Source organism: Coenobita brevimanus, chromosome 43 (genome assembly GCF_032717465.1).
Source record: "Coenobita brevimanus isolate Jiangsu-jjx chromosome 43, ASM3271746v2, whole genome shotgun sequence".
Lineage (NCBI taxonomy): Eukaryota > Metazoa > Arthropoda > Malacostraca > Decapoda > Coenobitidae > Coenobita > Coenobita brevimanus.
Genome location: NC_136996.1, coordinates 1,665,120 through 1,737,208, shown reverse-complemented (window position 1 = coordinate 1,737,208; position 72,089 = coordinate 1,665,120). Strand labels below are relative to the sequence as shown.

The 72,089-nt window shown below is 41.1% G+C and overlaps 1 protein-coding gene, 1 non-coding gene and 1 pseudogene across 2 annotated transcripts; 1 reads left to right on the top strand and 2 right to left on the bottom strand.

Annotated features, from left to right (window-relative positions):
* Positions 1 to 29,325: 29,325 nt before the first annotated feature.
* On the bottom strand, positions 29,326 to 29,444 carry LOC145397890 (5S ribosomal RNA). Its single transcript, XR_013897035.1, has one exon. It is a non-coding gene; the product is annotated as a 5S ribosomal RNA (ribosomal RNA).
* Positions 29,445 to 34,320: 4,876 nt separating this feature from the next.
* Positions 34,321 to 55,146, bottom strand: LOC145397739 (ethanolamine-phosphate phospho-lyase-like). The gene is made up of 11 exons (XM_080270757.1): positions 55,053 to 55,146; positions 50,318 to 50,427; positions 49,207 to 49,366; positions 47,611 to 47,685; positions 45,068 to 45,210; positions 43,111 to 43,255; positions 42,372 to 42,459; positions 39,823 to 39,942; positions 37,990 to 38,234; positions 34,744 to 34,902; positions 34,321 to 34,453 (listed from the first exon to the last, which is right to left on the bottom strand). Exons 1-11 carry the CDS (start codon positions 55,070 to 55,072, stop codon positions 34,321 to 34,323), a joined length of 1,398 nt encoding a protein of 465 aa, XP_080126883.1. The 5' UTR covers positions 55,073 to 55,146.
* LOC145397941 (5S ribosomal RNA) lies at positions 54,146 to 54,264 on the top strand (annotated as a pseudogene).
* Positions 55,147 to 72,089: the final 16,943 nt, after the last annotated feature.

Here is a 72,089-nt window from a genome sequence, read left to right as displayed (position 1 = left end):
CCATCACCACCCTGCAACCCACCCTACCACTACCACCACCCTACCACTACCACCACCACCACCCCGCAACCCACCCTACCACTACCACCACCACCCTGCAACCCACCCTACCACTACCACCACCACCCTGCAACCCACCCTACCACTACCACCACCACCCTGCAACCCACCCTACCACTACCACCACCACCCTGCAACCCACCCTACCACTACCACCACCACCCTGCAACCCACCCTACCACTACCACCACCACCCTGCAACCCACCCTACCACTACCACCACCACCCTGCAACCCACCCTACCACTACCACCACCACCCTGCAACCCACCCTACCACTACCACCACCACCCTGCAACCCACCCTACCACTACCACCACCACCCTGCAACCCACCCTACCACTACCACCACCACCCTGCAACCCACCCTACCACTACCACCACCACCCTGCAACCCACCCTACCACTACCACCACCACCACCACCCTGCAACCCACCCTACCACTACCACCACCACCACCACCCTGCAACCCACCCTACCACTACCACCACCACCCTGCAACCCACCCTACCACTACCACCACCACCACCACCCTGCAACCCACCCTACCACTACCACCACCACCACCACCCTGCAACCCACCCTACAACCCACCCTACCACTACCACCACCACCACCACCCTGCAACCCACCCTACCACTACCACCACCACCACCACCCTGCAACCCACCCTACCACTACCACCACCACCACCCTGCAGCCCACACTACCACTACCACCACCACCACCACCCTGCAACCCACCCTACCACTACCACCACCACCACCACCACCCTGCAACCCACCCTACCACTACCACCACCACCACCACCCTGCAACCCACCCTACCACAACCACCACCACCACCACCACCCTGCAACCCACCCTACCACTACCACCACCACCACCACCCTGCAACCCACCCTACCACTACCACCACCACCACCACCCTGCAACCCACCCTACCACTACCACCACCACCACCACCCTGCAACCCACCCTACCACTACCACTACCACCACCACCACCCTGCAACCCACCCTACCACTACCACTACCACCACCACCACCCTACCACTACCACTACCACCACCACCACCACCACCACCACCCTGCAACCCACCCTACCACTACCACCACCACCATGCAACCCACCCTACCACTACCACCACCACCACCACCCTGCAACCCACCCTACCACTACCACCACCACCACCACCACCCTGCAACCCACCCTACCACCCACCCTACCACCCACCCTACCACTACCACCACCACCACCACCCTGCAACCCACCCTACCACTACCACCACCACCACCCTGCAACCCACCCTACCACTACCACCACCCTACCACTACCACCACCCTACCACTACCACCACCCTACCACTACCACCACCCTGCTTTGCTATCTTTCCTGTCCTGCCCTTCTCCCTGCCTTTCCCTTCCCAGTTGCATTAATGCCTTGCACTCTTGCAATGCACAACCATTCCCTCCCTTGCAGTATACAGCCATATCTTACCTCCCCTGCACCCTTACTGGGCCCTGCCATCCATGCTATCCTTGCCTTGCAGTGTCTTGTCCAGCCATCTCTGCTATGTTCTGCTGTTCTTACCTTGCTGTGTCCTGCCCTGCTATCTCTGCTATGTTCTGTTATTATTGCCATGTGTCCTGTCATGTCCTGTCCTATTCTTGACCTGCCATGCTCTTTCTCTGCCCTCTTCTTCCCTTGCCTGCCTGACCCATTCTGTAAAATGTATATTTTTATGTATTTTGTCATTGAAAACTTCAGTTTCTTAGTTTCTATAATTATCAAACAAGCAGAATTATTGTATCATTCTGAATATATGTTCATGCTCAGCTTTTACATATTCATAAGTCGTTTCATGTGTTCTGAAGGCTCATAAATTGTGTAAGTCCAGTTGCTGATAAGTTCAAAATTTGTCTATCAACAATCGGCCTTTCCATACATAGTACGAAGCGATCTCTTTCGTACTATTCATGTCTATTGTATTCTTTTTCTGATAGAAATCAAAGTCCACATTTATATATATACATATAAGTGATGTAGAAAGAAGGTATAGAATAAAGACATAGTAGTATAAGACATTGGTTTTATTTCCACAAGATATACACAAGAGTGGTGAAGGTCAAAAAATAAACTATCTCGATAAATGGGCCAAAGAAATAAGGACTGGTAACCCGAGGTGTGAGGGTTGCCAGTCAGTATTTTCTTGGCCCATTTATCGAGATAGGTTCGGCGCCCTTCCCCAAGATGCTTCCAAGAGCGTGCCCTGCTCACTCCTTTGTATATGCCATATCTCGTATTGCTCTACCCAGCTATAAGCTGAGCAGAGCTATACAAAGAAACATGGCAATCAACAAAGCATGAGAAGGGCTGTATTAACATGCATTGATTGCTAAACACACTATGTGTTTGCATTAATGCATGTTAAAGATCAATACGAAAATCACACTTCAAAATGGCATAGCCAAGGACTGAGTAGGGACAATTAACCTCTTCAGTACATGGACGTTTTATGCTTGCTGACACCACACAATTTTACTCAGCTGGAGGGGGGTAGGGGAGGGCATGGCACATATGGAAGCACAAATATGGGTATAGCAGGGTAGGCCAGAGCAGGGATCGTGCAAAAATCACTTCCTAAGCTAAATAAAATAGTGTGGCAGCAGCATGATTTAACCTTACTAAAATGTGGCATGTAGCAACAATAAACTGGGAAAATACATCACAGTACTGAAGAGATTCAAAGGTAGTAACATTCACTGGTTGTGATGCATGTTAAATATCCATCAAAATCACATTGCAGGGAACCTAACAATTTTATACTCTTCACTGTAACTTGGTCCAATTTCTCATTATTTTCCAGCTGTCACAACTTGGCCCATAGAAAGAATACTATGACTCAAAATCATTTTCACAGTGTTTGTGACTAGCATCATGTTTTTGGACTATTACAACTCATAATTCTGGCTGGAAAGGTTAAAATTCAAGGACAAGTTAAGTGTTCTGTGCATAATCTTAGCAAACAAATCTTTAAAAATATGTAACTCATGGCCATATTACTATAACTGAAAATGGCAAGGTGTAGATAACCTACCTAGCTCTTAACTACAGCCAGATTAATTTATCCTGTAAGGGTACAAATTGCATCCTTATCCCTTGCCGTTTCACTGCCCTTACTCCAACTTACACCCACCTTTCTCTTATACCTCCCCACTACATCCTTCCATATCATCCTCTGTTTCCCCTCCCCTCCACCTCAATCACAAACTCTTGGTCCCCTACTCACCATTCCCCCAAATTACACCCCCCTCATATATCTCTCCATCCCTGTCTCCCCCTGCTGCTTCCCTTATCACTTCACTCACACACTCCTAGTTAGTCTCTCCCTCCATCCCCCCAAACTTACACCATCCTCTCTCCTATACCTCTACCACATCCCTCCATCTCATCCTCAGTCTCCACCTGCACCTCACTTACACACACACTCCTAGTTATCTCTCTCTCTCTCTCTCTCTCTCTCCATCTCCATTCCAGTACCTCCATATCCTTGGTCTCCCATTTCTAATTTTTGGAGCTAAAAACAACAGAATGACCTATTTCTGACTACACTCAGATGTGCACTGCAGCCATAACACATCTACCTAAAACATGTCTTCCTTAAAAAAAAAAAAAAAATCACTCCAGTGATAAGGCCACAAGGTATATAGTTTTACAAGTTATGAAGTAACATTTCTCACCTTTAACACTTTCTTCCTTTAATAAAAAAAAAAAAAAAAGGGTTCACTTAAGTTTTTTATGAACAGCCTCCTACTGTTTACACCTCATATTAATTTCTTGATCATATAATAAACAGACACAGCATCTTAACTGAGACAGGCTGAAATTTTAATTTACCACTCATGGTCTGGTGCAAGTAGGCAACTAATGAAGTACGGTATATATGAAATCGGTATGCTGTTCCTGGCCTACACAGCCATTTCATACCCATGCAACTGGTGTTTTAATAAATCCAAGATGACACATGAACATTATTGCAGCTAATTTTTGGCCAATGTTCCAAAATGGACTTAAATGAAAAAAATAATAATAATGCAAGGAAGAAACAACCAATTGCTAGACAGCCTGAAAGGTTGGTCTCTCCAGCAAAAAATAAAAAGTTAAAAGCCAAACTCAAGATACATTATTTCAAGACGCCGGGACACACTGCGCTTAAAATGACTGGAAATTATAGGCAGTAGGAAATGAAAAGGAGGGCAGTTCCAGGGTTGACTTGTTGCATACATGAAGGACTGGGAGTAACACATTACTCTTGCATTAGAGAGTTGGGCAGAAAATGGATTCGAGTTTACTCCTACACGGGTGCTACACACCCGCCATTGTGGTGGAGGGATGCAAGCAGACAGTTCAGAGGAGCAGTGACCATTGACACAGCAACAGAAATGAAAGATGCAACAGTTGCAGTCAGAGGGAAGAAAAACTGGCACGCTGCATCACTATGTGCCAACAAATAAAATGTCGAGAAGTTTCAAGTAATTTTTTGTCTGCACCAGAAGCATGGATTATTTTTCCCCCTGCAATTCTCTGGTTACATGTTCAGTATTTTTATTAAACAGTTGCAAAAATACTTCACTCATTGGGAAAACAATTTTCGCAAATTTTTAAAAAGCACTATTAGTTTTACTACCTCCAAAATAATTGAGATTCTACAACTGCCTTGTCAGAATCATGCGGTTTTCCGTATCACAAAAGTCTTAAAAGGTGAAAAATGTACTCCACTAGATAAAATACTAAAACATTTATATAAAACAGACATTTATTGGAATGAGAATAATTTATTGTCAGCACATATAAAAATACAGTACCGTATAAGTAATGGATGTGGAATCATGAGGGCCACAAAATATTAACATCTACACGAGTCAAAAACTACTAACAAATGAAAGGATCTGACTGAATGGCCAAGAATTTCTACAACAACCACAAATACAGACAGTGCATATACAGATGTCCTCGTTTAAAGTCACAGGTATGGACTAAACTATCCGTATTCCCTCCATATGACTGGTAATGAATATTCTGTACCCTGACTAAACTTTAGGTCGAACATTTCAACTAATGGAACTGGGCCACAAAAAGTAGAGGGGGAGAGGGTGGGTTGCATTGTGTGATGACCCTTAGTTATGAAGTACGAATTAGTCTCCTTGGTTACATTGTTTAGCTTTGTATTGCTTTCAAAGACTGCAGCATGCATGAGTCAGCCTTGGTCACCTAATGACAACTCCATGCTATTCAATCTCTGGCAGCCTCCCTTTTCAGTCCCTCATCCGTGAGGTCTCACTGTATGACCTCATCCCAGGTATTTTTTTGGTCTGCCTCTCACAACTCTACCCTCAACAGTCACATCTCTCAATTCTCCAACATTCACACTTCTCACCCTCCACACCCAACTGTCATCCTCCATCCTCTCCACATGTCCAAACCATCTCGATCTACCCCTCCTCATTACTTCAATACATTCAAGTCCCAGCCTTCCTGTCAACTCTTCAATTACAATCCTAACATCCCCCAAAGCCTGTCATTCAAGGATACATTACATAAATCTAATCATTATTTTGTATGTCTGACCATACAAATATCCTCTTCCTTCACTACCCAGGTCTCACCACCATACATCATTACACTAACACATGCTGCATGCGAAGATCCCTTAGCACTGACGGAAAGCCCTCTCAATGTCAGGAGAAAGAACAGCTCTCTGAACTTCCTCCAACCACTTCTTATCCCTGTCACAGAGCCAACTCCTGCCTAACCTCCAGCACATATGTCCCCAAATTTTAAAAATTAAAATATCCTCCATACATTGAAGTGACTCATCAGTAATATCAATCTTTTCATGCCTGAATCTCCAAATGTTCTCCCCTGCACACTGCACACACCAAATCAGTATTTTTCCCAATCTATCTCTAATACCATTACATCTCTTATGCACTCACTTATCAAACACTGAACAAGATGCAGTTATTTCCCACACCCTTGTGACAACCCACACATGGCCACACTCCCTCTGCTTTCACAGTACTGCCACCAGCCCTAGATAGGCAATGGAGAAAGCTCCCTTTATGAGGTGGCACAGTCTCCTTGGTTATGGTTACTAGTCATATCAATGTGGTATTGCAAAAGACTTTATGGGTACAGGAGACTTGGTTGCATTAGTCTCCATGGTTACTAGTCCCTCATGTGGTACGTGACTGTGAACATCTACTTGATATGCAGTGCAACCTCTAAAATTCGAAGTGCTTGTGTTCAAACTATTTTAACTTCTGATAAAGCATTTCTCAGGCTATCTTTGTCTTAATCCTCATAGTTTAGATATGCTTTTGACAAGCACTGTAGTATGAGCTCACTAGCTGGCTTCAGGTATCCAATTTTCCTATGTTAACGCTACCATTTATCTCATATCTATAAGGTAATAATTATCAGTACAATACTCATTATAAACCATGAAGTATTTTTCTTGTACATTTCTCTCCCTCTCTGTATGACCACATGGTCTAAACACAGCAGTTGTATCCGCATTCAACATCCATCAATAAGTTGCAAGGGACAATAATTTTGCATTCACTTATTTATGACAACTACGGTACTGTACATGAATATTTACATGTTTCACCAATCATCAGCCACTCACTTGATGTAGCACTGCTTACTACTTCCGTCGCCATCATTCATTTTCTCCTCCTCTCTTCCTATTACTCCAATCCTTCCCGACACTATTTAATACTCTTCTTTCCTTCTCAGGTGGCTTTACGTTGGGTGACAAGCCAGGAAACCATTTACAGTGCTGGGTGGTATCCATATAACCAACTCATATGAATTCCCAATGTGTCAAGAAGTGGCTCGGCGAGGGTTGTGTCCCTCCCCGTAAAACAAAGGACTCGGAGTCAAACGGCCACCCCTTATGGGATTATGGCGTCTGGTGATAGATACAGCACATCACCTTGCCTTTCATTGCAGGCAATCACCTGATTCCTTATATTACAGTCTGACTGATGCAGCATGATAGCACGCTTTTCTTAACACTGTGCACTGCTCACTCAAACAATGCTCAGTTTATTTAATTCATGTGTTTTGATAATGAACACTTAAACACGCCTACATTATTTTATCTTGCAGAAATACTGCAGTCTCAAAGTGATGCAATGTGTGTGTGTGTGTGAGTGAAACAAGTGGAAAAAAGATGTTTATATCTACTCAAATGCAGACTGCACAATGGTTTAACCGTGATGCAAAACCTAAGAGAATGAAGACTGCTGCTTATGTTAAAGGTGAGTAAAATTCCTCACCTGATGACGTCTGATAAGTGGTTTTCTGTGGTGGGGTGTGGTTAAGGGATGTTCACCATAATTTCACTCAACAAAACTTAAGTCAAATCAACCTTCTTTGTAATGCCATATATTGTTACGTTTAATACCACCACTATTTTTAAGAACGCCTACAAAGAGTTATTTACTCTAGTTTCAGTTGGTACTGAAATAAGTACTTTATTTTTTTTTTTCATACATGATTGATTCCATCACACACACACACACACACACAGTGACTGCATTATGTTGCATTTTTTTTTTTTAATGCACTGCACTAATTGGTAAAGCTGGGACACCTACTTGAAGCCACAATTATGGTAAAATTTTAATATGATAAAACTGAATCAAAGAATAATACGCTTCTTGATCACGAGGAGAAAGGGAAATATTTATTATGGGTAACCAGACACTATAGGGTCATCAGGTCATCAGTACATGTGCGTAACTGTAAATTTTATATGCTACTCGAGTCTGGCCATTGGAGAGCTAATTTTGGGAAATAAAAATGACAAATTCCATAATTATGGCGATCAAACTTTAGATGTTTCCAAACTATTGAGGTTGCACTGCACTGCTGCAGTACTGCCCACTTCTTCCTTCACCTATCATTCTGTTTCTGTCCTCTCCCTACTTCTTCCTGTCACTTTCTCTCTTCTTTCCGCTTCAGGTAGTTCTACACCAGGTGCCAAGCCTAATGCTTACATACAACCCAGGAAACCATTTACAGTGCTGGGTGGTAACCATATAACCAGACAATTGGGTGATGTGGAACCTGCTATGGTGTCCATGTTAGCTGGGTTGAGTGAGGCAAATGCAGCATCCATCTAGGAACCAAACCTCCAAACTTTTCACCGCACTTCACTATTAAAGGGCAATGTCAGCCACAATGGAACACCGGTTCACTGGATGGGGTGGCCCTGCAAGAGGCTGTTGCTTGCTTGTGGTTGATGGGTCTGCTTGGCCTGACAGACTGGGACTGATCAACAACTAGTCTTTCAATTCACAATCCCATTAAACAAAACATCCCTCAGTTCCCTCCCTAAGGACAATGGTGGACTACAGGTGCCTCTTTGGTTACCAGTCATATTAACCCTAGGCATTAGAGAGGGTTGCCTTCATGAATCTCCTTGGTTACTAGTCATATACCTCACTATCCTCCCATAAATGATAATGGTGGACTAAGGATATGGGCAAATTCAGTCTGCACACCATCATTCACACTCTGATAAGCCTGGGGACAAAATAATTCAGTACTTCATGACTAGCATGTAAATGGGCACGGGGACAAAATGAGCAAGCTTAAAAAATTATAACAATAATATTAATAAAAACAAAGGTAGGTAAACGAGGACTTTCTGTACATAAAACTATAGTTCTTTCACTAACTTTCCATAGCACTTTGTGACTACACATAAATGAGAACTTGCTATATACTCAACTACAATTTTCACTTTAACCTGGCCAAGATTTATCCTTAAGCAGCTTAGTCCAGTACTGGAAAATACAGCAATGGCTCTACATCCTTTCCACAGCACTTCTTTGTGACTAGCATTACTAATTTTAATCTAATACTGTAGAGCTAAACAAAATTCAAATATGGTAATTTCAGACCAAAGTTAAACCCTTCCAAAAGCACTTCATTGTGACTAGCAGGGTAATTTTACACTTAAGATTCAAACATCGTAACTATATGCCAAAGTTAAACCCTTCCAACAGAACTTCATCGTGACTAGCATGGTATTTTTAGGCCAAGTTAAAGCAAAAAGAGTGAGATGCAGTATTAACACATTACCAATCTTCTTGGAGTGGAAGGGATTTTCCTTTACACACCTGGCTTGATCTTGCGGTCTTGATACCAGCATCAACCATCTTCCCTCCTGCAAATATAAAAATATAATAGCTGGCTTGTTTTCATCTGATGGAACAACCACTCCCAAACTGAAATACTAAGCTGTTGTTGCCGAGGCACCAGGCACCCAAGCAGTAGATCACCAGACACCCAAACCCACCAGACCACCATCCACCACTCAAATACACTCTACCACCCGGCACCACCCAAACCCCAGTCACCAGGCACCTGAACCCACTAAAACCACCAGATACCCACATTCTCTAGGCCACCAGGCACCTAAACACATTAATCTAATCTAAACACACACTAACACACCTAATGTTTTCAAACAACTGCCAACTGGATCACCTAAATCCGAAGTTTAAATTCCATACCTAATAAGAAGAGACCATCTTCACAGACCAGCAGCAAAACTAACGTACCCAATCTTTAAGTTTCTCTTTGAAACTCAGATTGTGAATTTAAAATGCCTCTTTACAGCCAAAACTGAAAACTGCTAAATAATCAGCTGATATAACAACTGACATAACTCAAATTTTTAAAGCTGAGCAACTTCTTATTTCGTTTAGTTGCTAAAATGCCGCCTCCTAGCCCTCACTTAAAGAGTCGGTTAATGCGTCAGTTAACATCTGACATGTTAAATCAACTAAATTTCATGCTGTGCAACTTTGTATTTCATAAATCATTCAGAACTCTCCAAGACCAGTTACCTAAACTCCTTGGGGGAAAAAAATAAAAGGTATACCACTTCTAGACCAGTCAGCTCCACCACAGGTTGAAACACCTAATACTGTATTCCAAAGCATATCTAGCTGGACCAACTTACTACCACTAGACCACCAGGCATCTACAGTACACAACAGATAGCAGCAGCCAGAAAATACACTCAGTCCAAACATCAGCCAATGGGAGCATCTTAACCCACTAAACAACAACAATGACTATGATGATGGCCAAATTTTTAAGGGAGGCAAAAACTGTAAACAATGCTAATAACCCTAAAAATAATCCACCATACTCTGTGTACTTAAACAATCTCTCTATATCTACTGAAGTAATCCTAGAGACGCCTTTTTAAATTCTGGATAATAGAAGAGTGCAACAAGAGTTTAAAAAATCTTTCCAAACAAAAACAGGAGAAAGTCAAGATCCATTCACTGAAAGATGGCTGGCCACTACATTATTTTAAGACTGTCACTGGCAGTAGGAAGGAAGGAACAATGAACTAGCACTAAGTCAAACTAGCTACATGGCACTAAGACTGGCATGGAAGCGACTTTGCCGATGAAGACTCGGTTATTAAACAGTTTGGCGTTATAGCACAGGGAGGAAGGGAGGATAGGTCAGTGTTAATGAGAGGTCCTTAACCTACACATGTCTGACCCAATTATTTTACCTGATAGGAACAGAGGGAAAATAAAGGCAGGAAAAAATACGGAAATTAGGCGAGAGGTTGGCCAGTAAAGAAGACGACAGCAATGATAGAAAGATTAGAGACAAAAACTTTCCTCTTAATTGCCTCTTATGACAAGCAGGGATACTGGGGAAGTATTCGTTCCCCACCTTCCCAGGGAAAGTCACTGCCAGAAGGAAGCCATTATTTAGTCACAGGCAGAAGGAGAAACAGACACAAGCAGAAGGAGAAACACACAGGCTGAAGGAGAAACAATCACAGCCAGATGGAGAAACAGACACAGGCTGAAGGAGAAACAGTCACAGGCCGAAGGAGAAACAGTCACAGGCCGAAGAAGAAACAGTCACAGGCCGAAGAAGAAACAGTCACAGGCCGAAGAAGAAACAGTCACAGGCCGAAGAAGAAACAGTCACAGGCAGAAGGAGAAACAGTCAGAGGCAGGAGAAAACGTCACAGGGATAAATTCAAACTGAGGTATATTAATTCCTTAACTCCCCTAGCACCTCTTACTCAGTGATTTATTTTTGGTTTTATTCTTGCATCTACAATATAAATTTACAACTCTGGGAGAACCTATGGCTCTCATGGGCTCTTATTCTTGTGAAGGCTCCCCTAGTATCTCTTCCTTAGTAATATATTATTGGTTTTATTCTTGCTACCACCAGGCATTTTTACAACTTAGGGAGGACTTAGAGCTCTGATTTATTTAACAGTAGAGCAGCAGGGTATAACATGCATAATAAATCACTTACGAAAAATTGTAAGGGGTTAATCAATATATCTTCCAACTCAAAATGTATATGATAAATATAACCTGGATAAAATTAAAAATAACAAAGGAGCTTAGAAAAGCATTAATTCTCATGCAAGATGAGGCTTTACTATCAAAACTGATGTCCTTAGAGTAAATAGCCAGAGAAAAAAAAAAAGAGAGGCATCAGGGAGCTTCCTGTCATTTGTTTTCACTCCTACCAACACCTAATGGCTTTATCTAGCTTTAGGGATACTCTCATGAAGAAGTAAGAATGGCAATATCTGACTTCTGTTCCACGTCTCCAAAGCTATGGAAAAATTAAGAATGAAACAAGGCAGAAGGGGGTGACAAAGATCATTTTCAGGGATATGGTTGCTAGAACTGCCAATTTAACAGATACACACCTACTGCAGATAATTCCACTTGGCAAAAATGAGTTTTTAGATTCTGCAAGATTCTTGCAACTTTAGCTTCCTCATCTATGTAAGCACAGGTTTTGGTGCATTCTGACTAACACTTTTTGAAGCAAATTCTGCAAGCAACTGGCAGTTAGCAAAAGCTAATACAGTACCATAAAAAGATATAAAGAAAACTATACATGCTGATGTTTAGTACACTCCACTACGCTCATCAATGGTTATTGCAAGAGACTGGCATCTAAGTGACTAAGTAGCTGGAACATTTAAGAGTAGTCACCTTTTTAGTACCAAGCTGAGCTTGCTGCCACATAACAATGGTCGTGGTGGTGGCGGTGGATGTCTACCACCAGACACCATCCCAGCAGGGGTGTTGTCCTCTGCTATCATGCTGCCCCTCCTCCAACTGCCCTGAAGTTCAAATATGCCTTAGAACTCATTAACTAAGACAGTGCTACCTCAAAACTAGTTAAATCTTGTGCTGAAGGACATAACTGAAGGCTACACCTAACCCATCCATCTCAAGGAGTATCATTCTGTATCTATCCCACAAAACGAGGATGGTGAACTGAAGGTTAATTTCAGCCTGAATTCCCCCAGATTCATATGCAGATAAACATGAACCCACAACTGAGTTAAGGGCTCTAGTAAGTTTCTCAATGACATATATAAACACCCAAATTTGTCTAGTAAACAATTCATCTACTACTATACAGTATAATCTACTTCCCTATTATTTAAGCTAATGCAGTCAACTAAATAGGAACAGTCTTTATTTTCCTTCATCCTGATCTTTTCCACCTAATGATGAGGTGAAGCAGAGTGCAGAAAAAAAGAATAGAGAAAGTATAGAGTAAACACTTAAATATATATCTCAACCTCTAACCATCCAAGGACTAAAAAAACTTATTTCTTTCATTTGATCATTTATAAATACTCCAAGATGCTTGGATACATCAGCCTTATCACCTAATGGCATTTCTCCATGCTGCTTGATCTCTAGCATCTTCCCTCTTCAGACCCTTATCACTGAGGTCACACTGACTTCATCCCAGGTCTTTCAGTCTGCTTCTCAACTTTACCCTCAGTGTTCACACCTCTCACCCTCCACACCCAATTGTCATCCCCCATCCTCTGTACATTTCCAAACCATCTCAATTTACCGCTTCCTCTCAATTCTACCCTCAATGTTCACACCTCTCACCCTCTACATCTAGCTGTCATCCTCCATCCTCTCCACATGCCCAATGAAATGGACCACAGTAAATTTCTGTAGCTGCACCTGTACATATCATACTTTATCTCTGCTTTTGCCCACACTGATTAAGACTTAGGTCTCAAGGTTTCAATCAACAGTCCTCTAATATTTCTTGCATGATTTATTGTATATTCTGTTAACCTGCTCTGACATCAGTATCTATATGATATTAATTATGCTATTCAAAGAAGTACTGTGGCAAAGGTGTATTGGCAAAGGTGTATTGGCAAAGTATAGTTTCTGGCACTGAGCTATATTATATACTACAAGGACAAAAATTTATACCAATTTAAAGCTTAAACTGTACCTCCATTTCATTTCAATTTCTTAACTGAGAAAAAATATCTTATTAAGTTATACTGTAGTCTGTTCTTCATCTGACGGATTCTCAATTTTAGTACTGTACTTAAGTGACTACAAAAAATTTCATGAACTATAGTTATGGAGATAGGAATGGGTCTCCTTGGTTACTCTGTGTTCTCACTGGACAACATTCCCACATCAATACAGTGTGCTTGCTTGAATTCAGTTATCTAGCTATCTTATTTATTCCCAGACACCTTAATCCCATGGGGGGTGGCCGTACAAACCACTACCAAACTGCTATGTCCTCTGCTGTTTGGTTGCTCTCCAACTCTCACACCCCTCTCACATATCTTGCTATACTCCATCCCTCTGACTCACACCCCCTCTTCTTTCTCTCCACTCCATCCCTCCAAACCAAACCCCTCTCCCATATCTACATTCCACCCCTCCAATTCACACACCCCTCTCCCATATCTGTCTACACTCCATCCCTCCATCTCATCATTGGTTATAATTTTGGAATGAGTATCCTTGGGCAATTCAACCTTCCATAATTACCTAACTACACTGACAGGAGAGAGAGACAGGAAAAACTGCCAAGAAAGAAACAGTGACAAGAGACTGACGATAGAAAGAGAGTGAGAGAGAGAGAGAGGAAAAACAGACAGGAGACACACAGTACCGTACTATACTTATTTCCTCTTCTCCACGCAGTCAAGGCCCCTCTGCTACTTAGTTCTCCTGGCAGTCTTCCATTGCTCCTCTTGAAACAATCATGCTGCCCTCTCTCTGGAACCAGGATTATCTTGATACTTCATTCACACCCACACGGACCCAAGTCACCGTAGGAACACCACTGGAATAAATGCACAAATACAGTACAAGTGATTTACATTGAGTGGACAATCAACAGTAGATAACACTACTTCTACCTACAACTTGCCCTGCACTTTGCCTTATCAGTCCATGTCACACAGTTCAGTGGAAGAACAAGATATTGCTATAGCTGGTTATCTCGTCCACAGCACTTCATGACTCACAATATTCTAGCATTCATCTATTGTTCAAACCCAAAATTCAAGATGGTGAGAATTTAAACCAAAAAAAGGCATAGCACCCATTTCAATAAGCTTTTGTTACAGCTTAGTTTTTAAGATGGGGAGTTGTCAATTTTAGACCAAATAAAAATGAAGAGTACTGTATATACTATATTCTAGTGTTAATTTTCCCTTTCAACTCCACTTCAAGACTGGATATTTTAAGTGGGAAAAAAAAAAAAAAAAAAAAAAAAAAAAAAAATATGGCTGCTTGGAAGTCTTAAAAACTAGTCCTACTTTAACCCAGCCTATTTTTTTTTTACATCTCTACAGCCTATCCATTGCACTTCATGACTAGCATCAGTGAATCATGATTAGCATCAGTGAATCTTTTGTTCCTGCTCAGCAATAAAGATGGAAAGAACAGTTTTTGGACAGGCTAGTTAAGGAATGTCTCTGGTTTGTACTGCACTAGTAAAAAATGTCCTCCAGCTCTGACAACACTCGATAATTAACTGAATAGGAGTAAGATATCTTTACGAAGGCCCTGGTCTTGAGTAAGGAATGAGTCTCATTAGTGACAAGTCAAATTACCCTCCCAATCTATACTTGGCCATCAGCTAACTGAAAAAGGGTCAGGGTTCTTTACACAACTGCTGCATGGAATTTTAGCCTTGGCTAAGGAATGACCCTTCTTGGTTACTAGTCCAAATTGCCCTCCCAATCTGACTACACTTGGCCATAAAGTAATTAAAAAGGGGCTAGGGATCTTTATGGAGAGCCTTGGTCATAAATATGGAATAAGTCTCCTTGGTTACTAGTCAAAATTACTCCCCATCTGACTGTACTTGGCCATCAACTAGGCTAACTGAAAAGGGGCTAAAGATCTTCACGAAGAGCCCTGCTCGTAAGGAATTAGTCTCCTTGGTTACTAGTCAAAATTACCCTCAATCTGACTACACTTGGCCATCAAATAACTGAAAAGAGGCTGGGGATCTTGAAGTTGATAAGCTTTAAGGAATGAATCTCCCTGGTTAACAGTAAAAATTATCCTCCCAGTCTAACTACACCTGGCCATCAAATAACTGAAAAGGAGTTAGGGATCTTTACACAGTTGTTGCATGGATTTTATCAGCCTCAGACAGGGAATAAGTCTCCTTGGTTACTAGTAAAAACTGGCATCTCAATCTTACTACACCTGGCCATAAGCTAAATGAAATGATGATAGGGATCTTTACATAGTTTTTGCATCGATTTTAGCCTTGGTTAAGGAATGAATCTCACTGGTTACTTGTCAAAATTACCCTCACAGTACGACCACCTGGGCATAAATGATTTTAAGAATTTAGCTGTCAGTTAATATACCTAACCCCTTCTGAAAAGCCATATGGAAATAGAATGTATATAATAATAATAATTATCTATCTATCTATAGCCCGACGCCCTAATCCCGCAAAGGGTGGCCGCAGACAAAACGCCTCCAAGTCACTCTGTCTCCCACCATTTGACTACCCTCCCCCCAACTCACCCCCCCCTCCCTCATATACCTCTCAACTCCATCCCTCCACCTCATCCTCGGTCTACCCCTCCCTCTCCCTCCTTCCACCTCACCTACATACACCCTCTTAGTCAGTCTTTCATTCTCCATTCTCTCCACATGTCCAAACCACCTCAGTGTATTTCTCCTAATCTTCTCAACCACATCCACATCTACCCCACAACGCTCCTTCACTTCTTCATTTGTCAACCTGTCCCTCCACGTCACTCCACATGCTCCCCTCAAGTAACTCATTTCCACTGCTCTCACTCTTGACTTGTTCCCCTCTTGCAAGGTCCACGCCTCGCTTCCATACGTCAGGGAAGGGATCACAATACCATCATGCAGTGACTTCTTAACTTCCATACTCACCTCCCTATTTCTCATCACTGCTTTCAGTGTACCAACAACCTTCCTTCCCTGCTGTACCCTTTCACGTACTTCATCCCCCAAAGTTCCATCCTTACTCATCATACTACCCAAGTACTTGAATGCACTCACATTCTCCATAACCTCGCCATCCAACCTCACTGCACACTGACTTCATTCCTCTCAAACACCATAACTTTACTTTTGTTTTCATTAACTTTCAGCTTCCTCCTCCTACACACTGTCCCAAATTCATTCACCAAACCTTGCAACTCCCATTCATCTTCACTCAACAATACTGTATCATCAGCAAACAGCAACACCGGAAGCTTCCAAATCTCACCCTCATTCATAATAATAATAATAATACCTTATAAGGCTAGCAAACTCACCAATTTAGCATCCAATTAAATGTCCCCTCCAAAGTGATGGTTCTGGCTGTAGCTGTGGTAGTGTGGTAGTGGTAGTAGTCCTGTGCAGCTAATTGTCTTGATGCCGGAAAGGTTGACCACAAATTACTTCATGCCATTTCCTTCGCTGTCAGGCTGCCTTCTCCCCAGGTCACACCTGGAAAAGATCATTATTAGCCATTACACTAAAAACTCCATAAAAAATGTAAACTATCAATAAATTGAAAATCAAAATTCCACACACACCAAAATCCACACACATACCCCAAACTACACACACATCCCAACCCAAAGTCCACATACAGCTCTGTTATCCTATCTTATTACGATTTCAGTTACCTGAGTAAGCTTTAGAAATACTCAGGCGTCTTTACAATACAAATTAAAATCAATATCATAAAAGCAATTAATGGAGGGATAAAGAAAAAATGTCTTACCAAAATCCTAACAGCTTTCACCAGTCACTTCTCAAACCAGACTGACCAAAAGCCGGCAAATTCCACCTACCCCCACATTCTTTCCTTCCCTCCCTCCCTCCCCCCCACTAGTTCTCCCCCCTCCACCACCTCCCACCCTTTCCTCCACCTCTCTTTCCCTCCTTCCTTTATTTTCCCCTCCTTATCTTTTCACCTTGTCTTCCTTCTTCTCTCCACCTTTCTTCCTCCCTGAGAAGCACGCTTCCTTCATCCCCCCTCCCTCCTTCCCTTACGTCCTCCCTCCCCTCCACCACCTCTTTAAATGCATCAATTATTCATTCATGAAAAAATACCCTGGACTACTGTATATATATAATACAATAATGGTACAAGACTGGAAACATCGGCCTACTGATATCGGTGATTACAAGACAGTCTTTTCACAGGGGGCTGCTGAAAAAACAATGTAAAGGTTAGGTTTGGTTAGGTGGCTCATGTTGGCCCTCGGTGAAAACACCAACCCCCGAGAACCACCGAGGGCCACTGGAAAAGCATAGGTGGCTATCGCTGGCCCTCGGTGAAATGACCGACCTTTGATTGCCATTACTAAACGGGAACTGACGAAAGTGGTCATAATCATGGGGCCACAATCCTTTAGTTAATAATAAGATCTATTAATGGTGTGGTTCTGTAGCAAACAGAAGCATAAATGCCAACATTCAATTAACTTTGCTTTTAAAATGAGCAGATAGTAAGCTTATACCTTGCTGTCGTCTGCATCATCATCCCCATCTCCTGGCTACCGTATGCCTGAGGCTGAGCATCACCGGTTCTGAGGATTCGAAACTCGAAACAGACAATGGGCTCGAGTCTACAATGTTCGAATCCATTTTCACATAGCTACCACATAAAAGAACACGGCTTCATAACAAGTCCTTTAACTCCTTAAGTATAGGAATTAAAGAACACAACTTCATAACAAGTTCTTTATCCCCTTTAGTATGATATAGCATCTTCATTACATTTCTGCTGCTGCCATCTTAGGGCAGACTTCACGGAGAACGGGGTAAAGTCAAAATTATCCACTTAAAATCGTCTGGCAGCAGTTGTGAAGGAGTATAATTAAAATGGCCTTTATCGAACCCCTCTAGCAATTATGAACTTTGCCTTCAAGTTCGACAAGAATCGATAGATCCCTTCCAAACTGACTATAATATTGGTGATGGCCAGAAAAAAAACAGTCATGGGGTTCTCTTCAAAATCCTCTGGTAGTGGGCTGAATACCCATGTGATTCAAAGCACTGGTGACATTTTCTGTTCTATTCCTGCTCCCAACATTTTTTTTATTTTTTATGCCACTTATAAGAACCTCTGGTAGTGAAGTGGTTATGAAGGTTAAATGTCCCGTCCAGTTCAAAAACGTCTCTCCTAGACAGTGAAATCGTCTGACGGTATTTGTTTTGTTTTTTTTCAGCAGCCTGTGTTAACACGAACCCACTCACTGTTAGGACAACTCGTGTTCTATTCCAACTAACGCCAAATAATTTTATTCGGATGAATAAACTGAATATTAACTGCTGGCATATAGATTATCTCACCAGAAATAATCTGGCACTGGCCTTATCCCCTTCAGTCCCGTGACGATTCTTCAGATGCAGCAGTATCTCTAGGAGCAACCCGGCCAGTCAGTCACGCCTAAGGATTTCCACACGCAAGGTGGTACACTCTAGCAAGGCCCCAAATGGTGCTTACCGATTTTCACATGCACAGGGCTTCATTAACGCAGCCCCATATGGTGCTTTGCTGTAGCTCCCTAAGGATTTGCACACGCAAGGTGCTTCCAGGAAATCCCAGTACGGTGCTTCAGCTGAGACCCCTTCAGATTTTTACACCCAGCGTGCTTCTACGAAAGCTCTTTGGTGCTTCATTTGAGCCCCCTTCAGATTCTTACACGCACGGTGCGTCCTGTTAAGTCCAGTATGGTGCTTCATTTGAGCCCCCTTCATATTTTCACAAGCAAGGTGAATTTCTACTCGTGAAGTCCTATATGATGCTCCACTTTACCGAAGCCACATAAGGTCCCCCATCCATTATTTTTTATTCATACTACCTCTAAACGATTTTATGTTGTGTAGATTGTCCTATCAGGAAATTACACTGACTTTCGAAGTTAATGAAGACTATCTCACCCCTCCATTTCAGTCTCTCCTAATGCAAAATCGTCTGCAGAAGCAACAGCAAAACAAAAAAACTGACCATCGAGATACTTCCCTGTGTCAAATAAAATTATCTTGCGTTAAAAGATACGTCATCCCCCGAGGTTTACAGTTAAATAAACAGATTAACACTTTAACCCAAAACACTGTCCGGACTCCTTCCTGCGGTGGTACTGATGCACCCCCACCTACCCAGATGCAGAGACGTCCCTCAACTCCCCCAGCCTCCCGAAAGGAGGATGGTCCACAGGGTTCATCTTTCATAAATGAGCCTGGGATTGCAATTACTACTACAACTAGCCTACTACTATTACATTACTACCATTACTGTACTACTACTACTATACTACCACTACTACTGCTGTCACTAGTACCACTACAGCTACGACTACTACTACACCCTCCAACCTCTGGGGACGACTTACCTATTTTACTCCAAGTAACGCTCGACACTTTCCTCACCATTGGGAAACCTGCGGAGGTCAGAGGATCAATAAAGTACTTAACCCTTTATTACAACGACGTCTTACCCAGTTTTATTCCGAACTAATGTGGTTACAAGCAATCGCCTAACAACCCTTACCGACAAAACATTCGCACATTCTTTCAATCCGGGATTTTTGTTATTACTACTTGACATGATTTACTCAGCTGAGGGAAAACGTCTTTTGGTGACTGGTGAGGGGACTAATGAAGGATGTTACTGATCTCCCCAACTGGAAAAATAATTCCTACACTGAATATACAGTACTTATCTGACGGCAGCAAGGATGTAATCAAAAAGGGTCAACGTTGTGAAGTGGTTAACCCATTCACTACGATGATGGCTTAGATTTTTCGCTACCTTCAATATGGATGAACCAGTGTTGTAAGATGCTGGAAAAGATTTTACGAAAAGTTTGGGTAAATCATCTAAACACAGTATAATAACTGAAAGGTAATTTGGTTTCAGAAAGGGAAAATCACGTGTTACTAATATATTAAGCTACTATGACAGAGTTGCAGAAACATTACAGACAAGAGAAGGGTGAGTGGACTGTAGATTTCAAGAAAGCATCTGACAAAGTATCGTACCAAAGACTTTTATGGAAACTGTACTATCAAGGAGGAATCCGAGGCAATCTGTACTGTTGGATGCAAGGGTTTCTCTGAAAAGAGGAAATGAGAGCAGTACTGAGGGGAAATTACTCATTATCGAGGGAAGTGACTTCGCGGAGTTCCACAGGGCTCAGAGCTGGCGCAAATTATGTTTTTAGTGTATATAAATGACAGATAGTAACACTGGAAATGAAAGCTATCTCAATATGTTTGCTGATAGTGCAAACATACAAAGGAGAATTACTAACACAGACTCCTGTAAAGAGCTATAAGAAGAATTAAATAAACTTCATGAATGGAGTAATACATGGCAAATGGAATTCAATGTGGACAAGTGTCATGTAATCAAGTTTGGTAAAAGTGGGAAAAGACCAGATTGGGATTACAAGTTAGGAAGTAAAACCCTACACATATCAGAAACACAGAAGGACCTGCGTGTCATTATCAATGACAGACTATCTCCGGCTGACGACATCAGTGAGAAAGTACGGAACATGTATACACTGCCTGCAAATATGAGAATAGCATTCGCATACATACAGTAAATGAAGACATGCTGAGAAAGATAATAACATCATTCATCAGACCAATCCTGGGGTATGCATCAGCAGTCTGGAATCCTCACCTCAAAAAACACATAGATAAGATTGAAAAAGTTCAAAGGGCTGCTACAAGATGGGTACCAAGCTTCAAGGAATTAAGCTACGAAGGAAGACTAGAAAAACTGAATCTGCCAACACTACAGGAGAGAAGGAAAAAGAGGACACATGATTATGCTATATAAATGCATATCTGAGAAGGAGAAAATACACATAAATGAATATATAACCTATGGGGAAGCATCAGTAAGAGGACACTGCAAAAACTGCGTAAAAAGAGGCGATAAAGACGTAAGGAAATTTAGTTTCCCAAATAGGGGAACTGATCAGTGGAATGCACTACCGCATGAAACAGTGTGTGTCAAAACAATTCACAGATTTAAGATGTATGATGACAGTGGTTTAAGACAAGGAAAGACACGGAACAGTACGAGCTTGCCTCATTCCTGTAACACACACACACACACACACACACACACACACACACACACCAGGGGCAGGGTGGCCCATTGGTAGAGTGTCGGGGTCAGGACTGGGAGGTCGTGAGTTTGAGCCATGCCCAGTAGCTGCAATGCCGGGAGGGGTGGCGTCCTCCTGCCACCAAGCAGGGCTATATGATCTAATAAGGTCTAGCTTGGGGGAACATTTCCCTTTACCTTTGGGTGTGTGGAAGAGTTTTGTTACTTGGGAGACGTGTTATGTGCTGGAGGCGGGGCTGGAGCTAGCTCTGTGGTAAACTGAGGAGTGGTTGGAAGAAGTTCAGAGAGCTGTTGCCTCTGCAGACAATGAGAGGGCTCTCCCTCAGTGCTAAGAGATCTTTGTATGTGGCATGTGTTAGGAATGCATTGCCGTATGGTGGTGAGACCTAGGCAATAAAGAAAGAGGATATTCATAGGCTCAAACATACAGAAATGAAAATCATTAGGCAGACGAGCAGTGCGTCTCTGAATGTGAGGTTTTGGGGAGGCTAGGTTTATGATGGAAGAGTTGAGAGGAAGGATGGGACTGGAGTGTGTTGGTGTTGTGGTGAGGAGGGGTAGATTAAGATGATCTGGGCACGTGCAGAGGATAGGGGATGTCAATCGGGCGCAGAATGTGATAAGTGCAAACACTGAGGGGGTGGGATTGTGTGAGGCAAGCCAAAAAAGACTTGGGACAAGATCACGGAGTGTGACCTCATGGATAAAGGACTGAATAGGGAGGCTGCCAGATATCGAGCAGCATGGAGAGTCGCCATTAGGTGACCAAGGCTGACACACATAGGCATGTTGGAGGCTTTATAAACAAATATGAAAACATTCCAGTTGTGCTCCACTGTGACCAAAGAAAACCAGTCACCAGTTATGTTACCACCTTGAAGGGGCACCTGTGCTTTCTTTAATACTACATTCTGTCTGATGGATGGATACAGAAAGCAGAGTACATCTGACACTTTACTAAAATTAACCTCCACTACAAGAATGTCATGTGACCTCTCAAAGCTTTATGATAAAAGAGTTAATTCATTTATAATTCCATATTTCAACAGAATTATTGGTATATAATAGTATATGAATATTACAATGTCTGGAAATGAAGTACAGTAATTTACAAAAAACAGGTATGTGCACTATGTGATGCAATTTTAGTACAGTATCATGAATACATTATTGTGCAGCAAAACACTGACACAGGTAAGGATTGTATGATGCAATTTTCCTACATGTAACAACTGTGATACCAGGTACAGTATATCACTAATTCCTGAAAAATTTCAGTGCCGCTTATAATTAAAATTATATCTTTTATGTGGACAGGTATAAGGAAGAGCTAACTACCTAATACTGAATTACAATACAGTATTTGTCAGTGTGGAGCAGTCCACCAAAGACAATCATATATAAAAATAGAATATCTGCAATTTGTCAACTAACCATATCTTGAAATATTCAATAACAATCCGACTTTTATAGCTCTACATCACATCACAGAACATAATGATACTATACAGTTCAGTTCCTAATGTCTGTTCCATCATGTACACTTTTCCTGTACTGGTACACACTGGTGGCCAACATGGAATTTTGTTCCTAAAAATTAGTGGCACTAACAAGGTACAATCCAGAAAGGGGAATCAGCATGAAAATTTTGGCACATACTATACAGTATACCAGTACTTCTCTGTTTTCCATTACTTAACAGTCAGGAGCAAGTGACATAATGCATCATTCAGTTTCATGCAGCCAACCATACAACTTACTGGTGCTGGCAAGGGATACCTGCATGTGATGGCACTCATACAACCAGGCAGCTTTGCTGCCTGATTATGCAATTGTCCCTCAGACCCCTTCTAATTCTTTGAAAAAAAGGATGGTTGACTGCAGGATACAGGGAACTACAGCCTGCAGTCCACAAGGTTCATGTCCAGATGAACTTTGGACCACAACGAAAATGAAACTTTTTCCTAAAACCATGGTTTACCGGTTATGTAATGTCACTGCAGAGACAACATTCCTCGCTGTTTGATATTTGGCTATATGCTGTATAATCAAGACTATACATGATGTGTACACTGTGAATATTGTCTGCTAAACTGTATTCAATATTTAATGAAAACACTAGTTTGTTTAATACTGTACAAGAATAATCATGCAGACTCAGTTATATAAAAAATCACTTTAAATATTATACACCACTATACTGTACACATTTATATTAATATTACATATATACAGGACTTGGAATACATTGTTAATACTGTAAGCTTGTTAATGCACAAACTTACCTAATTCAAAACCTAGGTACTGAACATCCTCAAATTCTAATGTGTGTTAAGTACCCATGACTATAAATGTTATACAATTATCAACTGCAATTTTCAAACAGAGAGAATATATGCTTTTCCCAACTATATTACCCTTTACTGCCAGGCATCTGCAAGCTGGCAGTGTCTATACCTTCAGGATAATCTGAAAAAATCTGCTTTCTGAAGAACAATTTGTAGTCTCATCAAATACTCTAATATGTATGAAAAAGTTATAATATGCATGTAATGGGTGTAACAGGCAGTGGTAATGAGAGTGAGCAGTGAAGCGTGCACTGCTCACTTGAACAGATGGCACGTGGCAAGATGCAACATATGACATGGAGCACTTCCATTTGTGACACTGAAGATGACAGAGGCAGCATTGGACTACCCACACTCCCTCTCGATGCAGAAAAAGCAAGAAAATCAGAGTGGAAGCATTTAAAAAAACAGTCGAATGGAAAATGGTATCTATCTCTCAATGACAGATGAATGTACGAGCACAGGACCTGCTATTCAGGAGTTAATGCTACCAACTTCAATTCTAATATTTACAAGACAATATATACCACCAACTAATGGAACATCATGTAATGACAGCCACCACCATGAATTTCATTCCTAAACAAATGTGTGATGTTATTTATGGGAACTGAAAATCATTTGAAAAACATTATATATATATATATATATATATATATATATATATATAAACCGTATTTACTTTTTTTAAATATTTTTTTCCTCAATGTACATCGGATTCTACTGTGTTACTTGAGTTACCGATCTTCAGTTGAATATACAAGCATTAATAGTCCCATATAAACACACAGTTCCTCAGTGTTCCTTCTGACTCACACACTTTTGTGCTGGTAAATTCTTCCACCTTTTCACCAGTCACTCAAAAACTGCCGTCAACCATCAGCAATTATGAGTTCAACATTTGCAGCTTCACTTATTCACGACATCCACAAAATCTCCCATTTGGCCATTTGGATTGGGTCAGGCAGTCTTCCAGAACATCCAAGATGTATCAGGAATGGGTATGAGGCATATCTGACAGTGTTGCCATTCTCTTGAAGGTTAGGGAAATATATATAAGTTGCCAAAATACAGACAACCACCATTATACATTCCATGGTTTACATTGTTTGCTGATATATATATATTTTTTTTTAAATGCCCGTTTTTGTTTACATGATCCAAAACAATGCCTCAGTTCCACAGAACACTCTGTTTGAGCTCCATGCCCAAGGTTACTGTCATCTTTCTCATTCAAAACAGCAGCTGATGCGCCTGCGACCCTACTGCATCTCGCTAACACAGTGCCCCACAGCATATGCTTTGCATCCTTTCCTGGCACTTTCTCTCTGCCCCTACTCACTCCTCTATTATTACTCAGCTATTCACCATTTCAAGAATTATAAAATACCTGAACATACATGTGGAGGGTGGAGTCACCTTGGATCATACTACTAGGCAGTTCATCCCATTGTCAGTTTGGCCCATTGTTTTGGTAAGTCTGGTGTCTGGTCCACCTGCTTGATATAGTTATGCAACTAGACCTCCTGTCTAACTTACACCATTATATTATTAGTCTGATGTTTCATGGTGTCATTTTCTCTCTCTCTCTCTCTCCCTGTTCTGAGGCAACCATTCTTCAGTCCTTTAATATCTGCAGCGGCAAACCTTCATCAATTTGCTTGGGAAGAACAAATATTATTATCAAAGGCAGTGTTTACACTGAAAATTTTCAGAACGGTGCATCTGGCCCAAAATATGGTGGTAAAAATTCACTTATCCAAACTCACCAAACAATGAAATCAATGGATACCATGCTGATATCATCAAGATATTTATGTCCACATCAGACTCCCACACCTTCAACACCTTATCAACAATCATAAGTGAAAAATACCGTTCATCACTTAATACTGAGTGACTATGCGACAAGGCTGTGTGATGTCCCCGTGGTTGTTCAATATATATTTGGATGGGGCGATGAGAGAAGCAAAAACACAAGTAATGGAGTGAGGGATGGCGTTGGTAATGAATCGTGATGGCTGGAACATGTCAAATTTGTTATATGCTGATGATGCAATGCTACTTGCAAATACCAGACAAGAACTTGGTAGGCTAGTGCAGAGTTTTGCTGATGTCTGTGAGCATCGTGCCTTGAGATTGAATGCAGAATATGGAAAAGTGATAGTAATCGAGTGAGAAGGTGACTCCCAGTGTGATGTAACAGTGAATGGAGAGAGACTGGAATTGGTGAGAGAGTTCAAATACCTGGGAAGAGTGATAGAAATGAAAGGAAAATGTGCAAAAGAAGTGGAAAGCTGAGTGACACAAGGAAGAAGAGTGGCTGGAGCTATGAAGGCCATGATAAGAAACAGAGGCTTGAGTGTGGCTGCTGCACAAGGCTTAAATCCAGAAGTGTTAGTGCCAACTTTAACATATGGATGTGAGACTATGGTGTGGTATGAAAATGAAAAGTCAGGAGTGGGAGTTGTGGAGATGGGACTGCTGAGGAATGTCTGTGGAGTACAGAGAGTGGATAGGATATGAAAATATGTGATTCGTGAAAGATGCTGAGTGAGGAAGTCTGTGGACACCAGAATCGAAGAGAGTGTACTGGGATGGTATGGTCATGTGGAGAGAATGAATAATAACAGAGTGGTGAAAAACGTGTATCTGAGCGAATCTGAAGGACAGAGGAGGCGAGGTAGGCCAAGGAGAAGGTGGAGGGATATGGTGGATGAGTGTGTGAGGAAGAGAGGTATGGAAGTTGGTGAGGCTAGGGGACTGACGAGATCAAGCTGGCTGGATGAATGTTGTGAAAAGAAGTGAATGATCAGGGATCTGGCATCCCTTTTAACATGACTGCATCCAGATTGATTCTCTCGGATACGTTTATGTGAACCTACAGAATGTGACGCAAGTTTTTGGCGTATTAGATAGAGCCAGGAGTCCGCGGGCTTGAATGATGAGTGAATGGAAGCATGGCCCATTGGACTGGGCAAACTTGGGCTGTCTGGACATTGCTTCTCCTCACCCTGCCCTAGGGTGGGAAAGGAGGTTTGGATGATGATCAATTAGTACACTAATGTTGGATGATGCTTAGGGGCACAAAAGGTTGACAGGCAACCACAAATTAAACTGCAATTACAGTGGCCATTCCAGATGAAGGTGCAGTGTGGGGAGGAGAGACCAAATTATTAGCAGATTTTTAACACTCATGGCAAAGTCTGCAACATATCACCAACAAGCATTGACTGCCAACTGCATAAGACATACCAAAATTCTGCAGCCACCACTGTAAAGCTTACAACTTACACATCTGATATACTAGTATGTATAAAAATAATAATAATAATAATAATAAATATCTATCCTGAGCTAAAAGTTAACCAGACTGGAGTTTTGTATGCAAAAACTTGTATTTTATATTCATGAGCTCAAAATTTTAAAGGTTCTTTCTCAGTCTGATTAACTCACATGAAAAAACAATCATTTCTGAATATGATGGAGTAATTTTTAAGTGAAAAATAAACCTTTGGTTGCAACATTAGGTCCACCCTACAACTGAATACTAAGCTCTTAAGTGCAATTGCCACAGAGGCATATCCCAAATTATATATAAAGAACCAAAATGTTTCTGGGCTGATACGCCATAGGGCTGATACTACCAGTAAGTTTCTAGTGATGCGGCATCATCCTGAAGATTATCACATTAATAATACAGTTTACATTATACAGCCTGCCCTCGTTTTATGCTGAGGATGTGTTTGACAAAATCCATCACATAATGACTTTCATTATATCATTTGAAGTATAACATGGGTCCAATGGGGATGCATTTTTGGTCAAGCCACCCACTCAACAAAGTCTAAAAACAAGTTTCCAGACAACTGAACTGGTAGTTATTTCATTTCACTGCACTTCATTTGCTGCCTACCCCTAAATTACAGTAAGTCAAAGAATGAGTTTCCAACTCACCTAAACTGGCAGCTGTTTCACTTCATTTGCTGCTTAAAGTCCAACATTGTTCCATCACTGACACTTAATAAACCTGATAGCAACCGAGTTCAAAGGTCACCTTGGAAACAAACAAACGATTGTATGTAAGCTTCCATGTCTGAGATCATATAAGTGAAAACAGTGATCATACTGTACACCAACTGTGAGGTTTCGCACGCAATAAAAATGATCACATCAGCAGAACTGCGATCATATGTTAAAAAATAAAAAACAAAAAAACATAAAAAAAGGTCCAAACCTTTTAATCATCATATAAGTGATTCGTTGTTTACCGGTTCATCGTAAAATAAGGGTCTGCCGTATATTTTTATAAAATACAAATACACTTGTAACATAAAAATCTATGTCCAAAATCAGCAGGTTCAGTGTTCACTAGATCATCATGGTAATTCATTTGATGGATACCACACAGGAAGCCCAAATTATTTCTTTGACAACTGAAAGAGTTAAAACTTATATTTGCAGATATCTATCACTTTGGTTTAAATATCAAAATAAATACACTACATATGTGATAAGATGCTAGAAATGGAATTTATGTCTCTACAGTGTTTGGTACAACTGTCTAAATGAAGTCAGCACTGGTTTCCTTCCTAGCTAATGCACTCACATCAGAGATAAAATTATTCATCACACCTCATTTTTACCAATTCTTCACTGGTTTTTATGGTATGCCATACACTCAGTGGATTCCACATGCACAAGACTACTTGCATTGTAGTACATCTGTCTGAGTAAGAGTACAGTCAGTCAAACATCCATGTTTTTGGTCAAAACAAATTGCACATTCTATCGATATTCCATATCCAATATTGTGGCCATCCAAAGTACAGTCCATCGACCATTCCAACCCTCTTTTTTTCCACTTAAAGATAAGGTGAAGGAGGGTCCAGAAGGGGGAAAAAAAGAAAAAGAGAGAGAGAAAAAAAACAAATAAAGGAAAACTCAACTGTATGCTCAATGAAATGGGCCAAAATCCTGACTCTATCTCGCATGTCTAACCATCTGCACATTTTATTGATATTTCTCCTTATAGAAGCATATCATATTATTTACCAGATACTGTCAATCTGACGACTAACAAGTCACGTACACCTTTCCCTTAGTTATGCAGTTCAAGCGTAAACCTTGGGTACCACATATAATGGATATGAGTATGGCAGCCCAATGAAACCAATTATAAAGGAGGTAATGCAGCAACCTCATCTCCAACTCATTTCTACCCCTTTCCTTGTACGACTAAACCTGGTTAATGATATTCATTTTTTTCATTCATTGCCAGACGCCATGTATCCCAAACGGGGTGGACAAGGGCTCAGAGATAATTGCTTTACAGGAAGGGGCACTAATCCTCCACCAACCCCACTTGACACGTAGGGAGAACGTTATGCCAACAGCATCTGGTGTTCCCAGGCGGTCACCCATCCAAGTACTAACCAGACCCAACGTTGCTTAACTTCGCTGATCGGACGGGAAGCGGTGTATTCAACGTGGTATGGCCGTTGGCCTATGCTTTCTCAAAATATACCATACTATTCAGGGGTAAAACAGACAATACAATGGCATCTGAGAGACTTAAAAAAGTAATAATAATGGATTACAGAGAAAATTATCATCACTACCAGAAATGCCTTTCTCTCTCATTTATCTGTTACACATTAGGTGTTTTATTTAACTGCTACCTTAGAGCAGATGTTTGTTGGCTTGTTGTTCTCCTGCTTAAATAGAGGCAATAAGCAGTGGCCAACATCAGAGAAATTAGGAGAAAATTAGCAAAGAATATAAGGTTTTGAAGATCCTGGGAGCTTCCAGCCAAGCTCAGCCCATGAATTATACATAAAAAATTCACGCACAATGGATTAGGGTCACGATTCATGTCACCACATACAACATATCCGTGCATGACTGGTCCACACAAGCCAGCGAAATCTGTGTAGCGTATACTAGCATATTGTATAATCGGTATAATGTATAACTGTGTTTCATCTCATGAAGGGTCAGATACAGACATCTAACCAATTTTTTTCCATAGGCTTTAGGTATCAACACCTGCAATTCAACTGGCATCTTAACATTAAAGAGTTAAATATTTTCCAAAAAATGCTTTCTTTACAAATGTGAAAGGACTACTGAAATATATATATATATATATATATATATATATACAGTATATACACCATATATATTGATGCACGGATAATCAGGCCTTATTATCAGCATCTTTGCAAGTTGCCTTTTCCTTCTATGCTTGTCAGCTTCTGCTTTCTTCTTGCAAAGAATTTCCTGGGAGACTTCTTCACACACACAATATGGCCATTTTACTTCAGCTCCTGGATGGGGCATACTGCACCTGCAACATAAATGATGCAGGTAGAAGCAGGTCACTGGTCAAGTGACGTACATACCACCTTGCTTACTGTCATGTTGCAGAATACTACACTTTTCATCCTGCACGGTGACAGCTTGATGGGTCAGCTAAATAAGCCTATGGAGGGAGGGGGTGAAGGACCTACCCCAGTTCACCATACAGACAATGGATGACTAAGCCTGCTATCAGAGCTAGCAATACGAGTACACTATATCATCCAGTCAACTATCAATCCAACCGGAATCACACACAGTACGAAGAGAAAATACAGGCAGTTCCAATTTTTTTTAGAAACATCAGAAAGTTATTCTATGGATAATTTTGTGAAAAAAAAGAAAGGTGATTAACATGGGTCCAATTCTCAACCATTATGGAGCTATAATTATTGATAACCTCTGGAGCTATAATTATTGATGACCTCAGGGTGATAATAGTCTCTAGCTGCAAGGCTTGGTGGATGAGTTTGAGAGAGTGTGTAAGAAACGAAATCTAAAGGTGAATGTAGGGAAGAGTAAAGTGATGGTCTTTGAGAGAGGTGAAGTCAGTGAATGTACAGCGAGGTTGGATGGTGAGGAATTGGAAAATGTGAGTACGTTTAAGTACTTGGGTAGTGTGATGAGTAAGGATGGAGGTTTGGAGGGTGAAGTGCTTGAAAGGGTACAGCAGGGAAGAAAGGTTGCTGGTTCTTTGAAAGCAGTGATAAGAAACAGGGAAGTGAGCATGGAAGTGAAAAAGTTACTACATGACAGTATTGTGATACCAACTCTAACGTACGGAAGTGAAGCTTGGACGTTGTTGGAAGGACACAAGTCAAGAGTGAGAGCCGTGGAAATGAGTTATTTAAGAGGAGCCTGTGGAGTCACATGGAGAGACAGGCTGACGAATGAGGATATAAAGGAGCGTTGTGGTGTTGATGTGGATGTGATAGGAAGCGTTATGAGGAACACACTGAGGTGGTTTGGCCATGTGGAGAGGATGGAGGGTGAAAGACTGACGAAGAGAGTGTATGTGAGTGAGGTGGAGGGGGAAAGAGGGAGGGGGAGGCCGAGGATGAGATGGAGAGATGGGGTGGAGAGGTATATGAGAGAGGGGGGTGTGAGTTGGGAGCAGGGGAGTGAAATGGCGGGGGACAGGGCGACTTGGAGGCGATTTGTTTGTGGCCACCCCAAACGGGATTGAGGCGTCTGGCAATAGATAGATAGATAGATATGTAATCCATAAGGTCATCAGTAACAGCATATAACAAGATCACTAGGTATGGAGGCGGTGGCTCAATCAGTAGAAGCATATAACCAAATCACTAGGTATGGAGGCGGTGGCTCATTCAGTAGAGAGGTGGCCTGAGGTCCTACCAGACCCAGGTCCAAATCCCCGCTGGGGTATGAAACAGTTTAAGGATTTGAATTTCATACAAAAGCAGACTTTACCGATCTACCAGAAGACCCGCTGACATGTCGTAAAAATACCCCCGCTAATACCAATACACCAGTCCTGTATGAGACAGCCCCTACCATGTATTCAATATGGACGGTGGGTGTTAGCGCCGAAGTGGTGCATGTAGAGGTGTATGGTGTGTAGGAGGACTACTGGGCCTCAGGAGCAGGCTGCGAAGCCTATGCCCAGAGTCGAGCAAAAAAAAAAAAAAAAAAAAAAAAAAAAAAAAATGGTTAACTAGGTGGCCAAATGCAAATGAAACAAATCTCCACTCTTCCCCACACCTCGCTGTGGGAAGGTGCTGTCTGCTGTATGGGAACATCAGGTCACAGAACAGGATGGCCCTGCAAGGGCAGTTGCTTGCCTGCAGCTGATGGGTCTGTTCAGACACACAGACTGGGGTTACTCAACATCAATACTGCAGCTCTAATGACTTATTTCATACTTCTTTCTTGCTAAGTGATTTTACTTAGCTTTTCAGAAACTCTTCCTACTGGAGGAGTTATATATGGCCTTCATTTACCCCTTCAGTATGATATATTTTTCCCAACTGACAATATTGTCTGTAAACAACAAGAATACAGTGGAAAATACATCATCAGATTGATGGGGTTATTAAGTATGGTTAGTGTGCATTAGAAGTGAAGAACATCATGAAACTGCACACATCAAAGCTAGTCAACACCACACTGGCTTAATACAGCAATATCTTGCATTAGCTTTCATATATCAGCCTAGTTCACTATCACTGAGCCATACCCTCATGTAAGATCAAACATAGTGCATGAAGCAGCCAACAGACCATAAAACATGCATATGCACACCTACTCACCTAACTAGCTACATAATAATATTTGTTATGTTTTATTTCATTTATAAGGGCTCCAACAAGTTGTATGGATCAGCCTTGGTCATCTAATGGCAGCTCTCCCTGCTGCTAAATCTGTGGCAGCCTCCATTTATATATATATATATATATATATATATATATATATATAAAGGGAAAATTCATGACTGAAAGCAGTGGAAATTAATCATTTCAAAGGAGCATGTGGATTTCCAGGGAATGACAGACAAATGAGAAAGTTTAACTTGTGGTGTTGCTTTGGATGTATTAGAATGCATCTGGAGAAGTAAGCTGAGAAGGACTGGCCACATGGAAAGAACAGAGAATGAGAGACTGACTAGAAGAGTGTATGTAAGTACGGTGGAAGGGGTCAACGGGAAGGGAGAGATCAAAGATGATTTGAAGGGATGGGGTGGAAAGGTACATGAGAAAGGGAGTGTAAGTTCATGCTGGTGGAGGACAGGGTGACATGAAAGCAATTCATCTGTGTCCACCCCTTCTGGAATTAAGATGTCAGGCTCCAGCTGGGCAATTACAGTACAGTATGTATAATGTTGAAACTTACACTGTGCTAATTAACTCTCACACTGAGAAAGTGTTAACTAAATAAAAACAATCTTAAGTCATTCAGTAAAGTACATTCTTAACAGTGCCTCACCTACAGAATAGGTTAACCCCTACTCTAAAGAAACGTCTTACCAAAGCTGGATAAAACTGTGTGGTTACATAAAATAATACATACCAGTCTGTAGGCTGAAGAATCAGTCTTGATAAGATGTACCCCTTTCATAGGAAGAGGTTTCATTATGTTAATTAAATTATCTAGCATTACCTAGAATACAATTCCTTGTTGTACTGCTGTAACTGAAAGGGTTATTAAACACTTCTGAAGAGAGCTAGGTAAGCCTATATTACAATAAAACAAGAGTAACAGCTAGTTCCACATAACTCTTTGTTAGGTTGAAGGGCATAATCTACAGCAGTTAAGGGTAGGTGACTGGTTGACACCCCTGGAGACATTAAGGATTCAAAATAATCTCACAGCACACGACTTTCACTTCAAATGTCATTTTAGCCCACTACACTGCCTTGCACCTTGCAACTAAACTACAGTTATGAATACTCAACTATAGTCAACTGGCCCATAGGGCATCATTTCTATCCCAACCATGCATCACACTGTAAGAGATTCATGGAACACTGTATAGCCTAATTAAAAGATGATTATTTCCATCAACTTCATGCACAAAGTGCCCCTTTTGACCCTTCTGCCCACTATATCACCCATTTTCACTAATTCAAGTTACTAAAATACTACCAAAACCCACAGTTAAATACACAATATCTACGCTATGCCTACAGTACAGATATACTGGTGAAAAAAGTTTCCTTCCCTTCAGAGCACCAATCTCTTTCCAATCACACACAGTACACATCACAATGTGGGAGGAGTCTTTTACTTGACCAGCAGCTTTGCATGTATAAAGCAGGACAGTAGGGTACAGGGTATTGTTTACTACAGTATTTGCAGAAGGGAGATTTGGTGGGACCGAGTGTCAGACTGTGCGGAAAAAGAATTGGAACATGCAAAATAATTTTGAAGGGTTCTGCCAGTGGCAATTCACATTCTAGACAGATCACAATACTACACACTACAGGCAAGGGGACCATAATGACACTTACCCAGAGTATGCAGTACTATATACATGAGAGTATGAGCCAACCAATTTCTGCTTAGTCCATGTCATCATAACTGGTTCGAGGTCTTTTTGCTTCTGGCCCCTCTACCTCTTCCTCTTCCTCCAAGTTCCTCAGATCTTCCGAAGACACCAGTGGGATCTGGACCATGCTGCTTCCCACTTCCACACTAGAAAAAAAAAAATTACCAATATGCTATCAATCATATGCAAGTGGCTAGAGAACTGACCTGTTGCCTGAAATCACAGAAGTTCAATCTGATGTGGGGAAGGGAACATGTAAAGATCAACAGCATAAATGATAATACTACTGACTGACTGACAGGCTCACATGACAAAATGCAAAAATTATCTATAACATTCAGCTTAATACTTTGTTATGTAATTTTTTTTTTTTAAGATATTCCCTATTTCCACCATAAACACTCACTGAGCATTCACCAAAAGCAAGAAAATATACTTAAGTGTGCTCCTATTTGCGTATGCTGTAAGGACGGCATCCAACGCATTGTACAGAGATCTGGCATTCAGCTGAGTGAAGCACATTGGTGGTGTGATAGTCAGCACATTATGATTGGGGCCTTGACCTTGTATCAAGATACGGTGCTCCTCCTTCAAACTGCAAAAATCAGAGAAGCAAATATACTGGGTATGACTGTTTTAAACTGCTACATTTCCAATATAACTTGTCAACAACACTGCAATAAAGATGGCGGTAGGTGGTGGAGACCATCATCCTTTCGCCTGACATAGTGCTGCCTGTTTGTTCCTTCCCCTTTCTCAGTCTACCTCTGTGTCTCCTCTCCTCTCTTTCTACTTCTCCCTTTCCTTCTTTTCACTTTTATTACTCTTCTTTCCACTTCAATTGGCTTTACACTCAGTGGCAAGCCTAATGGCTTCCTGTAACCCATGAAACCATTTACAACTGTAGGTGCTCACCATATAACCAAAAACAGTGAGAAGTGGAGCCTGATATGGTGTCCCTGATAACTGGGTGGAGAGATGCTAATGTGGTATCTAATAAAAACCAAACCTCCACACTAGTCCCTGCACCACACCTCACCGTGGTAAGGCACTGCCAGCTACAAGGGAACACCAGTTCAGTGCATGGGACAATCCCGCAGGGGCAGCTGCTTGCCTGTGGAGGCTGATGGGTCTCCTTGGCCAGACAAACTGATCACAACAACTACTGCATATAGAAAAAGACATAAAATTCAGTATGATATATACCAGTAGTAAACCTTCCAACAAGACTTTTTCTTTAACACTTCTTGCCAAAGGCAGATGAATTTATTCAGCTTAGGAAAGACATCCTCCAGCAAACCGAATTAAACCTGCACTAACAATAATAGGTTTTGCTCTTAGCCACTCCATGACAGGTATCTCTTTGCTTAGTTTTTACTTATTTTGCAATGACTGCAGCTTTGCTAGCCACTTGTCATATTTCTCTTTTTATGTCTACACCCCTCATGCATCATCAGACCTTCCAGTTCTCTACAAGTAATGATGTTTTGGATTCTCCATCCTACACACATTCCCTTCCCACCACCTTAATTCTGAAGGAATCTTAAAGTCAAGCATGAGGAAGTTTGTGGGGGAAGGAGATGGAAGAACAATCCCCAATTTATCCAAAGTACAGTTAAAGGCAAAATTCTTGAGTACATAATTCAGTTTTTCAAATAAGAAACAGCTGCTGTGCCACATTAAGTGGAAAAGATGAAAAGAAGAACTAGGTACTGGAGATTTTCAGGCAATGTGCTATAAAGGGCAAAAAGTTTTCAGTGGAAAGTTCATGGCACATACAAGATCCTTCTGGCACGATGAACGTATTTACAATGATTCCTGGTAAAAACATAAACTGTACTGTAAGAAATTCAAGGATAAGCTGACACTATTACCTTTTTAAAGCATGATAAAATAATGCCCTTTGGTATTTGTCACAGATTGCTAAAAAAAGAAAAAAAAAAGTACAGTATATTTCTTTGCACAACAATGATTCAAGTTTGGGACTGCAAGAACATATTAAGTGTTGTGAACAAACAAGTGTACAGAAAGTAGGAAGAAATAAAACAGGAGCTACTGTTAGTAGCCACAGCCAACTTAGTTTGGTGAGGCAATGAATGAGAGGTTTAGAGAGCAAGTTACCTTGTGTAAGGAAAAATAAAAAGTCACAAATGTTGCAGGAATCAATGGATAGCCAGCCAGACAATGGTTCAAGACATCATTAATGACTGTCACCAAGCTTGGGACCAAAGGTGGAGAAATTTGTAGTCCACTCCCCCGGGGACTCAGAGGAATGATCTTTGAGTTGGTATTATCAATAATTTTTAAAAAACGCTCATCGTACAACACCCATGTAATGCATGCACATGTGTATACGTGAGTGTTAGTGTGTGCATATTTAAGTACATGCATTATATATATAGCATAGTAATCTGGGGGAAAAAAAAAAAAAAAGGTTAAATTGGGAGTAAAAGCAACTGGACCCTTATACAAGTTTATATTGCACAGAAATTTTTCTGAATTTTTTTTTTAGGTAGGCCACTCAATCCTCTAAATGTACTGTGAAAACTATGTTCTTATGTTCTTGAATTTCAGAGTAGTCATCCAGAAGGAGAGAAGTACCGGTATGAAAATTTTGTGAAGAAAACTTTTTTGCACTTATTTGTTACTTTCCTGCCACAGAATTAATTTTCACCTGATAATATTTAACCTTACGTTTAGAACTGCTAACTGACTGTTCTTTCAGGGCATTAGGAAGGCCAAAATATACTGTGTGGCAAAAGCCTTATCAAGATACTTTTTTTTACCCCAGGTAGATGGCTCCTGGTTGGGGTCAAACGAAGCAGATGTGTTTATTGGGGCAGAGTGGAAAACGTATTCCACAAGGATGAGAATGATGATGCAGATGAGGTTGAAGTGGAATTCCTATTAAGGTGTGCCCCATCAAGTAACTCAGCAAACCTAAGGTGAGACTGGCCAATTAAGGATGATAAAGATACTCTTAATGTGTCTACAATCTTGTGTGGGCCAGCCCAACCAATTCTAGAAACCAAAACACATGGAAAACAAGCATTTTATCTTATGAAGGATGCTGTGGCCCACTGTAGGCATGATTAAGTATGGTCTAAAAGCATAAAGTGTAATATCATGAACAATTTAACTCAATGTGTAACTTTCATTTATATTATTTGTTGCTCCAAGCTGCAACTGTAGGGATACATTATGTGTATTTATGTATGTGCTTTAAGTATGTTAGAGTGTTCTTAAAATGCAAATTTAAAATGTAATTCAGTCATTGGTGCATGTTCTGTCTCTGACAGTAAAAAAAAAAAAAAAAAAATGCATTTATGTTGCTGTGTCCGAACACATATTCATGTATGCTTTTACATTTTATATAGTAGGGACATTAAATATAGGGATGTGAACATAACCAGAACTCTGCAGGTTTATTTGATCGTTCTGAATCTACTGATGTCCTCACCATAAGGTGAAAAAAAAAAAAAAAATCATAATGAATAGATTATATGGAACTTAATTTTTTACATGTTTTGCACACACCTAGGCCTTATCATATAAAATTACAGGTCTGTCTCCAGTGTTGATAATAAAGCCTGTAGGCCTACATAAAGGCCTTTTGTTTTTTTCACCCCAGATGATACAACAAGCTGATGAATTACAAAAGATCACATTACAGTATAAATACCTCATAATGATGGCTTGTGTAAGCTCCCTGGCTGGCTTCCTGCTGCATTTGTCTTCAACAATTTCCACTCCAAGGCAGAGTCCAGTACCCCTAACATCCCCCACACAGCTGTGACGTTCCTTCAGCTGTGTCAGGCTCTCCAAAAGGGTCTTCCCAACTGCCTTGGCACTTTGCACCAACTTCTCATTATCGATCACCTCTAACACTGCCATCCCAATAGCACATGCCACTGGATTCCCCCCAAACTGTTGTAAATGGAACAGTAAATTACTGTCCATCATATGTAATATATATATTTGAACATGCATACTGTAAAGAAACACATGGCACTGTAATCTTTATGGAGGGGAAATACAATGTACAGTGCAGTACATAACTACATTGAATAGTTATATGAATAAATTTTTACACCATTAACTGCACAAGCAAATCTGCACAATAATGTAAATTTATGAGTACAGTGTCAGCTTTTAATTTTCAGTCTCATACAGAACAACTACAACACTGATCAGTAATACAAACATTCGGATTATTGCTTTAGTACTGTTCAGTGATAATTATATGTTCTACCAAACCATATCATTCATCAGCAAACAAGCACTGTTTGTCATATTCATACTGGGTTGGGAGACCCTGAACACATCTTCCTCATTTCCCTCTGAAGAAAGACTCACAATCTTCCTATCTCCTGCATATAATTAACCTCTTCAATCAGATGTCTTTTTATTTCATTATTATTGACTCCAAACAAGCTTATTTAGCTCTGAAATTTTTCAAACTGGAGGAGTTTGATACAACCTCCAACAAACTCCTTCATTACTGTAATAAAGGTTAATCTTACTTCATTAAAATTAGTTAAGTAAAACATCATTCAGAAATACGGCTGTACTTTCTAGCTCCAACGCTCCTCATGGGGCAACACTGGAATGGGTGATGGATGGATGGATGGATGGATGGACTTTCTAAAGTGTAAGAGAAAAATAGCCCTTACCTCTATATGGTGGTGGCCGTGCAAACACAGCAACCGCAGGCAAGCAACTACCCCTGCAGGACCATCCCATGCAGTGAACCAATGATGCTTTAATTAACCAATTTGTCACATATACGTGCCCCAATAACATTCTTGAATAAACCTGAGGTGGTAGCAAGAATTAAATCTTGATAGAAAAAAAATATATATCCTCGGAATGAAGTGGTTAGAGCAATGAGACTGCACATCCTTCCATCCATCATCCAATCCCATGCCACCCCATGAGGAGAGTAGGAGCCCAGGGCTAGGCAAGCTGGTCCTGACATTTAAGATGAAAGTGACCAGCCTCACTCATCCCTGTGTGGCATTATGTGAGCAATAAACCCCAACCACCCCTTGGATATAAACCTACACAGGCCCAATCTGAATGGAGTGCCTTACGTACCCACTAAATCACCAGGCGGCATAATTTAGTTATATGGTTACCACCCAGCGTAGTAAATGGTTTCCTAATGTACAGGAAACCATTTGGCTTGTCACTCAGTGTAGAGTCATCTATTGGTAGAAGAAAGAGGAAAGAGTGAAGGAAAGAAAGACAGAAGAGGGAATGTAAAGTCACCCGTTGGCAGAAGGAAGAGGAATGAATGAAGGAACGAAAGACAAAAGAAGAAGGATGGAAGAGAGGAAAGGGCAGACACCCAAAGCAGCACTATATCAAGTGAGTGGACGGTGAGTGCCCCCACCTACCATGAAGAACTGCTCAAAGTACATATAATGGGTAGTGTGGTTCCCATTTCCCTATGATAATGTTTGTATGGTACCATTACTGTGAATTTTCGTTCAAAATTGTAGCTACATCTTACTGTTGAGTAGTATTCCCCCAAAGAATCTGCTATTTCTCTGGTGGTGATGACGGCAGCCATGGGATGACCATTGCCAAGTGGTTTGCCTGTTGTTACAATGTCTGGGATGACACTATAATGCTGTAAGGCAAACACTTTCATTAACTCCTTCAATTCAATGACATATTTTTCATTTCACTCAGACTACTTTTTTCAGCTTAAAGGAGATTTCTAGTATTGAAGAGGTTAAAGAACACAGCAATTTAACCTCTCAAGCTCAGAAAGTCTCTCTGAAGCTGAATAAACTAATGTACTTGTTTAATAATGAGATGAAATGACATCACCGGATGGAAAGAGCAGAATCACAAACGGTATTATAACAACATCAGAAACACAAGTAGCTACAGTGAACTTAACTGATCATGGTTTAACTGTTTCAGATCACTGGAGACCCCGTGACCCCTATGTCAATTACTGTACACAATCCTTTTCCTCACATTACTAGACAGTTATTTGCATACAGTTAATCAGTATTTGATCCATACTGCCCCCCCTCACTCTTGAAAATATATAGGCTACAGTGTTCTTCACATGCTGGGATTATATATTAAGGTTCTATTTTGTGTTTTTTTAGTCATACAGTATTCAGTAATGAAAATTTGCATTTGTTACAGTACTCACACCTGCAATGATACATGTTGTATAGCTACTGTACACAAGTTTATGGACAAAATCTAAAAGATATAAACAGACAAAAACTGACAGTTTGTGAAATGGTTTTACTTCACATTTCTACCCATCCACTCCACTGACAATTTTTACTCTATCCTTGTTATCACCGCTATCCCCAGATTACTTTATTCAGCTCAGAGAGACTTTTCAAAATGAGGTTAGATAAAATCTTCATTTATCACCTTCACTATATGAGATACAGTAAAAGCTCGATTAACCAGCATCCGATGCATCAGCTCATCTGTATAACCGGAACGCAAATTCAATCTGGCATGGGGTCGAAAAAAGATTAAAAAAAAAAAAAATTATGGTAAAGCAAGGACAGAAAAGTAATCCCTCTGCTTCAGCTTCTGACCCTGTTCCTTCTACTTCTTCATCTCCTGATTCTGTTCCTTCCACTTCTTCAGCTCCTGACCCAGTTCCTTTCACTTCTTCAGCTCCTAACCCAGTTCCTTCCACTTCTTCAGCTCCTGACCCAGTTCCTTCCACTTCTTCAGCTCCTGACCTTGTTCTTTCCACTGCTCCTTCTCCACTGTCTGAATCCTCATCTCATGATCCTGATGATCCCTCAATAATTCTTGATTAGTTCTGTACAGTACAGGATAAAGTAGTGTATGCAGCTACGTTTTCAAAATTATTTTGGCCTGTAACATATGCTATATTTTTCTTTAAATAATTTTTGGTAATGTTTGCTGCTTTGTGTTCAGTCCTGTACAATTTCTCTTGCTGTCTTTTTGTGTGTACTGTAGTGTACCTTTACTGTATCTTACCTGCAATGTATCTAATACTGAATGATGTACTTTATGAAATAAACTCCCAAGTCTGGTCCTATTTCATTTGTCTGACCTCCCAGAAAATTTCTAAGAGTAACATTCGGTTATCCAGGAATAGAAGAATCCCCATGCATTCCGGTTAATCGAGCTTTTACTTTATCCTCTAAACCAATAAAATCATGAAGCAGCCAGAATACAACAGAATTATATAGCTGGATTGAAGAGGATGAGGATGTAAAGTACTGAGGATAATACAGGCTGTAGATTACTTACCATATCAATGGCCTGAATAATGAGTGTCAACTGATATACTACCAATTCTGCTTGGCACCCTACCGACAGCTGTTCTACTCCATTCATCCATCCATTATCAAATCCTGTACTGTCCCACCAGCAACACAGAGTCCCTGTGTTGGGCCATTATTGGTAATTAACTATCCAGGCATGGAAGGCCATTCATATGCCCCTGAGCAACATTATGTAAACAATAAATCTAACCATTCCTTGTACCTGAGCACTTACTGGTCATATCCAGTTGGAGTATCACTCCACCAAACCACCAGGTGTCCATATGGTAGCTGTATGGTTACCATTCAAAGGGATATATGGTTTCTTGAGTACAGGAAACCAAATGATTTCTTGGTCAGTACAAAGTTCCCAGTAGGTAGCTCTACATTAGGTTACTCTATCTTCATCATCATCATCATCATCAACCAGACTCCCCTTCCAACCCCAATGTGGGGTGAGGCAGGGTCCAGAATGCCAGAAAAAAACTGATTTGAGATACTGTATTAACCAAAGATTTCACAACAGAATGAGCCGCTCCCATTAACTTGCCATTCAAGCCACTAGAATCCTTGTTCCATCTGCTTATTATTACATTCAAGTTCTGAATCCATCACTATAAGAAATGTGACAAAATGAAAAGAGTAACAACAATAAAGATCATAATGACAAATATGTACTCATGAGGTCAAAAAGTGGAGAAAAATAAGCTATAATGAATATGCAATGGCAGTCATGTTCCTATGAAAGGATGACAATACATTAAAGATATAACATTACCTCAAAGGCCCAAAAATACTCGCCGGTTCTACCAAGCGCTGTTTGCACTTCATCGGCAATACACACTCCACCAGCTTCACGTATAAGACTGTAATACAGATATCAGTGACTTCGTTACATTATATCTCAATTATTGCAATTTATACTGAACTTCACTCTGATTACCACTTAACTAATCCTGTACTAGCCTCCTGCAACAACCCCTACTCCACATGCTAAAGCCAGGAATAATTTTTTTTTCTTTATTCATAAAAATCACAAATCTTTTCTTAAAACTGTAATGTCTGGTGCACCTTCCTCGTGGTTTTGTATCAACTCAGTTCCTATGATTCACCCAGGAAGAGGAAAGATTGAAGGAAAGAAAGAAGAGGAAGGAAGTAAAGATGGAAGCGAGGAAAGGGCAGACAACCGAGAGTGGCACTACACTGAGTGAGTGGATGGTGGGCAACCCCACCTACCACCATTTATATGCAAATATACAGTACATGTTATAATGAGACTATATTGCATAGAGGAGGCTATTACATTAGCTCATGTTGTCTCATATGTGATTTAGCAATAAAAGAGTATAAAACAGGATCCAGAGTGCCTTAAATAGAGACCCTCCCAATTTTCCAGAATATTCAACTTACAGTAATAAGGTAGTGTATAAAATAATGTGTTAAGCAGAGGATGTGCTGTAATTTAAAAAACATGCATCAATATGACAGTATATTGTCACAATAAATACATTACTTACTTGTATAACAGCTTGTAGTAGTTTCTTGGAGGCACAATGACACCACAGTTGACCACAATACATTCTGATATAAAACAACTGATGTTCCGGTTGTTTCTGGTAGCCTGGGAAATGATGCGTTCAGCTTCCATCACATATTTTTCAGCTGATTAATATGTAAAACAAATCTTTTGTTAGATTTTATATTCTCAAAAGAACGGCTAAGATAATGTACATAAACAGCATTGGCATTCCCCACAAATGGCTGAGGTACTGTACATTAAATCATGTGGACATACTTGTACGCAACAAAATATGTTTTAGGTAAGGCCACAAAGGGGAAGAGCCACACAAGCACCAAGAAATGAAAGATGGCTTCTTCTGAAGGAGTACTGACTACAAAATTCTGATGCGAAAATGTGACGTACTGACTACAAAATTCTGATGCGAAAATGTGACAAGTCAGTAAATTTCAATGCCAATCAGTGCAAACACTGCATCACATGGAGGGAGGGGGGCTTTTACCAACACAGGGATATTCTTTTTACAATAACTTCCTGTCACTGAAGTTATACTTTCTAAACAAACTTCCTTTCACCTAAATTAAATTTTCTGAACATAGTAAAACACCTCTCACCACAACTCATCAATGTTGGGGTGCTCCCTTCCCTCCACTCTCTCCAAGGTGGGAGATCATTTGCAGCAGATCAGTCACACATTCCTCAGATGCTATCAGAGCATGCACACACACACACACACACACACACACACACACACACACACACACAATCAATCAATCAATCATTTCCTGTGGCACCCTCGGGGATGCATAGGGCCTCGATGAACTCACACCACCACATCCTATCTTGTGCTAACTCCTCAAGATCTCCCCAACACTCATCTCCAGCTTCCCGTCTCATTGTCCTCACCCACGTCTCTTTTGGCCTTCCTCTACCTCTCCTACCAAGTGCCACCCACCCTGGTGTACCTCGTACTATTCCCTGTCTCCTATGCACATGTCCTAGCCACTTCCATCGTGAGAATCTAACATATTCATCGATCAGCTGCACTCCCGTTATTTCTCTAATTCTACTATTTGGTATCCTTTCCCACCACTTAACTCCTAATATTCTTCTAAGTGCTTTATTTTCAAACACCAAGAATTTATTTTCCATAGTCACTGTGCTGTACCAAGACTCGTGTCCATAAATTAAGATACTCCTAACCATTACCTTATAAAGTTTGATTTTTGTATGCACAGAAAAATTGTTATTATTCCAAATATTTTTACGTGTCCATAAATTAAGATACTCCTAACCATTACCTTATAAAGTTTGATTTTTGTATGCACAGAAAAATTGTTATTATTCCAAATATTTTTAAGCATTCCCATTGCCTGATTAGCCTTCTTTAACCTTTCCTCGAATTCAAAGTTCAAAGAACCATCCTTGGCTAAATAAGTACCTAAATATTTAAACCTATCAACTTGCTTTACAACCATACCTCCAATTACACATTCCTCCGCATTTTCCATATTCATATTGATTATTTCAGTTTTTCCACAATTAATAACCAAACCCACCTTGCGACCTTCACTCACCAAACAGTCCAACACTCTCTGCATCTCTTCTGGCCCATCACAAATCAAAACTATATCATCTGCATAATCTAAATCCAAAAGTTTCCTGTTCTCTCCCCAAAGTATACACACACACACAAAAGGCCACAAATGAGGTTTATACACCACTACAAAGTTGCAAACACCCCCTTGTGAATGCTAACAAGAAATACCAAAACTATGGACATTACCTGCCCTTGGAAATACCAGAATTCCCGACATTACCTACTAATACCTGAACTAGCCTATGGACATTACCTTCTCTAAGACATACCAGAATTCCAGACATTACCTGCCCTTAGAAATACCAGAACTACAGACATTACCAGCTGTTAGAAATACCAGAACAATGGACTTCACCTGCTCTTGGGTCATCTCTGTACATGCCTCGGTAGGTGTCAGGGTATGGAATGACATGGACAAAATCTTTCTTGCCCTGGGCCATCCTCTTGAACATTTTAGGACTTATGTCAATTAAGTTCCCGAGGTTGCCATGATATGCTCTGAAACAAAGACATCCAACACAGTATTTTTATATGCATTAATAATGTCTTAAAACTTATTAAAAACCTGAATGTAATTGCCCCTTACTTAATGCATGATAATAAAAATGAATCTGTTATAATATGGAGATAAAATCATCATTAGCATGCATGTGCACGCAGGCACGCACACACACACACACACACACACACACACACACACACACACACACATACACACACACACACACACACATACACACACACACACACACACACACACACACACAAGAACGTGAAATCCCAAATTTAATTAATATTTATCTCAATCTACCTATCTATAGCCATATACCATAATCATGTAAGGGTGGCAATTTGTCTCTGAGTTAGTTGTTTTATGGAGAGGGGCACTAACCCTCCACCAACCCACTTGTTGGCATGTAGGGAAAAACGTATGGTTGGTTATATGATTACCACCCAGAGTTTTTAATGGTTTCCTGGCTTACAGGAAACCATTTGGATTGTCACTCAATGTATAGCCACCTGAAAAGGAAAGATGAGTAAAAACGTAACAGGAAAGATGGGAGAAATGGGAAGAGAGGAGGGCAGACACAAACAAAAAAACTGCAGAACTACATCAAGGAGTGGCTGATGGCTGCCACCACCTACCAAATTAATAAAACCATTCATGGATCTGGACAAAGCATACGACAGAATAAACAGAGAAGGATTGTTGAAAGTTCTGTGCATGTACGGTGTAGACGGTAAGCTGCTAGGTGCCGTTAAGTTTTTTTGATGGCAGTGAGGCATGTGTAAGGGTACATGGGAATCTAAGCGAATGGTTCACGATCAATGTGGGTGTGCGACAAGGTGGTGTGATGTTCCCATTTTTATTCAATATATATATACTATATTTGGACAGGGTGATGAAAGAAGTAAAGACACGAGTAATGGTGAGAGTGACAGCATTGGTGATGAACTGGACAAGAGTTTGGTAGACTACTGCAGAGTTTTGTAGATGTCTATTTGTGTTTTGCCTTAAGAGTAAATGCAGAAAAGAGTAAAGTGATGGCTTTTAAGAGAGAAGGTGACTACCTGTGTGATGTTACAGTGAATGGAGAGAGACTAGAATTGGTAAGAGAGTTCAAATACCTGGGTACAGTGAGAGAAAAGAGAGAAAATGTGCAAAAGAAGTGGAAGCTAGAGTGACACAAGGAAGTAAAGTAGCTGGTGTTATGAAGGCCTTGATAAGAAACAGAGGCTTGAGTGTGGCAGCTGCATGAGACTTACATGAAGAAGTGTTAGTGCCAACTTTAACATATGGGTGCGAGACTATGGTGTGGCATGAAAATGAAGAGTCAAGAATGAGAGCAGTGGAGATGGGTTTGCTGAGGAAAGTATGTGGAGCACAAAGAGTGGACAGGATACAGAATAATGTGATTTGTGAAGGATGTGAAATGAAGAAGTCTATGGACACCAGAAGCAAAGACAGTATACTGAGATGGTATGGCCATGTGGAGAGAATGGATGACAATAGAGTGGTGAAAAGGGTATATCTAAGTGAATTTGACAGAGGAAGGAGGCAAGGCACGCCAAGAAGGTGGAAGGATATGGTGGACGAGTGTGTGAGGAAGATAGGTATGGAAGTTCGTGAGGCTAAGGGACCGACAAAAGATCAAGCTGGCTGGATGAATTTTGTGAAAAGAAGTGCATGGCCAGGGATTTGGCACCCCTTTTAATGTGACAGTGTTTGGACTGGCTCTATCAGATTAGTATATGTGAAGCTACAGAACATGGTGAAAGTTTTTGGCCTATCAGCTGGAGCCAGAATTCAGTGGGTTTGAATGATGAGTGAATGGAAGCATGGCCCACTGAATTGGGCAAACTTTGGCTGTCTGGACACTGCTACTCCTCACCCAACCCTAAGGTGGGAAAGGAGGTCTGGATGATGATAAACCATTTTGCTCTTAAATAAGATACATTGTATTCATAGCAATACAAACTGGAAACAAAATGGAAGACATACATACAGAGTAACGAAATTATGGATCTCATGAAAACTTTGGATAGAAGTAATGCAAATGGTTCCTGATGAAATATCCAAGAAAATGCTTGGGCACAAAGTACAGTACGGGTAATGTAGAGACCCGATTCAAAGGCAATTCCTACTACTACTACTACTACTTCGTCATTACATAGCATATTCATGAATTCACCAAGTAGTGGCAAATCACCAATGATAAGACACTATGAGCCAATCTCTCTTACAAGTGTATTGTAATAGTGTATGCAAAATTGTTTAAGCTTATATCAGCTTCCTTTAGGACACTGACACCACCATAATCAAAAGCATACAATCTATTTTATCTATAGTAACAGTATATACCGGTACAGTATTTCAAAGCCATGCATCATACTTACTCATCAAATACAACAACATCCTTCCTATTTGTGTAGGATCTTGCTAGTCTCAAAGCAAGATCATTGGCCTCTGATCTGCGAAAGAATTAGTAAACATTAGAGACGGGTCAAAAATATTAATACATGAAAATTTGTGCTTTCCAACTCTATCCTTTTGCATATTCTATTCTTACCTCTTCCAATCCTCACAGCCAAACAAACTTGACTAGCATACCTTAATAAAGGATCTCCAAGGGCACAGAACCTTGCTTAGAGGCTTCTATAACTATTTTTATTTGGGGGAGGGGAGATAAATAATTCAAATGCAACTGGATTTCACCCAACCACTTCCTTCCTTTTGGATGTTTTCACAAGCCATACAGGTTGGTAATACTGCATTCTTCTTCCCTTATGCCCTGGGATACAAGGTGAAATCTAATAAAAAGAAACTAAGATATGTTCCTTTTGTTTTGTTCATTTACCAAGGCTCCAACATGACTGCATGCGTCAGCCTTGGTCACTTAATGGCTGCTCTCCATGCTGCTCGATCTCTGGCAGCCTCCCTATTCAGTCCCTTATCCCTGATGTCACATTCTATGACTTCATCCCAGGTCCTTTTCAGTCTGCCTATTGAAACCCTACCCCCAGTGTTCAGATTTCTCACTTTCTGCACCCAACTGTCATCCTCCATCCTCTTCACATGCCCAAACCATCTCAAGCTACCCCTTCTCATCACAACACCAATACACTCCAGTCCCATCCTTCCTCTTAACTTTCCATCATAAACCTAGCTCCCCCCAGGCCTCGCATTCAAGAACGCACTGCACACTGACCTAGTCACTGTCATTTCTATACGTTTGAGCCTGCAAATATCCTCATCCTTTGCTGGCCAGGTCTCACTACCATACAGCATTACACTCCTAACGCATGCTGCATACAATGATCCCTTAGCATGGAGGGAGAGCCATCTCAGTGTCAGGAGAGGCAACAGCTCCCTGAACTTCTAATCACTCCTCACACTAGCCACTGAGCTAGCTCCAGCCCCAACTCCAGCACACAACATGTCTCCCAAGTAACAAAACTCTTCCACACGCTCAAGAGACTCACCAGCAAGATCAATTTCATGCCTGACAATCTCCACATGGTCCCCACCACACCACACACATGAAATCAGCATTATCTTGTAGTCCACCTTTGATACCACTACATCTCTTATGCACCCACTTGTCACAAACACTGCACAAGATGGAATTATTTCTCACACCCCTGTGGCACACTTCACATAGCCACTGTCCCTCTTCTTTGACAGTATCACCATCAACTCTAGATACCATCAATACCATCACCTTTGTTTTATCTGCATTTAATCTCGAGGCCTTGTGCCCCATACCATCTCTCCACTTCCTGAATCTTTTCTCCACCTCCCTTTCACTCTCTTCATCTCAGCTTTGACTCACTCTTAAAAAAAAATAAAATAAAAAAAAAATTAAAAGCCTCAAGAGAAAAGAAAGTTGCATTACATATACAGTATATGTCATTTTTTGTGAGAACGTACTCAAAACGTATCTATTATGAAATGACCTTCCACATACAAAAATATATCAGTGCTGTGCTTACCCAGAATTGACAAGATAGCAGACACAGAGAACATCTGGCAAATAGTTGAGCAGCTGCTTGACATACTTGTTAAGGGAGTCATTCATAAAACCTTGTGCAGACACCAAAGTTGCCATCTGATTCTTACCAGCTGTTACTACTTGAGGATGGCAATGTCCCACTGAAAACAAAATAAACAAAATTAACAATAATGTGCTTCATGGATCAGCAACCCAACATAAATACTAGGTTGCAGAAAAAAAAAAAAAAAAAAAACTAATACAAAACCCCAAGACATAATGCTGCTGGAATGTTATGATAAAAAAAAATTCTAACCAAACAGCATCTGAATTGTAACGATTTCACACTCAACGCTCTCCAACTGAACTGAAGTGGACATTTTAAAAGTCTTCTCCAAGTCCAATCACATAAAAATAAAAATCAATCCACAAGTTTCAATGTGAATGACTTTGTACATGTTTGCATGGGACAACTTTGTTAACTTTATTGCAGCTCTCCAAGCTATGCAATCTCAGTTCAAATCTCCTGACCTTGAAGTAATTTTGTGGGACCTCATCTCAAGTCTATCTCTTGACACTCTACCCGAAGTCACTGTTCAATTATCAGATATGGCTGCACCTAACAAAGTCACTGTTCAATAATCATGTATGCCTAAACCTATCTGATATGTCTGAACCTAACAAAGTCACTGTTAACAATCAGTTATGTGTGAACCTAACAAAGTCATTGTTCAACTATCAGATAAGGCTGTACCCAACTATCACTGTTCAATTGTCAGATATGGCAGAACCTAACAATGTCACTGTTCACAAGGAAACAGAAGCTTCTTTGCCAGAGGAAGCCAGTATTTTATTAAGTAGCCTGATGTCAACATAATAATAATCATCATCATCTTCATAACAAACATCTCTTCAAGCACTTGTCCCCTCGTTGGAGGTTCCAAGAAAACATGATGGGGATGATGAAAGCCACTGAAAATGCTGAACCACTAACTTTAAAAATAAGTAAATAATTAAAAAGAAAGAAAGAAAAAAAAAAGATTGACTGGGTACCAGTACTGATTTTTGGTGGCCCAACTTGGCAGACATCTATAAAAATCATATAAACTTACCATGGGCAATATTTGAGACACAGTCTAAATACTGGACTCCCATGCTGTCTATCATATACTGCTTCTGAGCTCGAACAATCTTGAGAGGGGCAGTAACAACATGATGAGTGCTGTGGAAGAAAGAATTTACCTGAAACTCATTTCTACTGAAGTTCATCAAGTACACTATACAGTAAAAGTCCAATATTTCGGCATCCAATTCCCCGGCAAATCTGACATTTCGGCAGTTTTGAGAAATAGTCCCATTTACGAAAATCTCCGATCGTTCGGCAGATTCTCCGATTTTTTTCGTCAGTCTTGAAATTCTCCATGAGGCTCGCCAGCTAGCTACCCGCCTTTACCCGCCTTAGTGAGTGAGATAGTGAAAGTGATGGAACGAGTCTACCACTGCCATGAAGCTCAGAGGCTAGCTCTTTCTCCTATAGCATAAAGAGAGGACAAACATGTAGTGAGTCTAGCATGGGAAAGAGAATCTGTTTCGCCATTCTTCCGAGTTGTTGCCGTGCGGCTGCCGACTTCTCTTGATTCTTCTGTGTGCTTTGTGAACTTCGTACCGAAATACAGTAATCCCTCTAATATCCGAACGCCCAATATCCGAACATCCCCACTAACCGGACATAATCCTCCTGGGATCCAATATTCCCAAAATGGGCCAAAAACTGCAAAAAATTCGAAAAAATCTGACTTTTTTCCCTCCCATAATTTGAAATTCCCGCCTGGTGCCAAACAGCTGTTACACCATGGTCCCTTCACCCCTTCCTTCCTCCCCCTCCCCCCTCCCCTGTCAGGTTGCCATTTGGTATTTTTCATTACCAAGTGTGGGCCAATTTGGTAATGAAAAATTCGTTTGGTAATGCATTAGAATAATGCATTACCAAATGGATTTTTCACATGTATGAGGATACACAGGATGGAGATGGTGGATTGTTTGCTTTCTCTGATTAATCTGCTACCCTACATAGTGTGAAAATAATCAACATGGTGTTAGTTATAAGGAGAGTGATTACATGTATTTCCACTTGTATATATAATTAGTGAAGAATATATGCTAGCTTTACGAATTTGGTAATGAAAAGTTATATTTGACAATGAAAGTTGAGGAGATTGGTAATGTGGCTGTTGCGATCTGGCAACTCTGTTACCCCACCAACATCAACAGTCACAGCTTAACTCCGATGGAGAGCAGATACTCATAACAGTGCAAGCCACAGGTGCTTGTTTTTTGTGAATAAACAGTGAATAAACTGCAATACCTTGCCACTAGAACACACAGGAATTTACAGTGTTGTGCAGTGTTAAGAAATTAGAATTTAGAGTGCAGAGGATTAACTGTGGACTGCAAACTGGCGGTTCAAACCAGTCCAAGACCAAGGGACTTGTAAGTACCCAGAATGTTTAATATTGTATAAACTCACCTCTAAAACCTCATTTTATGGTTCTTTTGCATTTATTTCAGTCTTTTATGTCCCTTATTGGTGTGATTTGGGTCTTAAATAGGTGCTATGCATGTCCAGAGGGAGTTGTATAGGTGTTTTTCAGAGTTAGGGTCCGTAAGTACTAGTCCATAAGCTGGGGCCCAATATCCGGACAGGACCACTATCCGGACCTGCCTATGGCTCTATTGATCCGGATATTGGAGGGGTTACTGTACCTCTGAAATTACTATTCGAGTGTGCTGGGGACTTCTTCCAGCAGTAGCAGACTCCAATCAACCCCTTCTATTGTACATATGTAAATAAGGAACCTACTATAAGTTTAGGTAAGTGCATGTGAACTTGTAGGCCTACTGTACCATTACATTTATATACAGTATGTTCACTAATTTCTTTATTTTTCATATTCATGTATAGTACTGTATTCATTACAGTATTGTACAGTATCAAACAGTATACAGTACTCTCTCCAAACACATTTGTAATGATATGAGTAATGATGATAGTGTTCACCAAAACATATAAGATACTGAGTGGGTAGGGTTTTCGATAATTCAGCAATTTTGATATTTCGGCACTTGCCTGGTCCCATAGATGCCGAAAAATCGGACTTCTACTGTATTGAAATATAACTTATCTAAACATTAGTGGTAAGATAATAGCTGTGTATCTGTATTATATGGTACAGCTGTAGTTCAAAGTACACCGCTCTCCTGCACTTCACAAGTAGCTAATTGGTGCTGTACCCAACAACTCTCTCAAAATGCAAATCCAAAGTATCCGGTATATGATTAACAAAACATACGGGAAATAGTGACTGGTACTGGACAATAATAATAATTAAAAAATAAATAAATAAATAAAAAAGACAATTTTCCCACCTAATTCTGGCTATTACTGACTGCTAATTTAACTTGTTTTATCATTCATAGTCATTTAGCTTTTTGATTTTCAAGGTACACAGTTTCCAACACTTAATAGCCTTACTCTAATTTCTAGCATAAAACTGTTCATGTAATAATATGAAAGATCACCTGTATAACATTGTGATAATACTGAAGAGGTAGAGGGCAGCATGAGTGCAAAGGTGGGTGGATGGAATGAACCAATGAGGCTGATCTATCTTGTCACATTACCGTACCTTCAAGAGCAAAAGGATTCAGCTTAAAAAAAAAAAAAAAAAAAAATCATTAATATCTGTCAGGGTGTAACTGCAGGAGAGCTATCTCCTGTAGGCTATCTATATACAGCCAGACATCATAATCTCATAAGGTGTGGCCATTTGACTGAATTAGCTAGTTGTTTTACGGGGAGGGGCTCTAACCCTCCGGCAACCCACTTGCTGACATGTAGGGAACGTATATGGGTATCACCCAGCACTGTTTCCTGGCTCACGGGAAACCATTTGACTTGTCACTAAATGTAAAGGTACCTGAAGGAGAAGTAGCAGTAGTAAAAAGTGACATGAAAGATGAGGGAAATAGGAAAAGTGAAGGGCAGACCCAGAAAAGTTATGATAAAGGTGAAGGAAGAAGTGGGTAGCATTACAATGTGAATGGAAGATCGCCACTATCACCTACAATTTTCTTTTCTCATTAAACTATAACGTAATTACCACCGTGATAGTTTTAAAAGGCTGCAGAAATATGTAATTTTGAAGATGTCAACTATATATAAAACCACCGGTTTTACATGGAAACCGTGGTAAGCTGCCACCCACCATGCTGGACTTTTAGGCTAACACGACTCCAGTCAATCCGTCATTAATCGTTGCTCCACATTGACCTAACTTACCTAATTCAACCAACCCTAACTTAATTTACCCTAACCTAAACTACCAGAACAACTTGAGGAAGAATGAGTTTTGGGTCCAAATCGACCCACTGTTGTCTGTAGGATGCAACCACTGATGTCAACAAACCTACTCAATCTCGATTAACATGTTACTTTTGTGCAATTTCAGTATTATGAATGAATTATACAATCTTTAGTAACATATTACCATAGAATCTGGGTGCCACAAATCAATTTACAATTATGAAAGATAACCCCCATCAACAAATATTCATCCTTTATTAGTGGGAGCTCTTCTGCAATGTGTCCTTTACATGCTGCTGTAGTTCAGAGAATAAGAGCATGCACAATGTGAAATATGGGCTATCAAACAGTGAAGGGAAATCCAGATTCAATGACTGAATGAAAGTGCAAACTGACCAAATACGGTGAATACTGCCAGCCTCTGTACATATATAATGATACACATACTCAAGTGTATATGTTGATCAAGATCTCCATTAAATATTTCAGCCAAAGGATACATCAGTTTGGCTAATGCCTGATATATTATTTTCGGCAAATTTTTAGAAGTAACCAACGCTTTCTTTTATTATTATTGTTATGTTTTCATACCACGTTGAGTACACCGCTTCCCATCCGATCAGCGAAGTTAAGCAACGTTGGGTCTGGTTAGTACTTGGATGGGTGACCGCCGGGGAACACCAGATGCTGTTGGCATCCCTACGTGTGAAGTGGGGTTGGTGGAGGATTAGTGCCCCTCCCTGTAAAACAATTAACTCTAAGCCCTTGGCCACCCTGTTTGGGATACATGGCATCTGGCAATGAATGAATGAATGAAAAATGTTTTCTAATGCAAAATACTGTGTTTTAATTAGTTTTGACCTTCATTTTTTGGGGAAAATCCTTTTGGAATTTTGAGTAAGATTTCCACAAGTGGGTTTATCCCCCAAAATCAAGATCAAAATTAATTAAAAACACACTATTTTGCATTAAACTAACCCAAACTAACCTAACCTAACCTAGGGCCTAACATAGACCAAGTGCACATGCCTGCACCAGCCAATATGGCGCGACATTTATCCGCTACTGAGTGATAGCCTAACCTAAGCCACTATATGACTACCCCTACAAAATTTGCTCCCCCAACTCAAACTAGGCTTAAAAGGTAAGTCTTAGTTAGACTAGTTCAAGGACGTAATATAATGAAAATTGGTAAAGCTGGTTACTTCTAAAGTTATACCATATTTTCAACTTCCTAGATGTGTCAGCAGTATCATTAACCTAATCATGCAAAGTGAAGGCTCAGATTATATACGTACTCAGTGTCTGCATATTTCATATCTGTAATTAATATGATATTCTAAATGTTCCCCTTCTGATGATCACGATGAGTTTCAGCCTTCTTCCAAACTTGACGGAGGAGTCCTGAATACGTAACTACACTTGCAAATTGTGTAACAGACTTGACATCATTTTTTTCACTTCTTAAACTAAACTAGACTTACCATAACCCCCTCCCATCCATACTGGATAAAAGTGTTATAACGTGTACGCATACGCTGCGTAATAAATAAAATTAACTTCACTTCTCTAAGTTACGGAACAACAAACAATAATAACAGAAAAGTGCATTATCTCCTTCGAAGGACTCCACTTTAATCACTTTTATTATTCAACCTTTTAAGTCCTGCAATAATATAAAAAAAACTACAAATGCAACTCAGGTCCTTAGACTGTTTTCCATTATAATGAGTCAAAGACAAAAACCCTTATACACAGTGTTGTACTGATATCAAGATAAGCCTTGAAGCTTGGCTGCAATGCACATGACTGTATGCACGATAAATGCAGGGAGGGAAATTTAAATACCAATCCCTTCATTTTCCTTTTATATCTTCAGTAACAGAATGATCTCTGTTACTGGAGGTGACACAATGAAAAACTAGAAAACATAAAATGCTCTGTGTTCCGAGAGGTGTAAACAGTAACTCGCAGCGCATTTACAAGGTGATAAATGATACATTTTCATTCAATATGACTGATAAATTTTAATACGCTTGGTAACGGAACAATACTTTAACAACAATGTGCACAGAAGTAACACACACTACAACAGATGGGGTAGACGACAGGAGGAGCTTAGCTACGGTGCTCATCTCTGTAAGTTGGGCCTATGAGCCTGTGGCGGGTTATTTAGACATTATCCTGGGAAACAAGGCCACTGTATCATCTTGGTTACATCGGTACACTTTTTGTGGGATGATAGGTAAAATGAGAACCTACAGGATAACACCTAGGTGAGTTACCTGTGGCAATCCGGATGATGCAGTGGGGGAGAAATGGGAATAACTCGCTACAGGCTCAAAGGTCTAAGTCACCGTACGTAGGTGGGAGCCTCGGATAAGCGCCCCATGGCGTCTGCCCCCCTCCTTTACCTTTTACCCTGCCTCTGACGGGCAGATTATTTCGTGCTCATCACCTGTACGCTGTGAAGAGAACATCAGGGTGGAGAAAGTTATTGTACAGAATTTTAAGACTGCCCTGTGGCAATTTAACCTGTCTTGTCAATATAATAACGCAATAAAACTGGTGGTTCTGCCATCTATGCCCGCAGAACGGCAATATCCTGCGTAACTAAAACGTTTTCCCTGGAACTTCTGTAACTGTGTTCCTACTCAGCATATATCCAAACTATATCTCAATACTATTCCTTCTCTCCCTGACCGCCTCAGCAACTTTCATCATCTGTAGGTGTTACAGCCTCAGATTCCTTTGGTTACCATGCTCAAGGGCACCTCCCTTCCCCTTGCAGTCACACTTTTCAGTCAGTCTTGAGGCCTGAGTCATCTCTTAAAGTTGCACTATTAAACCAGTTTCCATCCAAACACCAGCATAACGCGAAGTTTCCAAAGTTTCAGCAACTACATTTCGCCCTGCAAGTTTCTACTATCTTCTGCTCTATCTATCGTTGTCTTAACACTGTAGCATTCAGTCAAAGAAAGTGAACCCTGAGCTAGACCTGCAGGAACTAAGCTACCCCATTCCCTGAAACGGTCGCATTCCATAACACGTCTCTTACAATGCTTCCTCTAGGTATACTTTCTGCACGTCGGTAAACTACATAACCTGGATCTTTTTTCACACACTGTTCAACTCTGTCCCTGTTCCTGCCACCTAGTTATCCTGAACATCTCATTTTTTGTTTCTTTTATTATTCAGACTCATAAGTACTGTAGATGTCGTGTGTTACCTTTTTAGCTTTTTCTTTTGTTTTACTATTTACTTATATCCTTTTTTTTTTTTTTTTTTTTTACTGAGGACTTTACATAGGGCTATCCACTGTACCAATGAGCTCCTTCCTGACACACATTTTCCAAGCAATAAACAATCTTCTCTTCTGATGCGGAAAATCTCTAGGGGCGTCCCTGTCCGTCTGCCTCTCGTTAACGATTTTGGAATGCGAGGTGTTTCACTCTTGTGACTTTAGCGACATTAGCGATGCCACCCCATACATCCTCCCCTACCATCTTTTTACACCACACCACAACATCCTCCCACGCCACACTACATCACAACGTACCACACCACACCACACCATACCACCCTTCCATATCACACCACACAATACCACCCTCCCACGCCACCCTCTCATATCACACCACACCACCAAATCACCCTCCTACACTACCCTCTCACACCACACCACACCACACCACCCTCTTACTGTACATCAACCACTCTCTTACACCCCACCCCACCATACTACACCAGATCACCCTCCCACACCACCCTTTTACACCACAGCACACCAAATCACCCTCCCATACCACAAAATACCATGGGCATTAACCAAGAGGCCTTGAATTTTTGTGCACCAAGTACTTTTACACTTGTTCTTTAATACTTCATCTACTGCGTCCTACCACCACCACAATACAGAATGGTCTATATATAACGATACTAACTACCACTACCATAAACAATCACTACTACCACGACTACTAAACTACCACTACTACTACAGACACTAAACCACTACCTACACCACTACAACTACAACTACATCTATCACTACAGCTACAGTTACCACTACAGTTACAGCTATAACTACTACAACCACAATAACAGTAACAGCAACAACAACAACCACTACTATTACCACCAACACCACAACAACTACTACGGTACTACTACTATTACTACCACCACAACCAACGAGCACCACCACCACCACCACTAGGCTATACTACTACTGTTACCGCACCACCACCAGCCCTACCACCACAACCACCATCCTCCACCATCATCTACTACCACCGTCACCGCCCCTCTTCCTTCCTTTTCACGTTTTATACTCATATTTTGTGGAAAAGGAGGGAAGAGTTTGAAATATGCTGTCCGGTATAATAGAAGCAGTTCTTTATAGTCACAGCCTGTCCTGCCCGGGGGAATTTTCTGGCTGAAGGAAAGGAGAGAGGAAGGAGGGAAGAAATGAAGCCCCAGCTTAGGTTAGGAAGGGGAAAAAATAAAGTTCAGGGAGAGGAAATGAGGTTAAGTTTAGGTTAGGAAGGGGGGAAATGAAGTGAAGGGGGGAAATGAAGTTTAGGGGAAGGAAATGAAGTAAAGTTTAAGTTAGGAAGGGGAAAAGTGAAGTTTAAGTTAGGAAGGGGAAAAGTGAAGTTTAGGGGAAGGAAATGAAGTAAAGTTTACGTTAAAGGAGGAAAAGAACCTTAAAAGAAATGAAAGTAAAGTTTAGGTTAGGAAGGAAGAAATGAAGCCCAAGTTTACGTTAGGAAGGGGAAAAAATGAAGGTTAGAGACTTAGAGGAAGGAAATGAAGTATAGTTTAGGTTAAAAGAGAGGAAGTGAACCTTAAAAGAAATGAAGGTCAGGTTTAGGTTAGGAAGGAGAAAATTAATAAAGCTTGTATTATAAGGGAAATGAAACCCTGAGGTTAGGAAAGAAAAGAAATGAAACTCAAGTGTAGGTTAGGAAAGAGGAAATGAGGGTTAAACTTAGGTCTGAAGGGAAAATGAGTTGAAGTTTGGTTAGGAGGGAAGAAAAGTTTGTTTAGGTTAGGAAGAAATGAAACTCAAATTCAGGCAAAGCTAGGAGGAAAATGACAGGAAAAAACTGTGGAAGGGAGGAAAACTATGCTGGCGTAAACCAAACCTAAAGTGCCTGGATTGAACAGCCTTGCCCAGGGCCCCTACGCACAGGACGGGGATACAGAGATTTAAATAAAGGTGAATATGGCAAGGTAGGACAGATCGGACCTATATCGTCTCCTCGTTGGCACAGGGAGCTTCTTAGTACGTCTCCCTTAATGAATCGGGTCGGGAACCTTCGTCAGGGTAGAACAAACGTGCTATATTTGATACTGGCTGGGGCAATGGGGCTGTCTGAAGTAGGGATTGACCTTCGGCTTTATTAGGTAGTTACTTAGACGACAGTGGATTCCCGGCCCACCCCGACCTATCTTAATACCATTCACAGCATTAGTTCTTCCCATATTTCAAGCATACCCATAATCCCACATAACACCTGCGATACAAGTCGGGAGTACATATTAATAAGGTCAGAAAGACACACACACACACACACACACACACACACACATATATATATATATATATATATATATATATATATATATATATATATATATATATATATATATATATATATATGACTGAAAAATACAGGGACTGACATCCAAATGAGGGGAAAACGTTCTGCAAATAATAATTTCCCTGGAGGACTTAATTAAAACTGATACATATAACTTCCTCTCTTAACTCAGTTCATATCAAACCGGAACAATTTTCACACTCATTAACTTGATGTTGGTGATGGTGTGAAGGGCATTGATGATGGAGACAAGGTGGTAAGGTGATGATGGTGATAATGTATATTGTGGCGATAATGTGAGCAGTATACTCTTACCACTTTAACTTGCCCCAAAACTATCATCTTTCCAAGCTGAACTGTAACAAGAGATTAACATTAGTATATTTATTATCTTAGTTACGAAGAAGTATTACAGAAAGGACGCAGAGCGGTAGTATTTTCTTCTTAATTTCGAAAGAGATGAAGGGAAAACTTGGTCAGTTATATTACCAGTCGATAATGAATTTGATAATACTGATGTGAAATTACAGTTCTCATACATAACTCTCATCACCTATAAATATCTGTATTTACGAGACCTGTGAAAATCATAAATGCGACGAGACTCTGTGGTTTAATTTTATTCTTCACTTCCCAAACTATCCGACCTTTTCAAATCTTTCTTTCCTCCTCTCTCATTTTTACTTTCTCTCTCTCTCTCTCTCTCTCTCTCTCTCTCTCTCTCTCTCTCTCTCTCTCTCTAATTCGTTCCGTCTTCCTCTCCTGTTAACCTTTGTACTACGCTAATCATTTTAGTTCATTCTTATCACCATTAGTCAATTCTAATCAACTTAGGAATGCCCTCTGGTTATGGATGTTTTAATGAACGCTATATCTATCCCCCGCAGTCCTATCTATCTATCCAAAGATCAAGAGAATCATCTGAGGATAGAAAGAATCACAAAACCCATCATCAGATCTAACCTTCCTTTCTCACTCTCTCCCCTCACCTTCACTTCTTTCCCACCCGTCTGCCCATTTGCTTCCCTTCCACTCATCTTTCCTCTTATCGGGCAGTCGGTGGAACATTGGTTAGCACATTCAGATCACAACTGGAAGAGCCTGAGTTAGATTTTCGGGCCGGTCAGGCTGGGAGGTTAGGTCTGTTTCCCTTTAGTCCCTGTTCACTCAGCATACAGTTCGGGATATAAACAAACTAATGCAGCTCGTGTTCTTGGGGAAGATATGGACTTAGAAAAAAATAAGATTGTTTTACTGGCCCTCGTGCTGTCGAAAGGAACAAATTCAAGCCTTTCCTCCGTCTTATTTCCCACCTCTTAATCCTCCTCCTCCTCCTCCTCATCATCATCATCATCGTAATCATATCACCACCAACATAAACATCATCATCATCATCATCATTTAAATCTCTTTTCCCATCATCATAATCATATCATCAGTCAGATCTCTTTTCCCATCATCATCATCATCATCACAATCATCACCATCATCGTCATCCAGACCTTCCCACCTAAGGATGGGATGAGGTAAGGTCTAGAGAGCAAGCCCTAAATCCCTGTTCCTCCTCTTTTCCTCTCATTAAAACTCTTCCTCTCTCTTTGTAATGATATTCCCATTCACCTTCCTTATCTCCTCCAACCTCCTTCACATAATCTCCATCTTTCCCTTCCCTTCTATTGTCACGCTTCCTCCTCCCTCTCCTTTAATATTCCTTCCTCCCTCCTAACTCCTTGTCGTCTCTTAACCCCTTCTTCCAACTGTATTTTTTCTTTATTCTTCCTTTATCTGAATCTTATTAAGGTTAGTAGGGATCTCTTGTACTAAAAGGATTTAATGAAGACAGACAGACAGACAGAAAAACAGACAGACAGACAGACAGAAACAGACAGGCAGCCTCTTAAACTGGGTAAAATCTTCTGTAAATAGAATAAAATGGAAAAAAGTACTCGAATTAAAGGAATGATCTCAAAATCTGCTCCCAAGTTTCCTCGTTTTCATCTGTCCTCCTCGTCAGCCTCCTTGCCAATTACCTGTCATCAACTACATGCATTTCTTCACTATACTGTCTCTAACTTCACTACCTTTCAACATCGCCTCCGTCTTAGTTTCTGCCCTTCTGTTTCCCTCTCTCTCTCTCTCTCTCTCTCTCTCTCTCTCTCTCTCTCTCTCTCTCTCTTTCTCTCAAAAATCACCCCCCTCCCTCAGTTATCTCTCTTACCCTCACATCACCAACTCTTATAATGTTTCCTATACTACTCCATCATCCTTCACACTCGTCCCCTACTCTCAATTTCTACCTTCCAGTTCCTTTCCTTTCCTTTCCTTTCCTTTCCCTCATCTCTTCCACACCAGTCCCGATCAATCCCCTTCCCTCTCACCCTCCCATCACCCAGATACTCTTCCAGCCTCCCACATTCCCCCATCATCCTTCAACATCGAGCCTCATAACACTTAGTCTCCCTTTATTACGTTCCTCTCCTTCAGCCTTCACTTTCCTCTCTTCATTCCGTCCTCCCTAACCCTTTCAACCCGATGGCGTGTTTTGGTTATAAAGTGGTGGTTATTAAGGGTTATAATTACCGTGAGGCTGTTATTATGAGACACGTTGTTATTGTGTTATGTTACCGTGTGGTGGTATCAACCTGCAAATACTCTGAACTCGCTGATACTGTGTTTATGTTATTAAGGCGACCTTGAAGTAGATAGTACTGTGATGTGTGTTGCTTTAGACAGTGATTATTACCGAGTGAATTGTGTGTGTGTGTGTGTGTGTGTGTGTGTGTGTGTGTGTGTGTGTGTGTGTACCAACCTAGCAACACATGACCCGTCCCCAACGTCGTACATGACACCAGGGAAGTGTTTTGGCTTACGGTGAGCCGCACACACACACACACACACACACACACACAGAAAGAGAGAGAGAGAGAGAGAGAGAGAGAGAAATCATAAACACAGGGATCGCTGTATTGACATGTGAGGAGATATTTTACAACGCGCCGGGCGGCTTAAAGAATAATGACAATAATTTACAACCGGGAATATAAAGCCGAAACTGATCCCAATATTTGCTATGTGATAATTTTATGGTTCCAGTTATGGGCACAGACTATGGTTTACTTCACGCTAAACTGGCCCAGATTTAAGCTTATTTCACGCGGCTTAATAGCAGGGTAAGATAATGCTATGGCTCTACATCCTTTCCATAGCACTTTCTCATAACCAGCATCGTACTCTAGTTTAATCTAGTGTTACAACTCAGTAAAGAGTTTCGGTGTTCGTTTTTGTAAGGGATTCACTAAAATTCATAGGACCTAACATCATAAGCAGCTTATCCCAAACAGAGGTATAATTGTACTGGCATGGGAGAGACGATGCTTTGTCTAACAGCGGGTTTAAAAGCAATGACGCAAATTTACACCCGGAATAACTCCTAAACCTGACTCAATCGTCTGTTTTTGCGATTTATACTGTAAAGTTATTGTCACTTTATGATTTATTTTTACACAAGATAGAATCTGGGGCTTACAACCTGGCAAAGCATTAAAAAAAAAAAAAACACAGATTCGTTCATTTCGAGATGTCTGGAGAAACTGAGTATGATTGCAAGGCCCCCCGTAGCTACGCCACTGATGAAAAATATTACTTTGCTCACTCTACAGGCACTGAATGTGGTTAGATATCCCACACATGAAGCTGTATTCCACACATGAGTCAATAAAGCCTGGGTTAAAAGTCAGCAAGTGGGTATGATTAAAGGATGCACTGATTTTCTCCCGCACACCTAACCTCTGCCAAGCTGATTATGCAAGTGAAGTAGTACGTTCCTTCTACGACAAATTACGAGAAAGATACACCAAGGATGCAGAGATGATGAACTGAACTGAAATGATGGCCTGAAATGAACGACTGAACTGAACTGGTGGGTTATTATGGCCTGAACTGAACTGGTGGGTTATTATTGGCTGAACTGAACTGGTGGCTTATTATGGAGTGAACTGAACTGGTGGCTTATTATGGGCCGAACTGAACTGGTGGCTTATTATGGGTCGAACTGAACTGGTGGCTTATTATGGGCCGAACTGAACTGGTGGCTTGTTATGGACTGAACTGAACTGGGGCTTATTATGGACTAAACTGAAGTGGTGGCTTGTTATGGACTGAACTGAACTGGTAGCCTGTTAGGAAGGACTGAACTGAAAGATTGGTATTACTGATCATGCGTCCCAATACCACCAGCGTCCTGCCACACATCCGGTATAACAAGCCGCCGGGTATGGTGTGGAATTTCATCATCCGTTATTAAAAACCTTCTATTATTGTGTGTAGTGTGTAATTATAGGCCATCTCTTCTGTCAAAAGCCGTACGTTATTAAATCGTGTGTTTGTCAGATGCGTGTTAGCAAAAAGTTCAAATGTGACAATCTTCCATTACCTTGTCCGTCTAGCATATCTGATTAACATCGTGTGTGTGTGTGTGTGTGTGTGTGTGTGTGTGTGTGTGTGTGTGTGTGTGTGTGTGTGTGTGTGTGTGTGTGTGTGTGCAAATCGAGACCCATACGTTATTGCAAGATGTTGGTTAATGTACTGTGAGCCTTCGATTCCTATACAATATGTCCTCCGCCGTGTTACTGTTACTACGAGACTTCTGTTAGGGTGAACAAGAGACTGTTACTGCGGTCAATCCAGAAGTTTTATTCATCTGTTATTATCAGCCATACATTCCCGTGATTCATCCGCTACCACCAACCATCCGTTACCGTCGTCAATCCGTTACTACAATTCACCTGTTACTGCGATTCACCCGTTGCTGTGAACCTCCGCTCCTGTTACTTATTCGTTGCAACAAACCATATACTGTACCCTGATTTCTTCCTAATACTGCCATCCCCCACCGCTACATAACAGTGAGTCTGCCGTTACCGCCAACCCGTCCGTTGCCGCGAATCGTGTTGCTGCAAGCCGTCCGTTATCGTGAAGTGTCCGTTATATCCACATTTTACGAAATGCTGTGTCGTTACCTTGGAATGAGCTCACAGGCGCCGGGGGGAGGGGGGGGGAGAAGTCAGAGGAGAGAATGGAGGAGGAGGAAAGGGGAAGAAGAAATGGTAAAGGGAGAAGGAAGGGGAAAGAAGGATTGGTAAAGGGAGGGGGAGGAGGAAAGGAAAAGAAGGAATCGATAAAGGGAGGAGAAGGAAAGGGAAAGAAGAAATGGTAAAGGGAGGAATAGGGGGAAGAAAAGGGAAAGATGCAGGCAAGTAGGAGAGAAAAGAGAAAAGGATGAGGAAGAAAGGGGAAGAAAGAAAGGTAGAGGAAAGAGTAGAGGGGTGAAAGAGGGAGAAATGCACGAAAGAAAGAAGGAAAAGAGAGAAGGGAGGAGGAGGACAGGGGATGAGAGAATGGTGAAAGAAGCAGAGGAATGGAAGAGGTGGAGGGCGAAGAGCAGTCAGAGGAGAGAAGGGAGGAGGAGGGAAGGGAAAGAAAGATGCGTAAAGGAAGGAGTAAAGTGAAAAGGAAGAGATGCAAGAAAGTATGAAGGAAAAGAGATGGGAAGAGGAGCAAAGGGAAAGAAAGAAGAGTGAAGGAGGAAACTGAGGAAGGGGGAGATACAAGACTCTAAGAAGGAAGAGGGAGATGGGAAGAGAAGGAAAGGAACACAAGGAAGGGTAAAGGAAGTACAGTAGAAAAATGGAAAAGGGGAAATGAGAGGAAGTGGGGAGAAGGAAACGGGAGAGCAAGGAAAGGAAGGAGGTAAAGAAAGGAGAGAAACTGTTAGGCAGTGTAGAGAGGGGAAAAGTAGGGAAGTGGAGCGGAGGACTAAAAGAGGACAAGGAATGAAACATGGGGTGTAGGTAGTGGCGGAGGAGGCAGGGGGAGAAAGAAGTGAAGGAATGAGTATAGATAGCGGGGGGGTTGGAAGAAAACAGGGAGAAAGGAAGGCAGGAAATGAAAATACGGAATAAGTAGATGGATGCGATAGGAGGAGGACACACACACACACACACACACACACACACAAACGAGGGATGTAAACGAAGACTTGAAGGCAGGATGATAACTAGAAAACCTAAAAGATGAAAATGACATGAATGGGAGAAAGTAGTTTTTTTTTTTTTTTTTTTTTTTTTTTTTTTTTTTTTTACGTGTCCGACTCCGGGCAAAGGCTTCAGGGCCTATTCCCAAGTCCCTGTAGTCCTCCTTGGGTCCAGTAGTCCTACATCTCCACATGTCACCACTTCGGCGCTAACACCCACCATCCATATTGAATACATGCTAGGGCTGTCTCATACAGGTCTGGTGTACTTCCCGACAGTGAAAAAAAAAAAAAAAATGAAGACTCGAAACTGACACAATCGGTAACCTGAAAAGAAGAGGAAGGAAAGAAGGACAAGGCATGGGTTGGTAGTTGTCATACAGGGAAATAAGTATGAAAGTAAAGGTAAGTAAAAATGGAAAATACTGCATACTACAACTCTTAGTTATATACAGTCTTTCGGATGTTCAGCTTCTTAAAATTTACCGTCAATAAGAGCAGTGATACATAACCAGCACACCCCTTACCCGAGCGTCATGCAAATTCCTGCCATGGTAATCTGGTTTTACAGCCAAAGAGTTATCAGGAGGACTCGTTCATATCTGTACTCGTTGCAGACTCGACTCGTGCACGTCTCCGCCTGACAAGATATGCTAAGCAGGTCGCGTCCCCCGGCACTGCTTTACGTTTATAACCTCACGACGCTGGAGTTCGACCCTCCTTTGTCTTTTTTTATGTCACATTGCATAAAAACTCTATATATACTGAGGTAAGTGGGGCGTCTGCATTTATAAGTGTGATTATAGGGTAATACACCAGCATTACCAGCCGCCGAGCCTCTGTCGGCGCGTTGCCAGAGAACCTGGCCCAAAGTATCGTACCATGTAAACATTACCTTTTCCTGTGTCTGTATTCTCAACTTTGGTCACTTTCTAGCAACTTAATTTCTAAAAATGACACTTTAATTAACCCCTCTAATCCGGGTGGCGTCCTTCTTAATCTTGCTGCTACAAGACGATTTCATTCTTAGGAGAGCCCTCTCGTATTGAAGGGGTTTACGAAGGCTAACTCCTTCAGCTCGACTTACACTTCCCATAATAATACTCGGTTGAGAGCGTGTTGGAGCCTGAGATTTAATACCAGTGCGATTAACCCTGGCATTGTCGGGCCAACTCGAGTTAACTGTCTATCTATTTATAGACAAACGCCCTAATCCCGTAAAGGGTGGCCGGAAAACAAACCGCCTTCATATCGCTCTGTCCTTTGTCATTTCGATGCCCTCCCCCCAACTTACACCCCCCTCTCTCATATACCTCTCCACCCATCCCTCCATCTCATCCTCGGTCTCTGGCTGACGTTACGACCAACGCCACACGATGTTATTGGACTGAGTGTGGGCTATAGGAGCCTGATAGGTAATTCTGGCACCAATAACCTTCTAATGGTCGAGCCAGCTCTATTACGGTACTCCAGCTACGACAAAGATTTATTCAGCAGGGAGTGAGTAAGTTATAGTAGCCCAAGGGAGACCAGTAAAATATGTAGACCGAAGAGAGACCAGTAAAATATGTAGACAGTACCTACTTAAATAAACAGGGTCTAAATAAACACATATGGTTCAAATTATCAACCAACTTCTCTAAAAAGGGAGGCATAATATTTTCCCAGGACCCAATATTTTTCCAGGTTAAAGGTTAGGGGAGTATATTATCCGTACCCAGCGGTGGAAAATATCGGTGTTGACTGCGGTGGAGACAAATTTCACTGCTGGCTGTCGCATAACTCCCCAGGGAAGCTTGAGAACCCACGACTGCTGGCTGGAGGAGGCTGAGGGGATTTCGGGGTTAATACAGGATGGTCCGCATATTGCACTCTCCTTTCCTGCGTGTTGCGGGGACGGCTTTCAGGTTTTGGGAGGAACGAAGATAGATCAGCTGCTTCATTAACTAAGTGGTCTATCACGTAACCAACTGATGTAAAAAAGTTGACAGTATGAAGCACAAAATGGGTTATAGGAAGCACAAAATGGGTTATAGGAAGCACAAAATGATGCAGGGATGACACTGTTAACAATGACCCGTTCCTGCAACACACGAGAACTGGGTTACTTAATGTATGAACCTTCCCGTCCTTTGCAATAATTTAAGACAACTCTGCCGAGACCAAGACATAGTAGCCAGAAAAATATGTTGTGATAAATGTCATGTACTTAATGAATTATAATGTTGCCTCTCTGAATGCTAAGTCAAAAGAATCTCCAGCAGTCATGCGTCATCCCGAAATGAAGTTAAACATGGCATTACACTTTTATGATGCTAGGTCCTGGAGAGGGACGCCTTCACGTGGTGGCACCGATATGACTGGGAGGTGTAGCTGCCCTGTTATACAAACGTCTCTCACTTCCCTTGCTATTCCCAGAAAAGAAAATGGTGGACTGCAATAGAGTAATTTCAGTCTGCAGTCCACCGGGTTCATATACAGATAAGCTTCATCTTGCAACTATTACTATTCTAAGGAAGGCTGTCCCGAGGGAGGTTCTATATGGGTTTCATATTATTGTTCGGTAGTGGCAAGAGGTACTGATGCCCTGACAGGTAAGCAAACTGCACCTTAACGCTTTTCAGACACTCGAAACAGACCGGAGACCAGTCAGTCCTCTGTGACCTGACAATCACGACATACGCAACAGATGGCGTCACACGCACTGATACTGCCCCATCCAGACTGAAATATTGTTTAGATACAGTATATTATTCAAAATTGGTCTGGTGGTATTAAAGGAGGTGTTTTTATGGAATGTCGAGATGTGAATGAACATTAACTCTTAAAGGATTTCTAATCCTATCTACTCTAATCCCATCCGGGTACCGATCTCGTGATCTTTCGATCAGCATTCCTCACATCTAACACTTGACCACCAGCTAGCTGTCTTTTATAAAGAATATAAGTAAGCCGTAAGTTTCAGCTGGAAGTGTTAATACGCCGGAAAAAAATAGAATAACCATCATTCAGATAAATACCGTAAGTAATTCCAGTTAACTTAGCCTGATATATTGTTCATCACAGCTACACAAAATGTAGCTGGCAGTGCCAGCAAACGCAAAATAAATATGAGTGCCGTGGCCATATCAGGAATTACATCAGGTAGTATAAACACTGCACACTGGTGGAAACTGCTTTGAAACGATGTGTTGGATGATTTTGCAAACCGCCTAAATTAAATTTTAATAATTACGGATATACTGTACATCTGGGTGTGTGCTGTAGATCTGCTAAACAGTCGTACGCCCAACCCTACCTATGTCCACTACAAAATTCAATACGGATCTGGGCTCGACCACGATCATATGCAAATGTAACACGAAAAACTCTGCGGACTGTTCCCGCTAGATTTCACTCGGCCAGGCATTGACAGAGGAAGATATACGTTTCATGTAAAAGGATGTATCTTATTCAGTATCATATTTTTCCATTTGTCCACAAACTGTCAGTAATGCTGGGGGAGAAACCTTGGCAACTTCAAACGCACACACCTGGTTTCAAATTTTATGATACTTATTTGAATACGAGAAGATTATGTTCTTTTGATAGCAACAGGCATGATTCTTCTCACAAATATCTCGAGTTTTATCCTGGCAACTCCAAACGCACACAACTGATTTCAAATTTCACGATGCTAATTTGAATACGAAAAGTTAGGTTATTTCGACTGCAAGAAGCAGGATTCCATTCACATAATCTCAAGTAGTTTATATTCTGTGCCATCCAGACTTGAAAATCCAACTTGTGTACTTGCAATGAGCCTGACAATTTATCGCCGAAGTGAAGTGCAGAGTGTGTGATTTACGAGCTGTACGTGATGTGATTTACGAGGTGGAAATGCAAATGGCGGACATAAAACATCGGTCTGGACACACACACACACACACACACACACACACACACACACACAGGTATCTCAGCCTTTGTGCCTTGTGTGATCCTTGCCTATATTCACGACGTCCTCTTCATCTTTATTTTCCATTCTTTATTTACTTTCGTTCCTCCTTACTGCCTCTCTCTCTCTCTCTCTCTCTCTCTCTCTCTCTCTCTCTCTCTCTCTCTCTCTCTCTATCTATCTATCTATCTATCTATCTATCTCTCTCTCTGCTAATTTACCTGCGCAGTGACACGCAAGGAATATGAAGGTATGGGGGACTCTTCTTATTCGTGTTCTTCCTCCGCCTCTAGAAAGTTTTAAAATAACCCATTGCACACATACTGAGCAACCTACCACGCCCATTTGCACTGAGACTTTCCACCCCTTCCCTCTTCATATTTCCCTTTCTCATGGTTTCCTCATACTAACCCTCTGCTCATTTTCATCTGGTCTTTCTTCCCGCCGTGGTCTCGTGTCTTACGGGGTTCTTGCAAGGTTCGAAATCGCGAGCTTTGCAACTTTCACTTTTGTAAGGGTCTGCAACCGTATGTTTCGCGCTTTCTGTAAACAGCCTATGAGGGACACTGAACACCACACAAAGGAAACTCTCTACCTACACCCTAAAAGATTGTATGAGAAGTCAGAGAGCAAGTACACTCCGTAGGTTAACATCTATCTTCAAAAAAAAAAAAAAAAAAAAGTGGGAATATGGAGTTTTTAAGATCACCTGAAATCCTGATGGTAACTCTACCGGCACACACCTCACATTTTGGTGGCAGCGAGGTCAAGAACACGCCTTATTTCATGCCTGTCTACCATCAAATCCAGTAGCCTATATACCGACTGTCTGCCATCTGCCTGCCAACTGAGCCTGTCATCACTAAGCCCGCCTGCCGCAAGCCGTCCGTCGTTATCTGTCGCCAATTCAGCCTGACCTTCATCCAGATCAGCCTGTCAATAAGTCTGATGTTCTACGCCCTGACTCACATTTGGGTCAGCGCGAAACGAAGTGAATAACATCGTCTGTCAGAAGCAATAATGAATGTTCGAAATACGTACTCGTTCTTCATAGGTTAGTTAATCAGGTGAAGACGATCAGCATTAGTACCCCCTTGGGAGTGAAGCCCAAACTTTTGAAAAACCGAAAAAATGATTAGTTGGAGCTGTGGCCCACCTTCCCTGCGAATTCTGATCTTGATTTTTCTATTTTTATTAATCTAAGTAACACAGGCGACTTAAATCAGCTGAGAGTGAACGGTAGGAGCCTGAGTGCTGATGTGAGTGGGGATAATTGTCTGAGTAATGATGACATGGCAACCTCGCGTATGTGCTAATCCACATGACCCTTGCGTGTGTTCTTAGCTTATCATTCTGTTAAGTAAGAGAGAGAGAGAGAGAGAGAGAGAGAGAGAGATAACCCCACAAACACGAAAGAATGTCCACCCACCTCGAGAAGTTGATAGCGTGTTGGTTGTGTAGAAAGACCTGGTAGAGAGAGAGAGAGAGAGAGAGAGAGAGAGAGAGAGAGAGAGAGAGAGAGAGGCATGGCACTTCATTCAATCGGCATTTTGAAACATGACCTAAGCATTGTGTTAAATGGCCTATCCTGTGATGGCAGTGTAAATATCAACCTTCGCATTTATCAATACACTAAAAACTGCATAAAACGAAACAATAAGGAACGTTATACAGTACAGTCTGAGGTACCAGCGTAATATATACATCTGTGTCTAAGGAATTCGTTCATTTTCATAACCACTGATCACCTGGACGTCATTTTTATTTATTTATTTATTATTATTATTATAATTTTTTGAGGGAGTGTGCCAGCTCCAAAAATCCATCTGTGTGAGTTGTCTGAATAAGCACAATCTCTGGGCGCCATACTTTATTTGTGTGTGTGTGTGTGTGTGTGTGTGTGTGTACAGTAACGCCTGAAGTGGACTATGAACAGCGTGAGTACAAGTAATGTGTGTGTGTTTGTGTGTGTACAGTAACGCCTGGAGTATGAACAGCGCGTGAGTACAAATAATTTCACTACGTTACGCCGGGGCAGTCAGCGCTAATCGATACCCATTATTATAATTACACACTCCCATTAGCTCTGCCCCAGCGTTATTGGCTTCCTGGATATGTATTTCCGTTGGTTAAGGAAGCTCCCTAACACCTTTTCCTAAGCGATTTAATCTACTACACCTTACTCTCCTGCGTTACATAAATCCTTCAAACATCGCCATACTCTGCATAAACAACGTACAAAAGGATATTAACCGGCCACATCCAAAAATAAATCGCTAAGGAAGAGGTGGCGCAGGGAGAATGTTGGTGTGCTCTTCTTATCGGCAACACAGAAAGGGTGCCCACAAACAAATCGCCTCCACGGCCACACCACCTCAAGATACGAGTGTCTGGTCATGTGGAGAGGACGGAGAGTGAGAGACTGAATAGGAGAATGTATGTGAGTGAGGTGGAGGGCGAGAGGGGGTGGAGGGGGAGACCGAGGATGAGGTGGAGGGATATGAATAAGAATGGTGTGAGCTGGAAAGGGAGATCGAGGTAGAGGTAGACGAATGGGATGGAGGTATATGAATGAGTGGTGAGGGCTGAAGGGAGGGCAGCCTGACAGCGAAGGAGAGACACAGAGACAATTTACCTATGGCCGCCAGGTATACCAGATGCAGAATACCGATGTACATAATTATTTTGATCCCATCGTCAGTAATAACGCACATATAATTACCAATATCTATTACTCCTGAGAAAAATGACATTATTCATTTGTACAATATTACTTGCAGAATTAGCACGTGGAGTAGTACAGTAATAGCCTTTTAAATCCCAGTGGAGTATTTTTTCTATGAGTAAACTAACACCAGGCTAGTTTTATTTCAGGAATTTATACTCCTTTCACCTTAAATTGGCCCAGATTTTTACCTCCGCCAAAGAGGTTATGTTTTCACCC

Coding starts and splice junctions, on each gene's coding strand:
- LOC145397739 (XM_080270757.1), bottom strand. CDS start 55,072: ATGGATGGGAGGGGGTTATG. Junction 42,460..43,110: donor TACTACAAGCTGTTATACAA/GTAAGTAATGTA, acceptor TCTGTATTACAG/TCTTATACGTGAAGCTGGTG. Junction 39,943..42,371: donor AGTATTTTTGGGCCTTTGAG/GTAATGTTATAT, acceptor TTTGCCTTACAG/CATTATAGTGTCATCCCAGA.